The following is a 72,089-nucleotide window of genomic DNA, read 5'->3' on the forward strand; positions in this document are numbered from 1 at the left end:
GGCCTAGCACCGAGGTGATCCTCGTGCTACTAGGCTCTTAATTTTAATTATTTTTCGTCCTAAATGCTATGCATAGAAATCAGCAACTTTTCCATTATTTCAAGTAGCATTTAGACACTTTTTATCTATTCTACCCTCCCCCGTTTTAGTATTGCTTCTTTGCATGTCATTTTACGGCTTTTTCCATTATTTTTCATATCAAAAGCGGAAAAAAACCAAACTAAAACACGGAAGCAAGGCTGATCTGAAGAAAATCTTCATGCCTCAGCCTCACTATACATTCACGGACATTGCTCATAATTTTCCTAATTTTCCGAAGCCCAAAATATAATTTTCCCCTATTTTAAGGGTTTTTTTTTCACCATTTTCTTGCAAATTTTCCCATTTTCTCCCATTTTTTAATTGCTGAAAATTAAGTTCAGTTTATGGGCTGTGGCCCTTAGTTCATTTCAGCAGAAAAAGAATTTTAGTAGGTGTGGATTAATTTATTGCATCATTTTTAGCCCAAAAACCCTATTTTCCCTCATTTTTATGGTTTTTTGTGTCTCGGTTTTCTATTTTCTACTATCCCGCACATGGTTTTTCTGATTTTTAAATGATGAACAGCCCAAAAACAACTCAAAGCACGACATACTCAAAACTCAATCCATATGAACACATTTTTATCAACCAAATTTGCATCAAAAGGCCATTTTCTTTGTAAAAACAATTATTATCATGTCTTGCGGGTTTTTCCATTAAATTTGGCATGTCCCACGACTGATTTCTAGCCATGAATTCTGCTTGGAATCAGCAATCTACAATGATTTGGCATTGCCCTTCAGTCTCGTTAAGAGTCGGCATCCATCCAACCCTCCATTTCCATTCTACTCTTCCACGCACGAACGGGGGTTAAGAGGAGAGAGAAGGAGGAGAGAGAAAGACTGATTTTCTCTCTCTCTCTACAGTCCACCATTGCGGGAGTGGAGACCGGCGATACGGAGCGTAGGATAGATGTAGTCAGCCTGTGTGCTCTCTCATATGCCTTACATGGAGGCTAGCATCTCGATTATGGGGGGGTGCCACCGTTTTTTCCGCGTCGTTGCCTGCACGGCACTTCCTTCCCCCCCACGAAAAATTTAGGCGGGTGGAGGGGCCAAAGGGCACCCCCCACTAATCACGCCCTTTCAATTTTCAAATTTGGCCCCCTTTGTGGGCACCCCAGCCGGTTTCGGGCCATCTTCCGCATACGAACTCGAATCGTCAGTCTGAAAATTTCTGTGAGCTCGTCTCGACATCCCGCACTGACTGGCAGCTCCACTGACTAGCACAGGCACATGGAAAAATTATGAAAATTCTCGGAGTGTCGTACGGGCGCCCGTCAAGCACTTGTCGCTTAAAATCGTCCTAGATCGAGCCGCCGCCTTTGACAGTGAATATTTTTCCCTTGATATTCATAATTTTTTGCTATTTTTAAGCACTTCCCGTCACCTAAATTCCGCTCTCATTGGCGACCACGGGATAGGGTGACTTAGCCCGTCGAATCCACGAACATATCTGCACATAAACAACCAAAGAAGCATCAAACTGATACAAAACAATTATATACTAAAACTCAGCACAATGCTTCCCCTACCCCTGGACAGAACCAAGGCATGACATCTACAAGGAGTAGGCCTAGCATCATCTAATAGAAGATCCGAAGTGAGTCACTAACCAGCTGCTCTAACACAGCCAAACTAAAAAAACCTATCAAAGAGGTTGCCCTAAGTGGTAGTCTGCACTACTTACCAACTAAAGACAACACAAACTAGGAGCTCCTGCAAGGCGAGGACTCCTATAGCCTGATCAAAGAGTATTTTCTTTCAGTACATGTCTTCGTTTAGGGTTTTTATTGGATGAACATACTTGGGCATGTAAAGAGGAGGGAGCTGAGCGTAGTGATCCAAGGAGAACAGGGCATCGGCCTCAGGACCTGTCTCGGCACCCAAGAACCTACCAAGCCCTCGCAAGGCGACACTTAATCCTTTTCTCCCGCTCACTTTTATTTTCGCTCCAACCGTCCTTGTTTTGGTATTATATTTGGCAAGAAGCCACCCCTAGGAAGACAAGGTATCGGCCTCGGGTCTGATTCGTCCCCAAGAACCTACCAGGCCTTCGCAAGGCAATGATCAACTGCTTACACATTTTCATTTCTTTTCTTTCTTTACTTTGAGAGGGGTTAGAACCCCTTTTTACACACGTTCGTATTTATATTCATCTTTTAGGATGTACAGAGTTTCTGGGCATCATCATTATTATCTTCTGGCAGGCTTCTCTAACTGCCTCACTACGAACAAGAACTCCTAGAACGGCTGCCTAGCAGGCTAGCAGGACAGGGCCACTGGGACTTCCTTATAAAACAGGTCTTTTGATGCTTGACAATGTCTTTACAGGAGGCAATGACTACTCCGACCTCCCTCAAACATACTAAGCCTAAACCTGGGACTTCATGCCTTGGTTGCCGGTCCCCAACAAAAATGTATCCCCCTTGACAAGTACAGATACACATATAACAGGAAAGAAAGGTACTCGTAACGGAGAAATATCACCTGGATTGGCCACAAGAAGCTTCCATCGATGCTGCAACAAAGGCTCCCTCCAAGCTTGCCTTCAAACCTGTCTAGCACAGAACTTAAAACAAAAACCCAATTAAACGTACCTGCACGAGACAGGGAAATGGCCCTATTGGCCTAATGAAATGAAACACTTCACTACAAAATTGAATCGGTCCTCTTGGCCTAATGAAATCAAACAATACTATACAGAACATCCACCTGGAAACAACCATGATAGACATCAAAGCATACTATTCCCAGGGGAACAAAGGCGCGTAGCCCTAAACTAAGTGCATTAAATTATGACCTATCCCTCCTGCGTATATCGCAAGAGGTGTTCGCATCACGTGTCGTCTAATCAGTCTATGCATCCCAGATAATAAAGGCAGATGAGTCTCGTTTACCCTCTGCATCACCCAAATTAACCATCGTCTGCCAAAGAGGGCATGTTCAGAAAGCATACCCCACAAACGACCAGGTCCCGTCTCACCATCAATAGATATATTGGGACAAGGCCCACAATTAAAGAAGAGGTCCTCTTCATATGCAAGATTAGCCAAAGAATCGGCAAACTGATTCCAATTCTGTGGAATCAGCTAAAAAGACACTCTATCGAATTCGTCTAGCAGGGCTATGGCAGTATGATGGTACATACAAAGGATGGGATTCCGTACCATGTATGTCCCATTGAGTTGATTTAAAACCAACTGAGAGTCCCCTTTCACCAACAACTGGCGGATACCACCCTTCTTCGCAATATTCAAACCCATAATCAGGGCTTTGTATTCTGCCATATTATTGGTAAAATTCACCCCGAGATAAGCAGCTAACTTCATGACAATGCGTCGTCGGGGGTCTCGGATGACAACTCCTATCCAACAAGTGGTTGACCCGTAAGTGGGTCCAATATGGCAACTCGTAGAAAACTGAGAACCGTCGCATTCCATTTGGATGTGATTCTGGGTTTACCATTTTCAGCTCATACCAGCTTGCAGCGTTCATATGTGCTGGAGGTCGTCCAAGAAAACCTTCCCTGAGTTCATGATCCTCCGGCAAGAAAGCGGCGTGTCCTTGATATACCATCTTCTTCATGGTTCGTGACCTTCGGGAGTCTAACTGTGGCCCACACAATGGACATGCATGATAACCTGAGGTAACCAGACCTGTAAGGCGAGCCACGACGTAGTGAATACTTGATTGAATGAAATGAAATATAGATATTACCAGCGAGAACGGAGGTCTGCTCACCTGAGCACTCTCCCAATCCCGAAAAGTCATGCATCGTCCACATGAGAATGGCTCGAATGTTGGCTGACCGCCGACCATCGCGCCTGCTCATATCTTGCACAGTGACCCCCTCCTCCCACAAAATCTTAAGCTCATCGACTAATGGACGAAGATACACGTCCATATTTTTTACTTTGTAGCGGCCCAGGACGAGCAAGCTAAGGATGAGATGTCCTTTCTTCGTAGAAAGCCATGGAGGGATGTTGTAGTTGACAAGCACTATAGGCCACACACTGTAAGAAGTCGAGCGCAGACCCAATGGGTTCACACCATCGATGGCGAGACCGAGCCGAAGATTCCTTGGCTCTCGCGCAAAGCCTGGGAAGGTAGAGTCAATGTGGCTCTATGCGCGCGAATCCGCTGATATTCGTTGAACTCCATCCGTGGACCTATTCTGCACATGCCACGTTGTCAAGCTTGCCATGCTAGACATGCGAAACATGTGGTTTATGCGGGGGATGAGCGGAAAGTGTCCGAGAACTTTTTGAGGGATGGTTTACCCTTGCAAGTCCTATCGATACCTGTGAGCACCACACTTTGGACATGTCTCCATAGTCTCGTATTCATCTCGAAACAATATGTAGTCGTTGATACATGCATGGATGTTATTGTAGTCCATGCCAAGCTTCCGTAAAACATGTCGTGCATCATCACGAGACTCAGCCATGGTATTTGCAGGTGGTAATATATGATATTTCAATAACCTGAAAAAAATCATAAAACACCTTGAAAAAGCACAAATGTTTGCAATAATATTGTAAAAAAAAAAAATCAATGAAGCCTATGTGCAAGGTACCTGAATAACTCGGTCACACTCGTATCGCTTCACCCGTATTTTGCTTGCACACTTAAGAGTGCAAGCAATGTCTTCAACCGAGATACTCGGCACCCATCATATAATGGTATGGATGCTTCCTCTCTAAGCGGGTCAGATGTCTCAACATCCATGGGAATCAATGCATCGATCATTGCCTCCATCTTAGGCTCCAAGATTGTAGGTAGGTCGGGAAGGTTGTCTATCTCCTTTGGCATTGACGGTATAGATGGGCCTTGCGAGTGGTGGATTGGCTCCTGCAATCCATCCATCGCACGTCCACGAACTCTTCTAATTGGCCGCAAAGGGTGCACTCCCCCTTGGGTCGAGACATCACTCCCCTGGATAGAAAATTTGCCAACAATACCCAATCTTATTGTGTATGGTTTTCAATTAGCTTGCGAGTACAATGCATGATTAATATTAACTTCAAATTACCGTTTGCTGAAAATCTGCAATCGCCTGATCAATGATCTCAGATTGAAACTCGCCAAATCGTCGTACGTGCTCTATAGACAATCGGTGTTTTCGTCTAATTGCCAACTTGCATTGAGAGCAAGGACATGGGACATGCTGATTAAGATACGTCTCGCAGTCTTGAACAATAAGACCTTCTTTGTTTTCCATCTTATCTACATTACAGCAAACGAGGCTTAAATGGATAGCTTTATGGAGATGTACGTCAAGTTGCAAGTTGACCATAAATCTTGCATTGTACATAGTAGTTGAGAAATTTTCCGATGTTATATCTCGGCCTTATATCATGCTCAAGGATTTGTTTGTCCCGGTAGATAATTATTCGTTATTGTAAAAAACTGCACTAGAGAGCTTTGAGTATAAGTAATCCATTTATGAGCATCATTGAGGATCTCTTAGTCTAATAATAAATCAGTCTCAACAAAAAGCATCTTAGAAATGTGGTTTTTTGTCCTAGGATCACGTATCAAAATTAATGCCATCTATGAAATTTATCAACTATAGTAATAAAATTTATTTCAATCAATTCTACTCATAGTCATAAGACCTGAGAGAAAATATCCTATACTCAATTTAAGGGATTCTTATTCTATAACAATACTTTTGGGTTCATTTTGATGAAGTACCGTAATGACCATTAGCTAGGGTATAATTTTCTTTTAGTCCTTCCGTTGACTAGTTGGCATGATTTCTAATTTGTTATGCCTATAAAGTTAATACAAAAACAATGAATTATGCATATCACAATTAGATCCCCTACTTGGACATTATGAAGGACATGACCAATTTTAAGCCATCTTAAAGAGTCACCAATGTACGTGGCCCATGGCAAAGCACATTGCATACCATTATTGATAAGTCTATTATCTTAAATTTCCTTCCCCTCCCTCTCCCTCTCTTTCTCTCCCTCTCTCTCCCTCTCCCTCTCTTTCTCTCTCATTTCCTCTCCTAAACAAGCAAAAAAGAAAGTGATTCAAACATTAAACAAGCAAGAGGGAGAGTGAGAGAGAGAATGCACTCTCTCTCTCTCACCCTCTCCCTCTCCCTCTCTTTCTCTTTCTCTCCCTCTCTCATTTCCTTCCCCTCCCTCTCCCTCTCCCTCTCTTTCTCTTTCTCTTTCTCTTTCTCTCTCTCCCTCTCCCTCTCCCTCTCCCTCTCCCTCTCCCTCTCCCTCTCTTTCTCTCTTACTCTCTCGTTTCCTCTCCTAAACAAGCACAAAAGAAAGTGATTTAAATATTAAACAAGCAAAAGGGAGAGGGAGAGAGAGAATGCACTCTCCCTCTCTTTCTCTTTCTCTCCCTCTCTCATTTCCTTCGCCTCCCTCTCCCTCTCCCTCTCTTTCTCTCCCTCTCTTTCTCTCTCATTTCCTCTCCTAAACAAGCAAAAAATAAAGTGATTTAAACATTGAACAAGCAAAAGAGAGAGGGAGAGAGAGAATGCACTCTCCCTCCCTCTCCCTCTCTTTCTCTCCCTCTCTCATTTTCTCCCCCTCCCTCTCCCTCTCCCTCTCTTTCTCTCCCTCTCTCATTTTCTCCCCCTCCCTCTCCCTCTCCCTCTCCCTCTCTTTCTCTCTCTTTCTCTCTCTCCCTCTCCCTCTCCCTCTCTTTCTCTCTTACTCTCTCGTTTCCTCTCCTAAACAAGCAAAAAAGAAAGTGATTTAAACATTAAACAAGAAAAAGGGAGAGGGAGAGAGAGAATGCACTCTCCCTCTCTTTCTCTTTCTCTTTCTCTCCCTCTCCCTCTCTTTCTCTTTCTCTCCCTCTCCCTCTCTTTCTCTTTCATTTCCTCTCCTAAAGAAGCAAAAGAGAGTGATTTAAACCTTGAACAAGCAAAAAATAGAGAGAGGGAGACTCACCGATGAGATATGGCGAGCGTGGGCCGGCTTCTCTTTGCGATGAAGGCTCCTCCTCTCCTTCGCGAACAACGGCGACGGCGGCGGCGGCGGCGGCAAGTCTTCTTCCTCTCCTTCTCTCACGACGGTCGCTCTCTCCCTCGCTCTCGCTCTCAAAACTCTCAATGGAGCAAACAAGAACTGAAAACCGCGCTCGGTTTCGGCCGTGTTTTTTCCCTGCGGACGCAAATAGCAATGCCGCTATCCGCCGTCGCAAATGGGCGTCGCTACTGGCCCACATCCTTGTAGTGTCTGTGCAGCATTACCATTTTGTGCATCTACATCATCAATCACATTTACTGGTTTATACCAGCTCATCTCATCAAAAACAACATCTCTCTTCACTATAAACTTACAAGTAGAAGGGTTATAGCATCTATACCCTTTCTGTTGTGCAGAGAGTAACCAATAAAGATGCACTTCTCAGCTTTTGGATCCAACTTGGATCTCAACTCATCTAGCACATGAACATAGGCAATGCAACCAAAAATTTTCAAATGAGAAATATCTGGTTTCCTACCAGTATACCTCTCCTCTAGAGTCATCCCATGGATTGCTGCAGTGGGAATCTTGTTCATTATGTAGACTGCTGTAGCAACTGCTTCAGCCAAGTAAAAATCTGGCAAGTCTTTTTCGTTGAGCATGGCACGAGATACCTCTCCAATATGCCGTTTTTTCCTTTCTGCAATTTCATTTTGTTGTGGGGTATGACTGCATGAATATTGCTGCTTTATGCCATGCTCCTACAAGAACCTTGCAAACTCATTTGAGAGGTACTCTCCCCCTCCATCTGATCTTAGGCCTTTTATTTGCAGGTTTGTTTCTTTTTCAACCATAGCTTTAAGAGTTTTGAAATGCCCAAACACTTGACTTTTCTTTTTCATAAAATACACCTAAACTTTTCTGCTATAGTCATCAATAAAAGTGATAAAATAATGACAGTCTCCAATAGATGCATCTTTAGTAGTCCACACATCAGAGTGGATTAATTCCAATGGCTTCTTACTCTCTTGAACATGTCTAGGAAATGGTTTCCTTGCCTGTTTTCCAAATTGACAAGCTTCACATACCTTATGCATTTCTGCAACCTTGAATTTAGGCAATCCTGCAATAATATTTTGGGTCTGCATTGATTTAAGTCACTGTACATTAACATGACCAATGCATTTATGCCAAATATCAATATCTGCAACTACACATGTCCCATGTGCAAACATTGCTGCACTCAATTCAGGCATGTCTGCATCCAACGTAAACATTCTGCCCTTCTTCTTTCCTTTTGCTATCAAGCGACCTTTATTTTTCATATCCTCAACAAAGCATCCATGAGGATTAAATCTGACCTGCAAGCCCTGCTCAACCATTTGACCAACAGAAACCAGATTCTTGGTGATATTCGGGACATGAAATACATATGACATGTATTTCTTTTTCCCATCCTGCATAGACAAATGAATTTTTCCAATCTATACAATAGGATGTGTAGTATCATCACCAGTCTCCACAAATCCTAGTTTTTCCATTTTTCTTCCATCCTGCATCCATTCTGCATGACCTGTCATGTGGTTTGACGCACTTGAGTCAACATACCACACTTCGTTGCTTTCTTTTGCACTTGTCACAGAATTTTTCATGTGCTGCACCATAAACAAATGCTCATTTCTGTCATCACCCTGTCTACTAGAAGATGCATAATTCCCTTGTTACAATTTTCCATTCATGATGTCATTCTGCTTTTTATAGCAGTCTTTAGCCATATGACCCATTTTACCACAGTAGTAGCATTCAACATTACTGTTTGCATTTTGGTCTCTTTGCCATCCACCATGACCTCTTTGGCTCCCCCTGCCTCTAGAGTTACCACGTCCTCCTCCATAGGACTGGTTTTCTTGAGTTTGCTACATATTTTGATTTCTACCACGGCCTCCAGATCGGCCTCCTCTACCTCTGCCTCTACCTCTTTCAGCATTTGAGTAGAAGACAGTTTCTTTTGAAGTTCCTCCTGAAGAAGATGCACCACCATTTCTCTGTTCCTCAGAAATTAGAAAATCAATCAACTCCTCAAAATCAGGAAATCTTTCACGGACGGAAATGGATGTTCGGAACCGTGCATAATCCTTTCCTAGACCATTCAAGGTCACAGAAACTAAATCATCATCTTCCACTGGTGACACAATGGAAGAAAGTGCATCTGCAATCTTCTTCACCTTCATGTGGTAGTCATTGATGCTCATACTTTCTATTTTCACATTGTGCAACTCTTGCTTGAGCTGCATTTTCCTGGCTTGCGTATTTGTGCTATACATTTTTAACAAAGTATCCCATGCCTCCTTTGGCATACTTGCATCCTGAATATGCATAATCATAGAGTCTGAAATACTGATAGATAGCTAGTACATAACTTTTCTGGCTCTCTCATGCCATCCTTTAAATGTCTGCATTTGTTGTTGATTGGGAACATCAGGAAGAACTGGTTCTTCTTCATTTCCTGCAACGAATTCCCAATATCCTTTTCCCATAAGGAAATTTGTCATTCTAAACTTCCATGCTTGGAAGTTGTTCTTGTCAAGCTTTTCAGTGACAATTTGTGAAAGAGAACCAGACGCCATTACAGAACACTGCAAAAAATTCTGTTACTACAAAAAACACAGCTTCAGCCTCACAAGGGCAAATCTGCAAAACTGACGAAAGTGGTATTTGACCACACAGTCACTTTCTAGTAACGATTTTGCATCAACAGGCAACAATGATGATTCTGTAACTCCTAATGTCTCTCGGCACAGGTATGCGATGCAATTTCTACGTTAACTTTTCATCGACCTGTAGAACAGTGGTCGCACAGCAAAAAACAGGGCCTTTTCTTGAGTGCGTGTAGAAAACTTCCGCCTCCAAAACAGGCTCCGAAATGGCCTCGAATCAAAAAAACAGGGCAACCAAGGGCTAAAGCCCTTGCCCACAGCATATACTGCCCTCTTGCTACACCGCGAAGGGCGTCTCAATCTGAGATAATGCACTCTTGCACTTTCCGGCTGTGCTACCTGCAGAGATTTGCTCCCAAACTCGAAAAATGAAAGTAACACTGGTCCTCTTACCAGAACACTGTGAACTTGGTTTGCTTTCTTGAGCTCCTTACCACAAACCAGGCTCTGATACCATGTCAAGATTGTGGGAGAGAAGGAAGGAGTCTCACTTGTAGCTTTCTCACTTACACAATGGGGGAATACACACACAGGTGGAGGCTGAAAACAGTTTTTCTCTTCTTAGTTGTGTAAGCCAAAAAGAACTCTTGTATAGAGAAATAGAAGAACCCTATATATGGGTCTCAAACCAAACTCAACTAACTAAGGTGGCATACTAACTAAGCCATGAACTAGAGTAGATAAGGATAGCTGTCATCTAGCTATTATTCATGGGCGGTGTACCAACCGCATCTGCAGCTAACAAGTCGGTGACATAAATGCACAACGGTCACCCTGGCATATCACAAGTGGAGCTCGATATCTCAACGAAAACTGGTAGTTATTGGTTCTCATTGATAGAGATCCACTGTTGTTGTTGATTTTCCATTAGGAAAACTATGTGATGCCACTATTGTTGTGGTTGACTCAACATTTGAGGTACTATTGTTTGCCATCACACTATGAATTCAATGCATTGTATTGTGGCACTGTTTGCATCTAAGGGTAGGGGTAGAGAACAGTCCGTGGGACTAAATTTGGTTAGTATACTATTCTTGGCATGGGAGGAGGTAAGACTCCTGAATTTCACTTCTCTATTTACATTTTCAAGCAAGATCTCTCAAAAAACATATGAACACTTTCTCTATTTTGAAGGATAGCAATCTTCAACACCCTCTAATAGTGTGACTCTACAAAAGACGACTATATCAGTAGCACATTTTAATGTCATACTATCTAGCTTCAATTGTTTATGTGTCAACATTCACTTTATCATAGCTACTACTCCATCATGTTCCCCCTTCTTGTGACCTGATACTGAGAACAAATGACTTGTTTGAATACTTCCTACAAAGAAAAATGGCCTAGAAGCCTTGAATTGGGAAGCAACACAATCAAACCACACCCAATGCTAATTTGTTGTTACTCCTTGCTCTTGCAACCACTTGAAGTGCAGCATAAAAGAATGGTGCACAAAAACTATGTTGTGAACTTATCACCAAACATGAAGAAGTGGATAGTTTTGATGAGTTCACCAATCTTCTTTGTATATGTGACGTGTACAAAAACTATGTTGTGAACTTATCACCAAACATGAAGAAGTGGATAGTTTTGATGAGTTCACCAGTCTTCTTTATGTATGTGACATGTACAAACATGGTAACTTGGGTCGAATGCCAATGCACAAAATAAATCTCATTCTACTCTTTAAAAGCATAATTCTTGGAAAAATCTATCACCAACACAAATACATTATCTAGAAATTTTTTAATACATTCCTTAAATTACTAGGCTTGCTATCTAGAAACATAATTGTGAGCAATGAAGGATTGAGCTTCGATTTTAACAGGGCAAGGGACTCATAGCTTTTCATCTCTTTGTGCAAAATATATTTCCACTTCTTTGTTTTCAATGTTTGTCTATAGTCCCCACATATGCAAATATCTTAACAGTGATAGAAGGATCTAATTCTCTTATCTCCAAAGAGCAACATGCTAATGTCTTCACACTACACTTTTTGCATTCTCCCATCAAGCACTTTAATCTGTTGTGAAAGGACTTGTCTATTGTCATTGGACAAACTATCAAGCACATTGTGTTGTGAAAGGATTTGTCTTCTATCTTTGGACAAACTATTGACACCCACAGTTGTGTAAGATTGTTAAAATTATGACTTGGAGATGAGTATGTTGTGTGGGCACCATCTTCTTCGCATACTTGCAAACAATCACATGGACATATAGATACATGGAGACCAAATCTTTGAGAGTGCATGTGATTAAGTGTTTCCCTCAAGAAAGCCATCTAAGCATGATATCACAACTGCATATATATCTATCCTTCAATCAATGAACAAAGAGAGATTTCAGTGACTTAAAAGAACGCAATTCAATTTTTCATTCTGGATGGACGGTTTTGAATCTACAAAAAAATTCAATCTGCAAATTAAACAAGAGATAAGTATGGTGATTGCAAGGTAATAGGTGTTAAAATATTGAGAATGCATGATAAGGAGGATCACTGATGAGCAAATAGACAATCACAATGAGGTATAAGCATTGACAAAGAAGAACAACTGATATTATCCAAGCATAATGCTAGTACAACTAATGAGAATGACTGATGGAATGAGTGTGGGGATGAGTGCCTTTTATAGGCTTATAATAGGTGGTATTGGTAGGTGAGGAAAGGTGGAAAGTGATTGTGGTATTCACCAACTATGGTTTTTAATAAACCATGCATACATGACCTAGTCTAAGGCTTTATTTGCAATGTGTTTCTTTGACTTGGTTATTCCTTACAAAGAGTCTATGGTGGATGTGATTGCACATTTCTCAACACCCCTTCTCAACCACAACCAAGAAAGACATTGAGTATATAGAGGCTGTCATGAGTAGAACCTTGCTAAGTGTAGGCATGGAAAGAACCAACCCACAAGGGATTCACTAGTAGTAATAAGGATATGTCACCTGCGTGCAAGAAATATATGAAAATACCCCTTATCTACCCCCTATTTATGGGACCTTACCTTATAAAATGTACCTTCCTTCCCTTAAATAACCCCCCTCCCTTACACTCATGTGGTACCATATGGTAAACCCTAGTGGACCCTCCGAGAACCAACCATACAAAGCTAGAGGCTCTCACAAGGCCTCACTAAGTGTGTAGAGGTTGTAGCGTGCACAGGCTACATGAGGATTATAGGAGCTTATGGTGGGAACATCATGCAAGTCCACATTTTAAACTTAAAAAATTCTATCCAAAAATGAGCTACAAAAGAGGGACTAGTGAGTCCTATCCTTTTGTTCTTGGGTGTCTTCTTCTTCTTCTTCATTGTTGTCTTCATCTTCTTTGACTGTAATGTTGATTAATGTGGTAGACACATTATCAAACTCGGGTGGAAGACTCTTGAGAAGCACTCCAATGCAAATATCTTCATCCATTTTCAAGTTGATCATTGCAAGTTTTGTCAACAAGCTTTCCATATTATTCAAATGAGCTGCAAGTGAGGTATTAATTTTCATGTCAAGCCTAAAAAATTCAATCAGTAAGCCATATTTGAAGGATTTTGAATGAGCTCCAAATAGTGTGTCTAATCGATCCCATGTTGCTTGAGAGGTTTCACAATCATCAACATGATGAATGTAGCTGTCATCAAGTTCGAGCTTGATAATAGCTTGAGCCTTATCATCATTTTTATCCCATATGACTGAAAGTGCAGCTTCCCTTGGTTTCTTCTCTTGACCACTTGTGATTGACCACAAGTCTTTCTTTATCATGATCAGTTTGATCCTAGTTTGCCATGTATGGAATCCAACACCGTTGAATCAAGCTTTCGGTGAGTCCTTGCCCATGTTGAGGTTGCAAGAATAGTAGCAAATCAGCTCCAAAATTTTCAAATTTCAGTTGAGCACAAGTGCCAAGAAGCACTAGGTGATTAGTATCAAGAGATATGAGGTGATTAGGTGACTAGTATGCCCTTTGAACTTGGGATCTTCAAGGTCTTGCAAGTTCAATTCTTGGCCTCCTTGATTTGATGCTAGAGTAGCACAAAAAAGCTCAGATTTGATCATAGGCAAAGCTGATTGTGTTAGATAACATAAGTGCTAAAAGCATTAGATGAGTGTCAATGGGCACTGTGCTTGTATCTTCTTGGATTGAACTTGAATCTTCCACAATGTCCCCTTCTTGTTGGTTTTATGCCTCAAGTGTTATTGAAAATTGAGTGAGAATTCTAGTCCAAGTGGCAAAAACTCTAATTGACTAAAAAGAGTGAGAAAATGAAGCGAAATAGAAGCTTGAAGTTTGATGGCTATGGAGTCTATATTAGGGTTTCTAGGGGCATGCTTGGTTTTTTCAGCTCTTGTGAATCAAATAGTTGATCATTTTCAAAAAAAAAATTATAGAAATGAAGCTTGGTAGATAGATTATCAAAGTCCCGTGATGATCGTTAGCATCGCGGCGTGTGCAAGTGGATTCAGCAGTATGAACGGAAATGGTGCTGATCTAGGTAGTAACTAAGAAACGTCGCAATGATGGAGCATAGAGTCAATAATGTTGAGCTTTGAAGTGATAGGGATGAGCGTTTAGAGTCAAGGCATATTCTCCTAGAAGGAAGCATGAGCTAAAATGGCCTAGGAAGAGAGATTCAAGTCCTCTATTGAAGGTGGGTAGCTATGGAGGTAGGTGAGAGATTCATGGGAAAGTGGAGGGAGCCAAAATTTCAAACTGAAGTGACCCAATCAGTGGCCTAATGGCTCATTACCTTGAAACGCGCTCTTATACCATGTTAAAATATTGAGGATACATGCTAAGGAGGATCACTGATGAGCAAATAGACAATCATAATGAGGCATAAGCATTGACAAAGAAGAACAATTGATATTGTCCAAGCATAACACAAGTACAACTGATGAGAATGAATAATAGAATGAGTGTGGGGATGAGTGCCTTTTATAGGCTTACAATAGGTGGTATTGGTAGGTGAGGAAAGGTGGAAAGTGACTATGGTATTCACCAACTGTGGTTTTAATAAACCATTCATACATGACCTAGTTTAAGGCTTTATTTGCAATGTGTTTCTTTGCCTTGTTTGTTCCTTACAAAGAGGCTATGGTGGATGTGCTTGCACATTTCTCAACAATAGGCCCTTGGATATGAAAGCTACCACTCATATATGTATGCTAGCTACAATCATACTAGTACTAGCCAATTAATGCCAAATATACATGTATGCTACTAACATGGTACCATATAGTTCCAAATATCACATTGTATAAATCTATTAATAGTCAACACTTACATGAAAGCATGTTAACTAGCATACATATAATTGCAATTACTTTTGAGTAGCATGTAATTCATTATGTGACTACTAACTGGCATGCAATTGATTATGGTGACTAATAAATAGCATGAAATACTTTAAACTAGTACGTACTATGCTAGAAAATACATATATGCTAGTGAACACTTCTTTTAATGCATTTTAACTAGCATACAAATGATTATGGTAACTACTAACTAGCATACAATTGATTATGGTGACTACTAGATAGCATATGGGAGACTGGTGATGCCTACTAACTCGCATGTAGATTCTTAACTAGTAGATAATGTGCTTGCAAACACATGAATGTTACTCATCACATAAATGCATGTTAATTAGCATAAAGATGATGTGGTGATTGGTAACATCCACACAATAGATTATTGTGACTACTAACTAGCATAAAGGGTTGTTATCTAGTAGACTAGTTATGATTGTTAAATAGCATACAAGACTGTTAACTAGCAAATGGCAATGCTAATCAACACTAACATAAGACTAACTTATATGCTAGCTAGATAGTAGTTGCATGCTAGTTAAGAATTAGATGTATGCTTTTTAGTTCAAACCTATAAAGCTAATCAACATTAACCTATATGCTACCTATTTAATGCTTGAACATGCTAGTAAACACTACCATGAATCGTCATTAGGAATACTAATAGATGTTGAGAAAGTAACATGCAAGGTATCAAATCAACATGAAAATAATACTAAGTATGTACTAAAATATAGCTTGAATCCAGGAGAATCGAGCATAATTAATACACATGAGGTTCATTGAGTAGATGGACTAGATGTCTGAGGTAGTTTTTTTTTCATAATCCTTTTTTACGTGCATCCCTCTTATTAGGAGAAACACATAACTTTGTCTCCCAAAATGTGTAAACCATTCATTTAACTTCTTTACTTATTGTACTACTCTATGCTTGCTTCCAACATCCTACTACTGAGAATAAGACATTTCCATCACCTCTATTGGCTTGGACATGAGACCTTGCCCAATACAAGGATTGCTTGGAAACTTGTAGAATCCTTGCCACGTTATGAATTTGCATTGCAACAATTGAGCTCATCAGCATGGTCAATGCACTATTCTTCAAAGGAATGACTCTTCCTTGTTTGTTGGTTGCTTCATAGTGACTAATGTATTGTGCACATTGGCCACTAGTGGTATTTGCATTCTTGCTCATCTCTAGGAAAATGATGTCGTAACCCTACCATTCTAGGATGTTGTAGAAATTGATCAAATATTTCCCTCCTCAATTCTCTTCCCATGCATTTGATCTTATTAATGAAGAACTTTATTGTTTCAAGTAGAATTTATTGCTTTTTGAATTCATCAATCTTCTCTAAATGAGTCAAAGTTGTGTTTTTCACAATATCGCCTCTTTTTTTCAATCTCCTATTGCCTAATGGTGGCATGTGATTGTAGATCTCTCTCAAAATGGGCTTGATCTAGTGGAGTTCTCTGTCTATGGAACCCATTGACTTGTGGTGATTGAAGGCAAAGCTTGTGAAATGATGGATTTTCCTCTCTTTAGAAACCATTGATGGCAAGTGATAAAAGTTGAAGTGCATGATCCATTGGGTCTTTTTGTCCTTGGAATCGTACAATGAACACAACATGAATGAAAATATAACATTAATTTGGCATATGTTGGCTTGTCTGCTGGCATTGCAATTCAGCTAAAAATAACAATACCTATTTCCATCAATACCATAATGCACATGTGCCTCACATGTGCTCTCCACAATAACAAGAGAGAGAGAGAGAGAGAGAGAGTGAGTGAGTGAGTGAGTGTGTGTGTGTGTGTTTGCAAATTTTTTTCCTCTCTCTCTCTCTCTCTATCCAAACCTCTCTTCATTCTCTCTATCAATTTTCATTTTTCTCTCTCTCCCCCTCTCTCTCTCTCTCCAAATTTTCTCCCTCTCCCTCTCCCCCTCTCCATCTCCCTCTCTCTCTCCCATTTTTCTCTCATATGCATTTGTCGCTCATCTTCACCATAACATTCATTCGGCATTACTATGCTCCCATTGTCTACATTGTCTCTCTACTTCCCCACCTCTTTGCTTTGCTTTGCTACCTCTCTACTCTAGTTGTTCTCCTCTATCACTCCACCAAACCCATTGTATGCCTTACTACAAATCATGTGAGCCTCCTATTTGCTAATGTAAGTCATTTTGAGAGAGAGAGAGAGAGAGAGCTATGTGAGCCTCCTATCCACTAATCCTGAGAGAGAGAGAGAGAGGATGCATTTTTCCTTGAGTTGCTCTACTAGAATTACCAGTTTATCTAAAACAAATGCTAGATTCATAGAGATCACATTTTGCCATCTAGTCACATAGACCTCATCTGACATACAAGTTAGGATTCAACTAATGTATAGGCTCACACATGGCTTCTCCTCATTATTGGATCCTTAAGACTTAGAGCACATGAATCATTGGTGGTGCCTTACAATAATGGAAAATTAAGCATATCTAATACCCCCTCTAAATGTCCATTCACCATAGGTGAACTACATCCTTAGTCTAGTACTGAGTCTTTGAAGGTGAACTCAAAGCAGATCCTTCATAAGAGCTCTGGAGAAGATACATGTCGCATTATCCTCTATTGGATAGTAGACAAGCTCTATTGTCCCATCCTTCATCAAATCAAGTACACATTGATACTGCATTTCAATGTGTTTGGTGTACGCATGAAACACTAGATTTTTGAGAATAGTGATGCAATTTTGATTGTCACATGTTAGGACTTTGGATCTTCATTTTGCACTCTCACATGCCATAAATTCCTCCTTAATCATGCCACTTCACATGCAACAAAACAAGCTGCCTTATACTCCGCTTTGATAGAAAACAATGTCATTGTTGGTTGCTTTTTACTAATCCAAGAGACGATTCCTAAATCCAAAGAGAAGTAATATCCAAAAACTAATTTTTTGGAATCACTATCACTTGCCCAATTTGAGTCATAATTCCCCACGAGAGAACTTCCAAAACTATATGTAATACCATAGTCAACAATTTCCTTTAAGTATCTAAGCACCTGCATCCTAGCTTTTCCATGATTTTCTCATGGTTTTTTTGAGAAGTTGCTCAAAATACCAAAAGTAAAACTGAGTCTAGCCTAGTGTTGACTGCCACCCAACCTCCTATATCTCCTCTCTACCTCCCAATGTTTGTCAAATACTCATGTATCCTCAATGGATAACTTCACATTGACGCCCATAGGTGTAGCTATTTGCTTACACTTGGTCATGTCAAATGCTTTCAAGATTTCCCATGCATACTTGTTCTAAGAGAGAAGATTTTGCCAAGATCTAACTAGACTTCAATCCCCAAACAATAGCACAATAAGCCCACATCTATTACTATAGACTTTTCACCATTCTTGTAAACAAACAAGCTAGCATCATAGGCAAATCTATTGAAGTTTAAGCCTTTAAAAAATTTATCCATCCATTGCTACCATGCTCTATGAGAGAGAGAGAGAGAGAGAGAGAGGCATGAGCCTCTCAAGACTAGGCCAATACCCTTGCCCCTCCTACCACATGGTCACCTCTCTTTCACTGCTGCCCATTCACCAAGCCACCCTCACAAATTAGTTTGTTGCTTGACACCATGAGTCGAGCATGCCACTACCTATTGTCCTGCTACAATCCACCCTTGAGGCAGCAACATACACTGATTTTATCGCTATCCATCAACTCAAAGAGCTAGACGTACACACACAGTTCACACTTCGCTGTCTTGCTATGGATTCCAGTCGAAGAGATAGCATCGATTTCATGCCTTGCGGAGAGCGCTTCCTACGGGCGTAAAGGCATCCTCCACAAATTAGGGGAGACAAAACACGGTTGTGGACCAGCACTGACAGGAGGCGGCATTGCCTTCTAAAAAAAAGGGAAAGCGCTCAAAAGCGAGTCTTCTTTTCGAGATATCAGCCAGACTGCCTGTTATTTAAATGGGATAAAACTCACTACGAAGGCATACAAATCAAGCAAATGTATCTTTTGGGTATGGGGATGTACACGACGTTAGTCGAAAATCCATTGAAAGAATTGACCCTGCTTGGAGCTGGAACTGCTCGAGTTCATTCGACTTCTTGAGTGATTTTACATTATATCTGAATTTGATGGCTGTCAGAAGGCCATGTTAGTATTGATCTGGCAGTTGGCCAGTCAGGGCTAGTAAATTGAGCATGCAAATCAATCAAACATCAGATCAATTGGCTTCTATTTCTTGGCAAAACAGGCGCATCACCACTGGCCAGAAAAGCCTTAACCAGCTCAAATCCTCTTTTAGGCTGAGTGTATGGGACTTCATGACCTGCATTCCTTACTGTTACAAGGGAAAGCCCTTCATAAGACTGGCATCGCCCTCCGACCTGCCACCAGTGTGACCAGCGGGTGAGATCCTAAGGCACATGTTCTAAAGTAAAAGAGTATAATTGTTCCTGTTACCTGCAAAGCAACCATAAACCTTTGACAGATACTTACTTGGCCGTCAACATACCAAGAGAACCACTTCTCTTTTTTCTTAAGCCTTAGGTGCTGCACTCCATATCTGGTTCCTGTAACTGGAACAACAGCATCCACGTCTCCACTGGAAAAGGTTTACATAGTATCAACCTTTGTGGTCAAAATGTCTGAGCCAGTGTTTTATGCTAAAATACGCTGCATATACCCATTTTCAACATAAGGCAGTAAACAAACATATAGAAACGATTATTACCTAAAAAGCCAAATCTTGAGGCCTGCAGAAATAAGCTCCTTGTAGACTGGAAGAACTGAGAATGCTGAGTCCTTCCAATGATTAAACAGAGGATCACTGCACAGGAAAGAGCACACATCACATCAATTGAGGAAATATCACAACCCGAAAAAACAGATTGCATCATCCAATCAAGCTAGCACCCACTATTTATACAAAGGGTTTCTTTATAATTATATCGATTACTTATACAAGGTTTTTTTTTTTTAATAGAGGCTTGAATGATAGGAGTAGGAGTAGTTTCTTTATCGCGACTGCCCTGGGGCACCCACTAATAAGTCATTCTGTAAGTATAATCCTGATGGTTTCCATTAAAAGTAGGCAGTTGTCAATCTGTTAGAAGCTCACAAAAATGATCGATTGCATCACTTGCTGAGCCGAACAAGAACAGGATAAAAAGGTTATCAAGGCTAGCGTAGCGAGACACAGGAGGAACCATTGAAGCTTGAAATTTTAACAGGACTATAGATATTAGCCTATTTAATTGGTTGGGCAGTGTCACTAGAACCCCAGTAGAATTGGGAGGTGAAACCTTCGACTACCACTGGAGTCTAGCCGTTGCCGGCATGGTTAAATAACAAGACTCGCTATAATGTTATTGGAAAACACAGGCAAGGCCTGTATTGCCCTTTTCCAAAAGGCCTGCATTACAGGAAAGGCCTGACATATTACCCTCTTCCAGGTTACAACACTACTGTCAGAAGCACCCATTCGCTTATGATGTGGTGTGGCCTCCAGGACCTTTCCTCCAAACGAGGCCCCTGTATAACCTGACCACCCCTCCAAAGAGTTGATTTGATTCCCATCTGACATCCCAAGGTTTCCAGCAAGAGCCAAAAATGGATTTCTCCTTAAAACCCGTTGGCATTAACAAACCTTTGAATCAGATGCCAATAACTAAGCAAGGTGCAAGGAACATTATGCCTCCAAGCCGTCCCACGTATCATTCAGAGAAGATAAAGCTTTGAGATCTCGATGCTTATTTTTACCCTAGGACACATTTGATCTAGACTATACTTCATATTTCTGAAGTTGATCCAAGTAGAGTTGAAAGAAAGCTTTATAGCCAACTCCAGAAGTGAAAACACATACCTAAATATCAACGAAGCTTTAGAAAGTCTACATATATGAAGTCATTGTAGAGTCAGATGAGCCAACATGATCAGCAGAATAGAAAGAACACCAGAATCCTTTTCAAAAACCATTGATAAGTTGCAAAAAGTATCTAAGGCAACACAGCAGCACTGATGCATATGTCAAATGTAGTCACCAATTGTGCTCAGAATGACTACGTGCTAAAATTTTAGGTGTACAATGCAGCTGGATGATGAAAGTGGAGGCAGCCAATGGGTGTAATTCACTACAAACTACTAGTTTTCCATGATTGTGAGCAGCATTGCCATGCAAAATGGACTTCTTTTTTACTAAATGATTAGAATTTGGCATAAACTCAGAACACTAAAAGACATTTGGTATTACCTGCATGCTGTCCAGTTATATGAAATGCCTGTTGTGTTAGCATGAAGGGCTTTCTGAACAGCTGGATTGTTGAAATAAATTTCAGCATAGTTCTCAGAACATGGATCGTATCCAGCCATGTGGCGGATAAACTGCAATTGGTAGAAGCAGACTTGAAATACTTAGCAGTCATGCATCATGGTAAATAGCTGTAAAAGATGAACAAAATAAATATGTGTCTTACAGGGTTACTCTTTGATCTGATCCCATGCTTTCTACTTTGAGCTTGAGTTTTGCAAACAGGAGTGTAAATATCATAAGGATCAATGTCACCCATCTCCACATTGAACGCATCATCTTGGAGATGAATACATAATTTTGAGATATTTTCTTGATGGAAATCGCAAGCCTTGTTTATAGCACGATACAAGGTATCTGATATTAATGCATGATCCCACCAATATTCAACGAGTCCCACACCATCATAATAACCATCCATCACCCCATTTCCCACCTGAGAATACAATTAGAAGTGTAAGGATTGTATGAAGCATACTCTAGGAATCAAGCCAGCACAGAGTTGAAATTTTTGACTGTATCACATTACTCAGAAGCAACAGGTGTGACTTGGTAGATTTTTTCGTAAAAGAAGTTCAAGGGAAGTGACAAATACAAAGGTGCAACTGGAACAAGATGCACAAACTGATAGCAAACTACGTAATATCCATAGTGCTTCAGATTACTCTTATTATCATTCAACAATTGATGCTGCACATAAACGCACACTTTATAAAAATCCAGTAGCTCATAAGCTACCTTTCTGTAAGCTAACATCTTCTTCAGAGGTTCTGTGAGAGGACATATCCAAAGCTTGAAATTCTCAAAATTCTAGCACCTTGTAGTGTACAATCAAGGAGTATATCATCTGACAATGAGGGATTGTAAGGGGCTGGGCTCTTCCAACCATAGTTTTGTATCTACTAACTTTCTCACAGTTGTAATAGTGTCAAGGGCTCCATCAATGGAGAGAGTATCCTAGACACAATGATTTGATGCACAAAAAAAGAAAAATCAATGCCATACAAATACTGCAATTCGAACATTTATGTAACAGAATCTTTGTATATTGGAGCACAACAAGATTATCAGTAGCAAGGGGAGTGATTGTGGCTAGCTAGGTTTTGCTTGCCACCAATTGTGGTATATCACCTCCTGTCATGCACTCGCCAAAGTGAAGTGGTTCTTCAGGAATTTCATTTGGTCAAGTGGAGATGGTAGTCCTACAAGGGCTAAGGCAGCCTGGGATGTCATTTTCAGCCCAAATCTAGGGGTGGCTTGGGGATCATTGACCCAGACAGTCAGATGAGAGTCCTGATGGTGAAGCTTATTGTGAGGGGCCTTCTTCCAAGCAAGGAGCCATGGAAGAAGTTACTGCTATGGAGATCAGAGACCGTTGTTCCTACTGATGGAGGACCATGGCAGCCCAGCATACATAAGATTTTTCAGCACATCTGCGACAAAGAGCTTGGGAAAGGTTTTGAGGTCAGATTTGCTGCATCTACTATATGGGCTTGGAGATCAATATCTACAAGACTTCACCAAATTGACCCAACCACTATTGCAGAGAAGTTGAGGCAGCCACTTCTCTTTAACCAGCTACTTAGAACAAAGAGAGTTGACACCATTGGGAAGAGGACCCACCTATCCTGGGGAGGTTTTCTTCCCAAATAGCATCTATGACCAGGGAATGGTTTGAGCTACTGGCTCATGCACAAAGGCACAAACTTCGCAGCATTAAAGGTATTGGAGACAGAATGGAGAATATCAAGGAGGTAGTACTCCTTGAGTGGAGGACTAACACAAACATCATATTAGCATTTAATTTTAAACTTTCTATTTGCCATTATCCCAGCTATGTCCTTAATGAAATTTCGTATATTCCAGCACTTTACATCCCCTAAAGTGGTTAGCTTAGAGATATAGAGCAGGCAGCAAAATGCAAATGTTTGTTATGCCACATCAAGCCAATTAACGCTAGAGTGATTTTTTAATTTCTTATTTTCTTTTACAGCAAGCAAATGTCAGCTAACAAATTACTTCTTTTCTATGGAAAAAACTATGTGATTTTTTTTTCGAGCTAGCTATTAGCTTTTATGGCCGATCCAAAGGCACATATTTTCATAGCATTTAGCAGCTTAGCCTTTGAGGCCTTTGCCATGGTTTAAGTTTTTTTTAATCCAGCACCATGTTATAATATAATATGATAAGTGCCAACAACGTGTCAGCACCTTTACTGAGGGGATAAGGGATGCCTACTCAATTTTAAAAAACACTAGAATCTAGTTACCGCAACAAATAAGCAAATAATTCTATACTTTCTTCATCTATTAGCCTCCCTTCACAGCCTCTCAGACATGGATTGAGCTCTTCACTAGAGGAGATATCCTTCTAGAAATTGGAACCAGTAGACAAAGTGTGAATACTTTCTTAGTACAAGATTGCAGACTCAAGAGGGAAGATTTGTATCAAATCGGAGTCCAAAGGATGCTCTTGACAAAGGAAGAGGGTTGTGGCTCATTGCAAGATGACTTGGTACCTAGACCCAGAGCCTAAGACATACATGATGGATGGCTGGAGGCATGGAGCATACAAGAGCCACAAAGGTACTAGAGCAAATATGGAAAGATCCATTCCCAAAGACCCCCCTTCTAGTAGATAACACTGTTAAAGGTTGCTCTCCACTAGCTAACACTTGCATCCAAACTGTCTCCTACTGCTGGAAACTGATTTCTAGCATGCTTCCATCCCTCATAGGCTGCATTTTGCTGTTTTCAACCTACTCCAGCATGCGTTTATTGCTCTGCAGCTGTCATTTTTTGGTACAGTCATCATTACCACCTGCATTCACTGTTCAGCACTGCCGTATAGCCTACAACATCATCAGAACTGCTGCATTTTGCTGCAATAGCTGTGAACTGCGTCATCTTGACTGTTTTCAGCCTACTGCCTACTCTTCTGAGCTGTTTACCTTCATCCCCCAACTCTTCAGATCTGCATTTTCTGTTGCCATACACTTTCAGAGGCTGTCTGTTGCATTTTGCAATCCATACAAAGGACGACACACTCTCTAGCTTGCACTCTCTGCTTTGGTCCTAGAGACATGGGAGTTTTAGGTTCATGGTATTTATTCATAATTCTTCATTCATCTTCTATGTTCATTGTCCCTGAGTTACCCTAACCCTATTTAGTCCTTTTATCAATCTATGCTTTGTCATACGATTGTGTTTGTTATCTATAGATGAGTATTTCTTTACAGGAGTTTAGTAGTTGGGACATGGCTTGGCTATGGCAAAGACCTTGTCCCTTGTGTTAGATGTGAGGAGCCAAAGGAGACATTTAGGATTGTCCCAAGGCTCATGAGGTTTGGAGGAAATCCCTTACGATGGTGTTTCATGGAAAAGTAGACTCTAGCACAAATAGGGCCCAACTGTGGATATGAGGATACATAGGATTGTCATACTTACCTCATCTTGGGGACTTGTGAGAAGGATTGCCACACCCGATTTCTCAGACAGTGTGGACCTAGGGGCACTATCACAGATTGGAGTTCATAGCTAGCATTATTGCTTGTACATATGGGTGTCCAAACCCTAGGACAGTTCAAAGACTATGAGGAGGAGAGATGCTATTCTCAAGATTTGGAATTCTAGCACTTTCTTTCAATGTGCCCCATATAGTCTAACAATATAAATCTCCCAACTAGTTATTCATTGAGGCCCTGCATTACACTTTCCCTTGCTTGTATATTTTTTGGTATGGAACTCTTTACAAGGCTGCTTTGTACTTTGTATTTTGGCTTGGGAAACTTTGTACCAAGGGATTTATTAATAGAATTTTTTCTCTTTAAAGGGGGAAAAAGATAATTCAATGTGCAAGAGTGGATATTTATGATTATATCAATATATAGAGGATTATAGCATGACATACAATGATTTCCTATAAGATCATTGATGATAATATAGCTATTAGTCTTTCTTATTATTCAACATGAAGTAAAGAGTTGAAAGCTAAAGGTAAAGTATTAGAGGTTATTAATCAACTTGATAGTCTTGTGCCAATTGAATCGGTGTTTGAGAGCTTCACAGCCTCATAGCACACATGTTACCCTCTGTATTTTATCAGTCTGTTGGCTCCTGGCTATGAGCTTCGTCAAAGTCTAACGGAGACAGTGGAGCTCTGACTGTTTTGGCCTAGTATAGGTGTGTACATTTCTTTTTCAATGTGTCTAGAGTGTGTTCACATTGGCACTGGTTACTTGCATTTCTTTTTCACCGGCTGGGCCGCATATTTTTGTTGCCAGTTTGTGAGTGCCTTGGGATTTGCACAGTGTAGTCGGACAGCATTTAATGCTGCCAACTGCATGATTTTGTGGGCCAACTGCTGCAGCTGGTGTGACCTGATCAGGTTAGCCAGTTTTAGGCTGATCCTGGCAGCTAGATTTGGCTAGGGTCAGCTATTTATAGCCAACCCCCACTTGGCAGGATCATTCATCTTTCTTCTGCAGGTTGAGCACACTCCATCTCCAACATTCTCCACTGCATGTACGGCCATCATCATCAGCCCAATCCGGTGCCCTACTAACACCTTGAGCTACATGCAAGGACTAATCACTTCACCATTGTATTTAACCTTCCATTCAGATTCAATGCAGATTATCACTTCATTCTCTTCTCTCTTCTCTTCTCGTTGTGTTTGTGTTTCTCTTCTGTTGCACACTCTCACATGGTATCATTGCCTAAGTGAGGATTTAGAGGCTTCCACAAGAGGAGACCACATCTAGGTTGTTGTTTGGAGCAGATTTGTTGCGAAGAATGCGATCTTACTGCTATTTTAGAGCCTTCTACCAAGTGTGCAAGACATCTACAATCTTCCTTTCCAAGGTGTAACTAGCTTTCCCTCCGTTCGGGAATCTTGACACCAAAACAAAAATTTTCTAGTGTGATTACAGGTCTATGATGGAGACGAATGACCAACACTTCAATGCATTTGATGACTCTGATGATAAATCATGTTTTCCTTTGAAGATAGGCGTTCTCACCGGTCAGAACATCATGAAGAGCAACACAAATAACAGAGATTAAGGACTCATTCCAAAAGGAAATACCATTTTGACAGGTCTTGATGATTGGAGCGGTTTTCTCCTCCTCCTGCTTCTTTGCATGTCTCAAATAGGGCCCATCCTTTTGGCCCTCATATTGCCATGATGGCATCCTTTGTACAAGTGCCTGCTCCTCCTTCCTTATCCAAGGAAGATCGCCTTGATGAATTGAATTACTCCATGCAAAGTGGAGTGCATATTCAATACCTTTGATCTTTGGGATTTCCTTACTCCTATTCCTCACCCCATGAAGGATCCCACCATTGGTTGCACTATGGACCAAGCAGCTCTATGGGATCGATTCAATTCATGAGCTAGGTCCGTTCTTTTTACGAGTCTACAAGATGCTCTCATTGTTCATGTACATATGTTGCGAACTATACTGGAGATGTGGATGAAACTCTCTTCCCCCTACCATTAGAAGATCTTTGCCCACCATATTACTCTTGAGAAGAAACTTCCTACTCAAGCTCATTGGAGAGCCACCTTGGCATGTTGTACTACTTATAGGGGACTCAATTCTACGTGATCATGTATGGAGAGGGGGCCACTCTCACTAGATGGAGTGACTCAAATTGGGCAAGTGACATGGAGTTTAGGCACTCCACTACAGGGTTTGCTTTCTCCCTTTGGATCGAGAGCTATTTCATGGAGTAGTAAGAAGTAGCCTACCATGGCCTTACCTTCTATGGAGGTAGAGTACCAAGCACTTGTTCTACCACTCAAGAGATAGTATGCCTTTGCCGATTGTCGGTGAAGATTGGATTTCCACTCACACATCAAGGTTCAATATTATTTTGTATGGGAGCAGATCATGGATTCCGAGTTAGCAGTGGTCAGTGGTCTGCTATGCAACGGATCTCTTTGCAAAGCCATTGTTTCAAGATTCTATACTTCATCACATGAGGTCTTTGGGTCTTCAGACATTCCTAGAATCTAAGAGAGCGTGTTAGCATGTATTTTATTAGTATTTCATCTCCTAGTTGTGAGCTTCGTCAAAATCTAACGGAGACGTAGGAGCTCTAATTGTTTTAGCCTAGTCTAGGTGCATGGATTTATTTTGTGTTTTGATCTTGATTGCAACTGCCAAGATCGAGAGGATCACCACAAAGACCATCGTGTTTGAGAAGATCCCCACACAAAGAAGGGAAACGCCTCAAAATCATTGCAATTCGATCTTGATTGCAACCACCAGGATCAAGAGGAAGACCATCGTGTTCGGGAAGATCAATGCACAGAAGGGCCACGCCTTGCTATCATGGCACTTTTGAGATAAAACATGCATTATAAACTGATTCTCTCCTATACTTCAGCATTTTTTCAGTCTTCCGCGGCACACTCAATTACATATTCTCTCCTACACTTCAGCATTTTTTCAGTCTTCCGCGGCACACTCAATTACATACCTTTCATTCTCTTCCCGTACATCTAACACTCATATTTATCAAAGCATCTCATTATGAAACATTTGTAGGTTCCTTTTTTTATATTTTCATGCTAGGTTTTGTACTCGAGTTCAAAACATTGCATGTATATTAGCGGTCCTACTTGGACTGAAGGTTTGGTTTTTCAGTTCTTGCCTTGGTAAGTATTTCCTCCATCAACATGGAGATGGAGATACTATCTTCTCACTTGAAATCTCCTTTATTCTCCTTTGGCTATTCCAATTAAGGGATGTCGGGTTTACCTTCATCATCACCTTCATCCTTTATAATGGTTCTCGACATCACATAAAGATTGACATCACATTCCTCTTTCTCCTTTGGCATCAACATCCATGTTTGAGAGGGCATTCCTATCCTTTCTTGGTATTCTACAGGTTTCAACATTTGTCCTCAACATCGGCCTCCCTTTCCTATTGTACCTCCCCTTTGCATTGCATGATCATTATCATCTTTATAAAAGGTTGGGTAAGTGAATAATTCCCCCACAAGGGACATTGTCCAAGTGGCACTTGCTACATGCTCATTCTCATCATGTAGGATTACTCATTACATCTCATTATATGGAGCATCACTAAGCAGATCCTAAGTTGTCTCCACCAACGGTTCTTTTACCACTGCATCTACATACTTTATCTCCATACGTCTTCACCCTTGGACTTCATCACCAACACCCATGGATGGTTAGGCTTGCTTGTGTGTTTTGTAATGTGGTGGATCTAACCATTACGTTTCATTATCCCCCCTGAGGCATAATTACTCAATAGGATAAAAACTATGATTTAACACCTCCAATCCAAAAATTTAAAAAAAAAAGTGATTCCATTCGCCCTTGTAGGTCTTGGTAGGCCACTGGGCAGCCCAACGAGCATCCTTTGTCCAATACCTTAGCCTCTCTCGGATGATTACTTGGACTTCCTTGGTAAGATAACCATCACCTCTGTAACCTTGGTAGGCCACTACGCAACCGATATGAGCCCATTGTCCAATACCTTGGCTGCTTTGGGGTGTCACACCTTGGGGTAAAATGGACTTGAGCTTCTCTTATAGTCTCTCGCTAGTTCTAGTACATCATGAAGTGGTGGAAACCAAAAGTAAAAGAAGGGCAAGAAACCAAAGAAAGAGTAGGAAAAGAAGAAGGATAATCGGCCTAAGTGTCATCCCAAGTGTTGATAATGTGGGAAGATAACCCATCCACAAGATGGATGTTGGAAGAAATATCCCCATCCTAGGATTCATCAATTGAACTTCTTTGTGTCCTTGACTTGGGCTTCAATCAACTGTCTATATATGGCCTTACTCAAATGGGGACCTCCATGGTTAGGAGGAGGAGGTTATAGTGGAGGACATAGCATTTGGAGATTTTCTTTTGTCTAGCACACATGAGGGTGGGCTCATCCCTAGCATATGTTTGCTCATCTTCTTTCCCAATCCTCAGCAAGACCCCTAACTTCTAGGTTATCTCTTAGCATCTCTTCCTCTTCTATGACCATCCCCTCTCCCCCCCCTCCCCCCCTCCCTGTGGGACTCCTTGTTTTCCCCCTCCTTGACTTGGGCTTCAATCTTCTATCTATATATGGCCTTACTCAAATGGGGACCTGGATGGTTAGGAGGCAGTTATAGTGGAGGACATAGCATTTGGAGATTTTCTATTGTCTAGCACACATGATGGTGGGCTCACAGCTAGCATATGTTTGTTCACCTTCTTTCCCAATCCTCAGCAATACCCCTAACTTCTAGGTTACCTCTTAGCATCTCTTCCTCTTCTAGGACCCTTTCCCCCTGCCCCAGGCTCCTTTGTCTCCCCCTCCCTCTTCAGCTTCTTCTACCCCTCAAATCTTCTTCGACAGCCACTCTAGCTATAGAGAGGGAGTTTTCTTCATATGAGTAAGAGCCACTTTCAGATTCAGGGGTAGTACAAGTACAAGCGGCTTCTCAGCTTCCGACACAGGATGAGCAACCATATGTTATTACCCTGTGGTTCCAGCAGTCGATGTAGGAGTTTGGGGTTATTCTTTCCTAGAGACATGGAAGGAATCCAGCTGATCAGCCATAGGATATAGCAAAGGCTAGGTGTTCACTATAGAGCATAAGCCTATCGCCATTAAGGAGGCTCTTGTACACAAGAGACCTGATGTCATGGTGTATAAGATGATCTCGATTCCGTCGAGCAAAATGAGACATGAAAGTTACTTTTCCTAGCAAAAGATTATCTATGTGAACTGGGTCTACAATACCAAATACTTGTTTGATGGCACCTTACAAGCATAAGGCAAGGCTTGTTACCAAGGGCTTTGCGCAAAAGGCAAGCTTGACTACTCGGAATCTTTTGCTCCAATCATTCAGATGTCTACTATTTCCATTGTGTTAGCTCTTGCAGCCCATCATCGTTGGCCCGTGTACTAGGTGGTCATAAAGTCCACCTTTCTCAACAGCGTCTTACATGAGGAGATTTATGAGGATCATTCAGTAGTATGCTTGGCAAGGAGGATTATGTGCATCACTTGCATATGGCTCTTAGAGCAAGCCCCTAGAGCTTAGTATTAGTAGATAGACCACTTCTTCCTCGATCATGGCTTCAAAGTATCAAATCGTGAAACCCAACCTCTGATTTGGTGAGTGGGTTAGGATTGTGAGCTTATCATCCTTTACGTGGATGATCTCATCTTGACAAGTAGCCATTCATAGGGGGCTGGAGTATATATGGGAGATATTGTGCCATGAGTTTGACATGACAAACCTTTGCCTCGTCCACTCCTTCTTGGTCTCGAGATTCACTAGTTACCTCAAGGCATTTTTATTTCTCAGCACAAGTATATTTTTAAACTCTTGATGGAGTATGGTATGGCTTATTGTGAGCCAATTTCTTCCCCCATAGACCCCGAGTCCAACCTTTCTATATAAAGTGATTCTTTCACAGCTGCTAACAATTATCAGTGCCTTGTGTAGTCGCTCATTTGGCACATCCACACTCAGGCTGACATCTCTTTTATGGTACCTTTGTTGCCTTCTCTCATGAAGACTCCCCTTAATGTTCATTGGCGAGCCACTCTCCATGTTTTACAGTATCTTCAAGGGGCTCAATCCTATGGGATATATCAAGAGGGAGCCACTCTTACAAGTTGGAGTGATTCTGATTGGGCTAGTGACATTGACTCTCAATGTTCTACTATCAGATATGATATTCTTCCTAGCTTGGATCTGGCATAGTTTCTTGGAGCACCAGGAAGTAGCGTACTGTTGCTTGTCATTGATGGAGACTGAGTATCAGGCATTGTGCTCTACCCTTAGGAGACAATATAGATCCACCACATGCTTATGGAGATTGAATTCCCTTGATGGAACCTAATATACTTTGGGTCAACAATCAGAGTGCTATTACTTTCACCACAAACCCTCTGCTTCATGCATGCACAAAGCAATTGAGGTTCAATACCACTATGTATGAGAGTGTATCTTGGATTCAGAGTTGGAGGTGGTCTATTATCCTATAGCATGATGATGCAACGAATATTGTCTCAAAGCCCTACCACAATCTTCTATGCTTTATTATATGCATCTCCTTGGTCTTCAACCACTCCCATAATCTGAGAGGGGTATTAGCATTTCATGATTTTTATGTTATTCATCTCCTAGTTGAGAGCTCCATCAGAGTCTGACTGAGATGGAGGAGATTTGACAGCTGTTCATGCATTCACAATTCACCTTCCATCCTGATCATTAGTCTTCAGCTGTGTTTCCACTATGCAATGGCCGTATTTTGCAGTTTATGCCAGACATACCAGGCAGGCGGCAGCATTATGGGCTGGTTGGACAGCATTTTTGCCTCATTAGCTGATGGTCACCCTGACTTGCAGCATTTTTCCTCCACTTACAGCAGGTCAGCCAGTTTGGCATTCTCCAGCCATATATAGTTGTGCCTTTCAACCTGCTCAATCAGCCAGATTTGTACTCCTCCACTCCTCTCATTCTCAGCCTACTATTCTTGGCATTCTACTACCTCATTCTGGTGTACTCACTGATGCAGACCAGCAGCATTCAGGGTTGATTTGTCACAGCTAAGTATTCAGCATTTACTTTCTGATCAGTGCAGCTTTATTGCTTCTTTCTCTGCCATCACTCTAAAATGGAAAGAATAATCACTTCTGTTAAAAAATACAAAATTAGGATTCTTCTTCTTCTCCTAAGTCTGAATATCGTAATTATTTAAAAATTAGATTACAAACATAGAAACACAATAGAGATGGAGATAAGTTAAGGGTAAAAGATGGAAACCCCCTCGAAGGAATGTATTTCTTCTCAACCCAAGTCCCTTAGGGCTGAGCTCAGTTAAAACCAACCTCAAAGTGAGGAGAAGTGTTTCTAACTCTCACAAGGTCATGCAAAAGATACACAGATGTGTCAGTGAGTTTTGAGGGAAAACTGTGACCCACTGCCTTACCAAATGAACCTAAGGAGTTTCTTTTCTTAGCATACATATATACTACAATCAAGAATCATTATCGAACCTCTCATGAAGCACAAACCTTTAGTCTGGATGAGAATGAGGGAATGGCATTACAATTGCCAAAGGGCCATTTACAGATATGGCAAGTATGAAAAACCTTTGTTATAAATAATGACTTACTTCATATCTGTTCAACAACCTAAGCCACAAAGAGAACACATTCTCAAAAACTGTTAATGCATGCTCCTTAATAGAAAACCCATACCATGATGCCCTTGAAGTTTATTTCCGGATTCTTCCTACCCTTAACATTGTTTTCATATACCAATTTGGAGAGCTGAGGTACATAGTGACCTGCAAAAATTAGCTGCCCGTCTCAAAGAAATGTTGTAATTTTCAGAGAATTTGATGGTAGCTACACATGCTGGACTTGCAGCCAAACACATACTGCTCACCTGCATAGCTTTCCCCCATGATATAAAACACCCGCCCCTTGTACTGTGGGAACCTCTCAAACCATTTCACCAAAAAGGCATGAGCATCTTTAGCTGCACACAGCCAACAAATGTCCAAATCAGCACCCTGCTTTGGCACCGCTGCCATGTGTTTGGGTGGGAAACAGACAACTTAGGATTGTGTTTACTTAAGGTGGAAGAGGAGAGAAACCGGTTCTTTCATCGCCAGTTGTTAGCAGGTCTGAAGATGTGTTCGAGTATGAAAATCCAACACCAGCAGGAGACTCCAGGAACAGAATGTTTGCGACTGCAACAAAAATGCCACAACCGTCAGTTCACATTTACTTCTAGTTGATTGTGACACGACTAGCTGATATCAGTACTTCCAACTTTTTCACATAAGACTAATGGATATCCGTGCTTATCTCTGTGTCCTCAATCACTGATTCTTGCACTTTCAGCTTATGATGAGATTCCATCATCATCATGAATCCACATAATCCGATTGAATTTATATGTGATTCGACTTGATCATAACCTGATTGAATTTATATGTGATTTGGCTTGATTGTGACATGACTGGTGAATTATAGCAGTTTCCACTCGTGGCATGCCACTGTCGTCACTATCATCACATCACTACTGATAATTAAGATTAGCCAGCCTGTGCAACGATGCCATTTGAATCTTGCTTTTAAGCTGCAATTTTATGCTTAAACGTTAATCTTGTGATAAGAGCAATCAGCAGTCACGTAGAGGACATTGGGTTTTCATCATACCTCTGTTCCAAGAATAATCGTTCATGAACAGCCCACTGGCGTTTTTGTAGATGCGGAATGGACCAATCTCTTCCATGGCTCCATAGGCAATGGATGAGCATCCAGGGCCTGTAAACACAAACTTTGCAGCTGAGAAACCAAACGAATAGGTCACGATACACAAAGCCGTGCCTGTATATTCTCGACGTTAGCGATGCGCGTGGGTTGGCGCAGAACACTAAGTCATATAGTTAGCAAGAATAGTTAATTCAGAGCTAAAGAACCGCATTTATTCAACACGTTAGGTCAACAAGTGAACTTAACCTGCACTAAATCAGCTCTTAATCAGCATTTAACTTCAGTTAATAAGGGGGTGAATTTCCAAGGAAGAACAACCTTGTCACTCTACCATTATAATAGCATGTGCCTTCACATGCAATGCTAACACACACACACACACACACAATTGTACTTATGTGTGTGTGTGTGTGAGAGAGAGAGAGAGAGAAACAAACTTAAAGAATTATATAAATCTATATGCACGCACATTATGTTAATGTACCCACATATACACACATGGTTATGTGGGATGCTTATTTCATTCTAAACATATGTGCACATCTACACATTTGGTCATTCCATGCACAAGTATTCACTCGATTACTCCAAAGTCTTGAAAGCAAAGCAACCCCATTTATGGTCATTAAGAGGGTTAATAAAAGGTGTCACATACATCTCACAGTATAGCAAGCATAGCATTCTACATTCACAAAAATAAGGGTATGTTATCGTGTGCACATGTGTGTGTATGTGTATGTTTTGACCAAGAGAAAATGGCAAGCGCCAATGGCATTGTGCCATGGTGATTAAAGTGTGTGCACAGGCTCAAACCCCATTATAGCTACTATGAGATCTCTCAACATATTTATGTGGGCGCATGGGCTCAAATCCCATTAAAATACTCAGTGCACACTCAATAAAACTTTTCCAAAAACAAGTCAAAATAGGGGATTGTGCATTTTAGGGGGCTAAGAAAATTGTGAGTCCATATATATTTAGATTGTGTACAACTAGGATCCTAATTTTCACAACCACAAGAATTTTTATAACAGCAATTCTTTGGACCTTATATAGTGTGTCAAACAACATTCAATAGTGTTGAATGTAATTTGACATTGATAATAATCAAATAAATTATGGTTATGGCTCAGTTATAACTTGCGTAATCTCTTGAATGGAGATGCCAACCAACTCAAATAAAGTTCCCCCTCCTCATTAGTCAACATCAGTGAACAACTTATAAATACTAATTGTATCGCAACTCATATTGATAGCAAAGGGAAAGATGAGTAAAGTAAGGAAGAAAGATATTTTGGTCTACATGTGGAAATGTCTTAATAGTAGACTTTAGTTCCACATGTTTGCAACACCCAAGTACCACATAACTACCATAGTAGAAAAGCTCGTCTAGAAGGGGAAAAACCTTAGGGTTAATAATGTAACAAAAACAAAGTCAAATATGATGGGGATCTTATGAGATGACAATTGATGATTTGCTAAAAAGTGGGTATTACTAGCTTAGAAAGGCCCCAAAATTCATACTTTGTTGGCCGCACATTATATATTTTTGAATACAAAAAGTATAAATATTAGGCTCATTCAATTTCTCTTGATATAACATATCTATTCACACCATCATAATTTAGAAAGTTTGAAATATGATTTTTTCTAGCAAGGTTTACATAATTGGCCCCTCTACCCTGCATAAATATCCCCTTAGCCAAAAGGATATGGTCTACCTACACAAAGACCTACTCATCTACCTACATCTAAATAAATCCATTGCTCTTAATAGGGCACCTAATGTGCCTTTGGAATCTAGAGTTGTTGTGTGGTTGGTGGAGTGTTCTTATTGACGTGGCCAACAACTTGGACTTGATGGATAAAGTTTAGCCAACCATGTATTCAAAATGAAGGTACATTATTGTCATAAATGCTTGCTAGGAAGAGGAGATAAACTAAGGAAAGTAATTGCATAGACCAAATATATAAGAGTACGACTAATTTAGAAAGCCTTCAACTATCAAATTTTCTTGTTGTAGATAATGTGCTAATTGTGTACCATACACACAATATGTTCAAAACTCCATCCAAGCCAAATCATGTTGCATGCTAAAGATCCATATACACAAAATAGCTACACAAGCTAGGTCTTAGAGCTATTAGCAATTCTTATGGCATGTTTTTGGTGCTTATTACTAACACATGGGCTAGGTTTTAAGACTTGTGGATATGTGCACATTAGTCCATATGGTTGTCTTCTATTCTCCTTTCAAGTATACTCGACTTACACAATTACAATGCTTGAATGATTGATGTAACCCCCTCCTAGTAGCACAATATGGACTACATAACATGTTGCCATGTGCATGCAAATAATTGGAAAATGAGATAAATGTCTGTTTAAGTCAATAGTTGTCTACTTTTTTGTGCTTTTGAAAAAAAAAATCAAATGTAAATAGTCACCAATTTTTTCGACTCTTAAGTAAATGTGATGTATGTTTGATGCATCGAACATTGCTACATGTCGGTATAAACTAGACCTTTCCAAAGCCTAACAAGTAAAGTTATCCCCCTTCATAGAGACTTTGAGGGTGAAAGAGCCTGCCACATGCAAGTACCTCACTTTACTTGCCACACTTCCAAAAAGCATGGCAACTGCGCAGTGTTACCCTCGGTGACTTAATGAGCTACGTAAATACATAGAGAGAACTTAGAAGTATACATAGAAAGTGCATATGTGAATGTATAAAAGTTACAAGTATACATAGAAAGTACATATGTGAATGTATAAAAGTTACAAGTATACAAACAAGTTACGACACATGCATAAATTCCTATTAATTGGTGGTTCTGTGGGGCCATTGCACGAGGAAGAAGACAGCGGCCAAGATGAAATGTGCAAGAGCGTCAGGAAGTCATCAACACATTCAATGATAGCAATAATAACGATATAATACTTTTTATTAATAGCAATAATAGAGATATAATACAAAATAAAAGTAGATACATAATTATAGGAGGGGGAAAATAATATGGGATATCCTAAGCAACGTAGGTGGGTGGGTAACTGTAGTAACCACGAAACGCTGGATGAAACTTACGGTGGTGAAATTATTATAATTAAAGAATCGGTTGAGCAACGACTCGTCGGGCAATTGTGGTAGCAGCGGCAGTGATGACAACAGTGATGGATATCAGCAGGCAGTGGCGGTAGCGACGATAGTCTAATATGTGATGAGAAGGTGAGGATGACGATGGGAAGGATTAAGGAGTAATCATGAAGAGCAGGAGCGACGATAATGATGAAGATTAGTATGATAATGATAATGAATGAATTAATGATTACATGAGAGGAGATGAAGAGAGGACCTCCGTTCAACCAGAGGATGAGGGGCTTGGAGGGGGCGTGGGAGCGGGCCTCGGTGAGCCAGTAGAAGAGGGCGCGCCCGGCGGTCTGGTTGACGGTGATGTAGCCCGAGTACTGCTTGAAGGCCACGGGGGGCTGCCCCGGCAGGCTCTCGATCAAGTCCTGCGCTTGCTCTTCGTTAATCTCGGCCGCATCCTCAGCATCCCCCCCACCATCAGCAGCAGCTGCAGCAGCGTATGTCGCCGCCATCGCCAGCACCACCATCCCTGCTGACAGTCCTATGAGCCAGCCGCCCCACCTCCGCCTCCTCTCTCCTTCAGCCATGCTCTCGTGTCCGCAGCAGCTGCAGCTACAGTAGCTGCTGCTGACTGACTGACTCTCTCTCTCTCTCTCTCTCTCTCTCTCTCTCTCGCTCTCAAGCTGCCGAATATGATGATTCTTTCTTTTTCTCTTCTTCGTCTCTTCGTAATAAGCAGGGACCTGCAGAGAACGAAATGCCTCTTCCAATATAGCTCTTCTAAAATTACCTCTCCTTCTGAGCTGGTTTTCAGCTTATATCAGTCTATATACATTCCGAGCCGGCCTCAGCTCTTACTCTCTCCCCCCATCGAGCGTGCGTCTCCCTTTGCCACCATGATTAAACCGGACGGCGGCAGTTTTAAAATTTTTGTCTTTGGCTCATCCCTTGATCATTCCGCTTGACCATGGTTCTCGATCCCCCTTCCTCCCTTCAAATGCTCATAATATGGAATCCTACAAACTAAGGACCATGCCACACCTATGTGGACAAACTTAAACAAGCGAAAGGGAGTGTGAAAGCACCGAGACAAACTCAAATAAGCAAAAGGGAGTGTGAATGCACCAAGGCCACATTGTCTATGCAAGGACCCCATTTGTGCCAACAAGGAGAGAGTGTGTGCTTGAGTTGAGAGAGAGCCATTTAGAGGAGAGAGAAAAGGTCTTCAAGAGAGAGAACATGATTTCCACCTATCAATGATTGCCAAGTCTTTGGACTTCTCCAAGTTCATGGAATGCCACCATTTTTAGAGATAATCCATAAACTCCCTTTAAGGCATGACTTGGCTCTAACATGCTTTGATACGTTTACAATCTCTCACATACTTAGAGTGCACCTCCGTACTTAGGTGGCAACATAACTTCTAGCCTATGAAATACTTACTTAAAGCTTACTTACATATAACCTAGGCAGTATTAAAACATATAAAATAAGTACCATTGGCTAACTTACTATGATGAACTGAGGATGAACTAGTATGTAAGGAAGTTAAACAAGCATACTAGACAAGGATTTATTGTTCACTATGTTCATGTGATGGATCGTTTTTTTTACCGATGGATCAAGCATACTTTCATTAATAAAAGCACTAGATGGTTGGATCAAGAGAATAAGCCATAAGAGACTCAATATGTGACCAAAGACTAAGCCAAACACAAACAATTAATGAGCTATACCTATGACCTCAAGCATTGCATAGAGAAGCTTGGGCCGCTACAAGTTGTTTGCAATGAATTTTTGCAAAAACAAATCTCTAGAACTACATGCTCTAAAACCCCATGTGAAGTTGCTTTAATCTTGATTGCTCCATTGAGGCCGGATTGAAGGTGCGCTTATTAAGTGGACCCTTTGGCAAAGCCTTTACTCAATGAACTTCAAGTGCATAAGCCCTAGCAATAGTTGTCCTAAATTAGGGGTCTATTTTTCATGAGGGAATACAACAATAAGGAGATACTATTCTAAGATAGCTTGAATTGTCTTTTGGTTGCTTTCCTCTTTATAATTGGGTTAATTAGGTAATAGATTGTGCTTCTTCTAGAGCAAGAATATGTTGCATGCCTCTTGCCAGTTCCTAGAATCTCATAGGTTATATGTGGTTTGGGGTCTACTAGCCCACCTACCTTACTACATGATAACCATAAGAATAAAATGTTATCTTTGATGTTGTTCAAGCTTCTTTTGTGTTTATAGTGCCAAATCTCATTTCAGAGAACATTTTTCCAATCTACCATTAAAAAATCTACCTCATGAAATTCAATTATAGTATCTATGAATGAGAGCCCACAATGAGATTGGTTTCTTATTCCAACCAACATTTATGGACCCTTAGCAAAAGTCATTCCTAACCATAAGGCATGTAGATAATCATGATGTCGCACCAATAATGTCAATTGCAAGATAGAGATGAAATGTTGATTTTGAGTTTGTTTAGAGAGCTCGTTGATATTATAGCATAAGATCGAGCCAGTTTGAAAACTTGACATATGGATAAGGTCCACTTGCAAAATTGACAATAAGCTTGCTAAGGTTTCTGGAAGCAATGATTTACTCTCCTAGTTGATAAAAGCAGGCATAAATGTGCCTAACAGATCATGTTAGCTAGACATAAATGTGGCGAATGTAGTGGGTAACTCACTCAAGCTGGTAGCTCATACATATCCAAGTGAGTGGAAGATGTTGGAAATGGATAAGAGAGCCTAAGATTTCAAGTCTAGTAAGTTGTTATATTGAACCCATGATCAATGATGAAATGAGACTTGGGGAGGATTAGTAGTAAGTACTAGAAGGACTTTTGACCCGGGTCACTTTCTACAAAGGAAGGGCGATAATGCAAGCATTGATTATAGGACAAAGGTGGTCCACACCCTCCAATGCATGAGGAGGGGGGGGGGGGGGGAACTCGGGGAAAAGGGGCGGGGGCCCGGGGGGAGGAGGTACAAGGCCACCTTTTCTCGAATGCCTTTGGGGTTGGATGATTAAGGATTTGGCTTTTCCCCGTGGACGTCCTTTCTTGTTGCATGGCCAAGGCAGCAGGACAGAAGGTCAAACACGAAAGGCGGCAAAGGAGCTCATAGAAAACGAGAGAGGAGTATACTCCCCTGCAATTAAAAAGATACGTATATGTGGTGTATGGGGATTTGATAGACGAATCGACAAGCCCAATGCACATGTAAAATCGGGTGTGGAGCAGATCCCCAAGACGACGATGGATCACCCCTCCCTATCACATCACATCACATTTTAATAATTGGAGTCGTGCTGCTTGCGTGGCTTTATATTTTATGCTTCTCCAAAAGGGTATGAACTACGAAGTACCTACCAATGTGGGTTCCCCTTGGTTTTGGCCAAGGCGAGCTGAATATAAGGCACCAATCATATGGGGCCCTCAATGAAATGGCCCTAAGCAATGAGCATGAGTGACTAAGTTTTCTTTTCTGGTAATGCGTGAAATATATTAATATTGACCGAGGAAGTTGTCCTTTCGGTCTTTCATCAAATGGCCCTAAACCATGAGTGAGTAGTAAGTATATTCTCTTTGATTAGGATGTAATTGGAAGTTTTTTTAAAGTAAGAGTCGATAGTATATCATATTAATTGTTATTGTGGCCAGTGGAGACTATCAATCAAAATAGTGGGATCACGGTTAAGACTAGGGGGGGAGGGTCAAGGTTACCTAAGGCTAACTACACATCTAGTTTGATACCAAGTATCTTCCTTAATCATGTTTTTTATACTCTTCAATTTGGGCCAATTTTTGCTTAGGTCTAAACTTAAATCTCCTTCTTAAGCATCGTCACTTTTTAGGGCACTCCTACCTTGATCTATTAAAGCCACTTTTTAGGTCTAGACTTAAATCTCCTTCTTAAGCATCGTCACTTTTTAGGTCACTCCTACCTTGATCTATTAAAGCCACTTTTTCATTTTTGAGTTCTTGATCATTATGTTTATCATTATTTTGGGAAGTAGAGATGAGTGATTAAAATAAGGGGCTTATTAAAGGTAACTACCCTTATGGACCCACTAGAACAAATCAGAATCCTTTTGGAAAGGCTAAACAAAGATAATGGCAAAGGAAAAAGAAGTAGTTAAGCCCTAGAAGCCTTAGGATGGTGGTCACTTTTTCAACACACATATGGTACATTAATGTGAGGCCAATTCTTGAACCTTAAATTTGCCACATATATGTCTATTGAATTTGCATGGTAGCAAAGTGTGATAGGATATGCATATCATGAACTTTATGTATAGGATATGAACTATTTTTTGTTTTATCTCACTAATGTATGGGATTGGGAGATGATGCTTAAATCATTATAAGTAGTTGGTACATTCTCTACTTGACTGATGATGATGTTGCCCCTAATATTATGTGTATGGACACTAGAGGAAGTATCAAGTTGGTAATCAATGAAAAAATTCTTTCCATGTGACTACTTATAGAGTTTTAGGAGGAGATTCTAAGGTTTATACTTTAGAAGGTAAAATATAAAGGTGTATAACCAAACCAATTAGCCAAGCTAGCTACAAAGGATGGGATGCAGGGTGGGCAAAGTGGAAGAAACCCTAAGATACATAGGAGCGCCAATAGGCCTAGCTGTGTCAAGGAAGAAAAGGATGGACTAGCTCCTATCGAAGATGGAGGTGAAGGTTAGGAAATACACTGGCAAGAGTCCTCTTACCTTTGTAGGGAGGCTCATACTGGAGGACAAGATACTAATTCTTGCAGCTATGTTTGTCATAGCTATATAACTCCCTTCTCCAAAAACCAATGCAATAGGTTGGACAAAATGTTGAGGACTTTTCTATGGGCTCATGAACATCACGAGAGATGGCATTCCTTGAGCAATGGAAGCCTAGGGTTGGAGAAAGTCTCTAAGAGGGCTGAGAGATTAACCTTTAAAACCTTGCTTTGAGTACATGAAGAGGAGTTGTGGGCCATAATCACACAAGCTAGAGTTAGTATAGTCAAAGTAGGAGGTGGAAGATGGGATTGCTTGACTTGGGAGGAGAACTTGCTAGCCTCAGTCTCCAAATTGAGATTGAAGGGCTATGAAATTGTATGAAACTTGGTATAGACATGGAGGAATATGATCAAAGGTTTGAATTGGAGGGAGAGAAACCCAAGGAAAGAGGACAATGCATTGTTGTAGTGTGTTTGGATATTCCCATGGACATATCCAAACAAAAATCCACCAATTAACATAGATACTAGATTGGCATGCAAACTAGCAAAAAAAAGTCTCATAAGATGGATAGATATATGGAGTAAGTATGAAACAGAGCTATTATCAACCATGGATGCAATCAAGGGCAAGTTCAACTTTGAAGAAGAGGAAGCAGAGTGGTTGCAGGATATAATGCAGAGAAAGGGCCAATCCTATCCATTGTCTACCAAAATAGAGCCCATGAAGGTTTGGAAATCAATATGCAATCACAAGAGAAATCCAATCTATAAGATGGGACACAGGAGCACTCTCAAGGCCAAAAAAGGGATATCCCGACTCGGACTCACTTAAGTGGAAGAATACATTTCCTTGCACCTCAATCGGAGTGTAGTGAAGACATTTGAGCATAACCTAGAAAGCTACACCAAGCCGCCAACTCAACTTGATGCTATGGAGAATCACAACTCTAAAGTTGACCACCAAAAACCCCCCAAAGACCGCATTGGGAGAATGATTAGAGTATACACATGTTGTGCCCTATGTGTGACTCAAAAGGAAACCATAAAACACTTATTCTCAACATGCAAATATACCATGATAATTTGGAAGAAGTTGAAGATCTGGTTTAGGATGTTGGGGCTAAATGAAGAAATAAAGATGAAGATAGCCCTGTTTGGTGATCAAGCTAGGTTAGATGAAGAAACACTCAAGCTATGGAATATAGTGAGAGCACTCATGGCTAAACATATTCGGAACAAAAGGAACAAGGTAATTTGGAAAGCAAAAGCTCAGTAAACGAGACTTTCCAAGCCATTACGAGAGATAGCCTAGCAATCTTCAAAGCCCCTAGGAAAAATGCCCATATCTTCAAAGTGGCGAGTAGAAAGGTAGAGTAATTAAGGTTGTGGCTATATGCCAGCTGTATATATCTCCAAACCTTGATTAGCATATATATCTATGCATTACAAAAAATAAATGTGTAGAACCAAACCATCAAGTGTGTATGGAAACTTTGCAAAGAAGCTTGGCTAATAGGCAAACATTCTCAAATATAGCAACTTTGCAAGAGAGCTTGCCTAACTCGGGGAAGTTACCATATGTATATTCTCTACATCACGTGTGTTCAAGGCCTATTTATAAATATCCTTATTTGTGAATATTTTATGAATAAAATATAACCCTTTTCCATTCAATCTGTAAACAATCCCTTTGTATTACATCGTTCTACATGTAAAAAATGGTATTTTAAAAATACCTTATTTTGAACCCACATGATGCACACATATATTCATGAGTAACTTACCTAAGTTGCCTAACAAGCAAACATTTTCAAGTATGGAAACTTTGTAAGGAAGCTTGGCCAACATGTAAACATTTTTGCTTTCGAATACCTAAATGTTTTCTAAAGATTTTCCTTTAGAGTTTAGAGTTTTTTCTGTTCCTTTTACCATTATGATCTCAATAGAAATGTAGCTTTCGAGCCTACCCATAGAGGCAATGAGGCTTAGTGGTGCCCTATAAATAGGAACCTAATAATTCATTGCAAAGAGAACAAGCAAAGCGAAGAAGATGTAAGGGAGAGAAGAATGAGAATGTTTTTCTATGGTAAAAGTGATGGTTATTTTGATAATCTTTTTTGTGTGTTGAGAGTGCATGAGGGGAATGAGAGAGAGGCCTTTGTTCATAGAGCCACACCTTTACTCTTCTAGTTTATGTACATTACTTTTTTTAGGGGGTTGGCCATTTATTTCAAACATTCCTAGTTTTTAGGGGACTTCGGGCACATGCTATTGATCATGGTGTTTGGATTGAGGGGTGAGACTAGATCGAGACTATTAGATGGTGGAAGAAGTTGGTTTTGCAAAGGAGATTATGGACAGAATTGAAGAAGGTAAAGGTAAGGTGCTTGAATTTTCCATAATATCTCCAAAAATTTTGTATAACAAGGAATGAGTACGAGTCTTGATTTTCCTAAAAGGATGAAGTACAAGATGTTGCTTGTTGTTGCAAACATTAGGAGAGTTTTGAATGCAACAATGGGCCTTCTAAGGAATACCATGTCACAGTATTCCCTAAAAACAAAGCATTGTAAAAATTTTGCAAATGAGCTCCAAATTTGTTGGACTTTGAGGATTTAGATTCTACTCATCAAGATCTTTTCAGTGACATATGTGTTGATAGGATTTGGAAGTGGGACAATGAAGTCACATCAAAGATTCCCTTTTGACTAGGGGATATTACTACTCCAGTATTCTAGGCAATTCCCTAGGCAAAAGGAAATCTTTATTATAAATTTGTTGTTTAACTTTCAAACCATATCAACCCATATATCAATTATGGTAATATTTCTTATGCAAAAGGCAATCTTTGGTATAACTTCATTGTCCCACTCCCAAACCCTATCAACCCATATATAATTGGAAAGATCTTGATGAGTCAAATCTAAATCCTCAAATTCTAACAAATTTGGAGATCACTTGCAAAAATTTTATCGTACCCCCATTTTTTAGGGAATATTATGATAGGGCATTTCTTAGAAGACCTATTTTTGAGTTCAAATCTCCCCTAATGCGTGAAGAATATTTTGATTAACAATTATTGATTTAGAGGCTTTTTACTTCCAAATCATGTTAATGAGGGAGATGTGGAGGATTTCTAGAGAAACTATCAAATTTGGATGCATAAGCAAAGAGAACTATGTACAAATAATGGCTCAAACAAAGAGAGAAACGAACACGTTTACATAGAACAAGTTCTAGAACAAAAGTAATTACCGATATGGATTAACATGAGTCAAATTAATGCATTGAAGATAACACAAGTGTTGTGGTTTAATCTTTAACTAACGATGGTTTTTCGTGTCTAGTTACATTTGAGGTTTAATTTGAGAGTTTGAACGAATATGAATGAGCATAGTTTTCAATGGATATGAAGATGGATAAAGATATAGTATTGTTAACTGCACCTAGAAAAGGATCCACAATTTTTTATGAGAGTTGAGGGCTCTTCTTGTGTAAATAGAATCAATCAAATGGCACCTTGAGGTTACAACTTGTATTAGCCAATTTTTGGAAGAATACTAAGGTCTATTGCATAGAATAAGAGGCATATCCACTCAAAAGAACCTAAAAAGATCAAGATTCCCAAGGAAGTTGGGGAAACCCTAACTCTAGAATCTATGTATAAAAAAGGATAGAAATCAATGGAAGCTATTCATGTGTATTCAAAGTTTTCTCTCTTGATTTCTTAAAACTATTGTGCCTTAAGAGTGAGAGTGAAGGAGAGGGAAAGTAAGAGTATGTGTGGAGTAAGAGTTCTCCATCCCCTCTCTTTGGTTAGTACCTTGAGAGTGAGAGTGTTTGAATAGAGAGCATAAGAGAGTGAAGAACATGAAAAAAGAAACCTTCTTATTCTCTTAATCTCCTTGAGCTCATCATGGGTGTCTCCTCTCCATTGTGGCAATGAGGAAAAGAGATCAAAGGAAAAGGAATGTATGCTTCAATCGAGGAATAAGCACGCTGGTATGATAACTACAATGTGGTAAGTATAGGTAAGCATGTTGTCCCATTGTCAGTCATGGATCCAGATGCAAGTAGACTAGGTGAGAGCTAGTCACATGCTTTGAAACTCTTGAAAAATTAAGAGTATATCAATGGTCCTAATATCAAGCTGGTAGAGCATGATATTTTAATTTCATTGTTGGGATTCAAACACTTTGTCTACAAAGTCACTCATGTATATCACATCATGAATTAGGATATGGTACTCTCGTGCTAAGTCCAAAACATGGGTAAGCACTTAGGTCATAATCTTAGGTTTTATGCTTATAGTATCACTAATTATGCTATTTATTGGGATGATAAGCTCAATATATGCAGACATTGATGGACCATCTGGCTAGATGGATCCACATGTCTATAGTTAGCACATCGATGGTCATTATGATCCTCACATTTCCATTGACTTATCACTTATTATATTTGGTTTGTTGCACCTACCTACTACGATTAGCATAGTTATAGCACTTGTCAATTAGTATAGTTAGTTATACATTGTTTGACTTAGTAGGCAACTTTTCTTTATATTATATCTTATCTGTACTTCATGTATATTGTATTGTGTGAAAAAGAAAAAGAAGAAGAATAAACCAACAAGAAAATATTTAGATCTCCATCTCTCTGTATCAGAGTGATGCTACTAAGAGAGGCTGATTTTGAATGTTGAAGTGAAGGAGAAGAAGCAAGGATTCAAGCAAGCAAGCAACAAGTAAGAAGCTCTCCTATTCTTCTACACTTTCTCTTAGATAGTGCATGTGGAGGCATCAGAAGTAGGGCAGCAGAGTAAAAATCTCAAATTGTTGAGAGATTTGTTGTGCAAATAGAGCACTGTATATTTTGCAGATTGGGCTTTTAGGGGTCTCTTGCTACTTTTTTGGCCATCTGAGAGGTTGTTTAAGGCCCTGTTTTGGGCTAGAAAGATTGTGGACAACACTTTTGGGGTAGATTGTAATTTTAGTTGTGTCAACCGAAAATGGGTATACATGTTACAAGTTTTGAATCCAGAAGTTGTTTTGAGGTGTTTGCAAGAAAGAATGCACAAGTTTTATCTGCTAATAACAGGTTGCAAATTACATGTACTATTAAATAGTCACTAAAAAATATACTTGGTGTATTGTTGTGTGAAAGGTTATAGAAGACTTGCAGCTTGTTTTTTTGTATTAATTTTTTGATAATGGCAGAGAATAGGGAAAATTCCATAATGGAGAAGCTAAACAAAAACTACTCATCATGGAAATTTTGTGCGGAAAACTTTCTTATTGGAAAAGGCCTCTATGAGTTTGTTTTAGGTAAACAAAAGGAGTCAAAGCTAGGTAATCACATGATTGCACAAGAATTAAAGAGATGGGAACAATGGAATGCAAACTACAAAAGATAATGTATTAGCTATCTATAATCATTTTGATAACACTATGTTGGGGCATACCAAAAATGCAAAAACTTCACATGTAGCTTGGACAATCTTCAAGAATATATTTTCAGTAAATACAAATTAGACATTAAAGATTCAACTCAAGCAATAGTTGAATACTTTGAAGAAAGGTAAGATGTGTGCAACAAATGAGTATGTTTGAAAGTGAGAAGCATTGCAGCTGCCTTAGTAGCTATTACTGATGTAATACTTGATGATGACGATTTGGTTTCATCTACTTTGGGTGGCCTTATAATGAGAAGGTTTGAAAATTTTTTTGTCACTTCTATGTATATACGAAAGTCATTTCCAATTTTTGATGAGTTTGTCTCTCTCATGATCACTAAAGAGATCAACATGTAGGGGTGAATTATCTAAAAGAAGTGGTGAAAAGGTCCAAGAATTTCACTTAACTTGAGGAAGGGGACATGGTAGATCCTCTTCAAGAGGCTGTGGCATGGAACATGCTATAGGTTAAATCAACAGTTTGGTGAAATTGAGATTTCAAGAGGTTGTAGCAACTTTAGAGGTAGGGGAAACTCTAGAGGAAGAGGTGGATGGCAGAACAAAGGTTCTAGCAATTCTAGTATTATTTATCATTATTGTGATAAAACATATCTTATTACAGCCCAGTGTTATTCTAAGAAGGATGATATCCATAATTGTAAATTGTAGCAAGGAGACTATGCATCATCTTCATGAAAAAATGAACAAATATGAGCATCTCTTTGTTATGCAACATATGATGAATGTTGTTACAAGAAAGGGGACACATGATGATGCATGGTATGTTGATTGAGATGCATCTAATCTTATGATCAACCATGTTGAATGGTTCAAAGAGATGTAGGATTTACCAAATCCAAGTTATGTGTAGAGGGTGACAATTCATGCCATCCAATTTCAAACATTGGAAAAGTTTCCTTGTTCTTTCATGATGGTTAGACAAAGATCTTGCCATATATATTAAATGTGCCATCCATCACAAAGATTTTAGTATATATTGGCTAGATGGTAGAGCAAGGGCTACAGGTGCGATCTACTACAAAAGGTTGTTTTGTGGAAGACTTTAATGTTAAGTGCAAGTTGATCACAAAAGAAAGTAGAGTTGGTTGCATGTTCACTTCAAATGTTGAAATTTCTTCTATAAATGCTCTTATGTATGCTAAAGGAAAATGAGTCTATATTAAAAAAGGCTTGACATGCCAATAGTATTGAAAAAAGTAAGGATTTTATCAAGGTAATGAGAATGCTAATGTAATTTCTATTTGTGTTTGCATTTGTATTAGATTAAGAAGTCACTTATAACCATAATTTTCAATATTACAAGTCTTACACTCTTTTTTACTTTCAAGAAGCATGGATAAAGCTCCAATTAAAAGGAAGAGTCATATTCATATTAGTATGGAAGAATAATATTCTACATAGAGAGGAAAGAACCATTAGGTTCTTTCCAATTAGGTTGAAGATAGAAGGTTGAGAGATGAAGACAAGAAGTATATTGATTTGTAGGTAAATGGAAGCTTATCTCTAAGAGGTTCATTAATAAGTAAACTACCCAGATTTTAGAGTCTTAGCATGTAAGTAAGGTTCACAATTCAAGAAAATTACTTTATCATAACCATTTTTCATAGAAGGAAAAGTATGGACAACAAATGAATAGATTGGTCAAAGTAGACATAAAGTTAAAAATAGTGGAGGAGGAAATGAAGAAGCTCAAGGAGGAGAATTAATCACAAAAGGATCAAGTGGATAAATTGAAAGCTTTGTGACTTCGATTGGTTTCATGTTCAAATAAAGGTATTTTAAAATCCTTAACGACTTAGCACCAAAAGGCAAGGGATTTAGGCAAAGATTTGTTTTTAAAAATACTAAGTATTGACTTCAAGAGTTTTTGTTTCATGAGGTGAAGAATACACCAAAACAAAGAGGATATTATCAATTTTCTATAGGATCCAGCTTTAGTCTCTCCATAGAAAGATGTGTGGAAGGAGCTAAGTAAGGATTTTTAAAAGGTAGAACTATGGGAAGTTCCGGAAGCTTGTGACAACACTTCAATAACTAGATGAGGGTATAGAGCAATTAACAAGGTAGTGGTGAAAAACCTTAATCAATATCACCAAAGTGGTTTAGTTTTTCCTAGACCATATATGCTTGCAAAAGAGAAGCAAAAGCAAAACCTAGCAATCAAAAAGCTCCGAGAGGGTGACTACAAGCATATTAAAGATTCAATGCATTTTACAAAGGGAAATAAAAAACAATGTGTTGACTTTTTAGTACAATGAATTCAAAAATATATGGGTGGATTTACCGTGATCTAAAGAGTGTGTAGGTTGCAATAATACATTCTTATAGTATGAATCTAGAGAATACAGAGGAGAGACTCATATTAGGCAAGGCACAAATATTAGATCACCAAAAAATGGAATGTATAAGTATTAGACTAGTGAAAGGGCTCTATAACATGCAAGGGATTTGTTATTATGAGATAAGGCTAAAAGCATTCAATTTGAGAATGATCTATGGTGGATAGATGTAGCTCAAGTACCCAAAATTGAAGTTGTGGAAATGATGGAATGCAAAAAACAAAAAGATAATGTATTGGTTGTTTGTAATAATTGATAATAGTATGTTGGGGTATGTCAAAAAAGAAAAAATTCTCATGCAGCAGCTGGGACAACCTTCGAGAATATGTTTTCAATGATACAAAGACACAGAAGATCTAGCTCAAGCAAGAGTTAAATACTTTGAATAAAGGAAAGATGTCCATAAATGAGTATGTTTTGAAGGTGAGGAGTATTGTAGATACCTTTAGCAGCTATTGACGTAATGCTTAATGATGATGATTTGATATCATCTACTTTGGATGGCCTTAATAATGAAAAGGCTTGGAAATCTTTTGTTGTGTATGTATGGAAGCCATTTTCAGATTTTTGATCAGTTGGTCTCTCTCATGATTACTAAAGAGATTGACATGTAAGCTTAAGCATTTGAAAGAAGTAGTAACAAGTCCAAGCATTTTACTCAAGTTCACGAAGGAGGCATAACAGATCCTCTTCAAGAGGCTGTAGTATGGATTGTACTGGTGATAACTAGCAAAATAGATTAAATTAATAGTTTAGTGACATGGAAATCGGGAGGCTATGGTAATTTTAAATGTAGGGGGAGCTCTAGAGAAAGAGGTGGATGGTAGAATAGAGGTTCTAGTAATTTTGGTATGTCAAATATCTTTTTAACCACACAAAAATCCTAAGCATTATAGAGTCATAGGAGAAAGAAGAGCTACATAAGGTAGAAGGCGTTGAGTAATTTTGATGTAGAATGACATTTAAGTATTGAGTTAAAAGCCCTAAAATGTATATTTATTATTTTTGATAGAGTGATGAAGCCACATCCATGCTTGTATCATATGGAGGGAATGACCTTCTCAGGTTGGTTTAGCACAAGCATAGGAGTTGCCCCATAAAGGGACAAAACAAATAGTTGAGCTATGACTTTGAACATTGTAGGAGGGATTTACAAAGTAGTCTCTCCAAGAATTGTAAGGTAAAAATTGGGAGGCCGTCCTTCCAATTTCATTAGAAAGAGTGTATATTTTACATTGCATGAAGAGATCCATATTCTTGATAATCTTCTAAGTTTGCATTTAGATTATGCTTACTCTATCAAGCCTACATCACTTTTAAATGTCTACAGCAAGAAATGTGAAGAACTCCTTTCAAGAATAGGCTTTTTTAGAGGCCATGTGTAACTTCAAAGGGATATACAAAAGTCATGAAGAATAAGTGATGTATTAGCCCCTATATTAATGGGAGGGGAAAAGGCTAGAAGATTTCTTTCCAAATTTGATAATGTCCAAAAAAATCCAATATAGAAATATTGGAAAGAATTATGCAAATGTACTACCGATGTAGCAAGTGACCCCTTGATAGCAAAAGATCACATTAAAGTTTGGATGGAGCTTGATAACTTCATATAAATTTTGTGAGAGAATAACACCACAAGGGGTTACATTGGTACTTGTATAGACACATGTTTTTTTACACATGTATCTAACATCATGCAAAAAATCACATGGGGAGATCTACGATAGAGTACACGTTTTTAAAAAAAGGAAGAAAATGAAAAAATATACCTCTTGGAAGAATCTCCCGACCTTTTAGAATATGGAAATTCTCTATTTTCTTCAACCTTTGCAAACATAAGAAGAAGAAGAAGAATGAGATGAAGAGGGGAAAAAAAAAGAGATAAGGAGAAGAAGAGGAATAATAACAAAATGCACTTACCTTTTGGTGGGGAGAAGAAGAGTGGGTAAGGGTAAAAAAATATGCTCCCTCTATGATGGCTCTCCTCCATAACATCTCCCACATGGGAGCTCATGCACTTGCCTAGTGTCATATTGATCTCTCAATCAAAGTTTTCAGCTTGTTCATTGTCATGAATAGCTCAAAATAATTTTAAAATTTGAAATGAAGTGATCATGTATTTAAATATTTGTGTCTATAGTGGCATGTTTTTGGGCACATCAGTTATGAGTAAACTAGAGTGTCAATTGGATCATCTATATATTCATAAAATAAAAAAATTTCCTTGCTCGACCCTTTATAGACCCTAAACCTTAAAATTTGGACTCTCTACATCATATAAAATACCGCTTAAATTATTATCATTCATCCAATCATATTAATTTGTTTATATTAGAGACAATCAAATTTTATTAAAAAGATTTGGTAAGTAAATCTCTTTTAAATGGGACATTTTGGCTTCTTCAAAAGCATACATTTTGTCTCCTAGCAAAGGTGCCTTAGATCTTTTTATTTGTGGTACTTACTCTCAGATGCAAAATCTGAAAGTTTCCAAGAAAGATTGATAAGAGTCATGTGACATATTATAAACACATCACTTATTAGCTAGTCCCAAGCATATAATTATAGCATACAACATTCAATCCCTCCATTATGGAGCACTAAGCAAGATCGAGGGGAGAGTTACATGACCAATGCCATACATTCACATGTTTCCAAGCAGATAAAAACCCTATCTTTTTATATAACGGATTAAAATATCCCCTCCTTTTAAGTTTAAAATAAACAAGAACCAATCTAAAACTAGAGAAAAAATGTAAGAAAAAATGCAAAGAAACATGCTAATAATGGTACTGAACAAAATGAAGAATCCTTTGTAGTGCTACAAACCCTAATCGTAAACCAACAACTCTCAACCCTATACTACAAACGCTAAATTCCAATCTTGAAATCCTAGACCCTAAAAATAAATATCTAAATCATACATTTGAAACCATGAATCCCAAATTTCAAAGCCTAAACCCTAAACTCCATATACTACAAACTCTAAATCCTGTATCATGGACTCCAAACCCTAGACCCTAAAACTAGAATGTGAACCTTTAAATCATAAACTATAAAACCTAAACCATAATAATCAATCTTAAATCCTAAACCCTAAATTGTAGATTACAAACCAAAAACCCTAGACTACAAACCCTAAAGTCCAAACCCTAGACGCTGCATCCTAAAAACTAACGTCTAAATCATAAAATCTAAATCTAAACCCCAAACCTCAATCCTAGACTCTAAACCCTAAACCATAAAGTATAAACCCTAAATTTTAGACTGCAAACACTAAATTCTAGATTTTAAACCTCAGACCATAAACCTTGGATGTTAATTTGTAACTCACAATTTTGAAACAATAAATCCCAAATCAGACATCCTAAACCTTAGATCCTACACCCTAAACCCTAAACACGTTTATTGACTCAAACAAATAGCTCTTGGAGAGCACATCAAAATCAGGATTTATATAATTATTTCAGTGAAATGTATCCCCATGTACTTATATGTGATTTTTAACGAAAGAGTAGATGCTCTTGCTAATATGTGTTATACCTCCACATCCTTGCTTTGATTTTGTAATGGTGTAGGAATAATGCAAGCCATTGTTTAGACTTCAAGAAGGCTACAAATAGTTTAGTGGAAGAAATAGTTAAATCTTCGGCAAAGAAAGACATCACATTTTACTTGGTAAGTATACTCCTTGAAAACTTTATCTCATAAGTTCATTTTTTTCATACACCTAATGAGTTCCTTTTTTACTTGGGCAAAGAAAGATATCACATTTTACTTGGTAAGTATACTCCTTGAAAACTTTATCTCACAAGTTTACTTTTTCACATACCTAATTAGTTTCTTTTTTGTAAAGTACATATTGCTAAATCATGGAACATACTTTGCCGACAACTATGAACCATTGTCCATATGGAACACATAAGGTATGGAAAAGTCTCACTATTAAGCAAGATCATTCTACTTCAAAACCATAAGATGTGGTGGTGGGATAATAAAAGAAAAATATTTATGCAAAATATTAAATCCTTTTTATAGAAAAAAGTTTTTATATGTAAAATCAATTAACATTACATTACAAATTGAGGAAATCACACAAGATCGAGATGAAACTTAGAAATCACATAGGACTGTTGCAAAGGGGATTCCTTAAGGGATTGACAATGCATAAGTGCTATAGTGTAAGAAGTATCCACTCCTTGAGCCTTTGCATCCAAGAGTATAGCCAAAAAACATTATCATCACCTACTTTTCAATAAGTATGACTTTGACTTTATTTGCAAGTATGTGGAAATAACTTGAATATTTGGATAAAGGCTTTAAAGTACTTATTGGTATAATTAGCTCATCACTATACCTTGTATGGTAGATCTTCATTTTGGATCAAGCTTGGGAAAATAGTGTGCAAGGGAAGAATCCTACCCAAACTTGATCTTTGTGCCACTAGAACAAGCTAGGAAACTGGAGCCCCGAGAGGAACACCAAGGAAAAGGGAATTCTCTTGCAAGAAAATCTATCTTGTAACATCAACAAGCTTGTTTATCATGTTTCATATGATCACAATGAAGAAAAGAACACCAGGCACAACAAATCTTCATGCAGCATCATGTAAATCTCCCACGGTTTTTAATAGAATCAACCATATTCTTCAATATCTTCTTAAAATCCATCAATAGAACAAAGAAAGCAAAAGAATACACCATCTTTGAATGGAAATACATCACATAGTATTCATCTTCAATATCTTCATAGTCTTCTCTCTCAATCTCTCATATACAATCACTCTGGTTGAGTAGAATTGGCTATCTCTGACTCTCTCTATCTCACTCCATCAATAATACATCATATCCTCACTACAATCTCCCAAAAATCACTCTCAATAATCACTCTTAGGTCGTGGATACCCCTCCCAAGAGGTATGTCTGATATGAAGGGTCACCAGAGCCACTACAGTGTCTCTTCACGGCTCACTACTGTCACTTCACTCTAGTCTTCTCTTGAGTCTTTAACAGCTACTTCTTCCACTTCCTTCAGCTCTTTTGCACTTGTATTCACCTCTTTCCAAGGCTAGAAAACTTTCCCAAAGTCACACATACATTCCACAGAACACTTACAGAAGCATACAGAACAGTACCAGAACAGTACCAGAACAGCTACAGTACAGAACAGAACAGAGACAGAACAGTCTACAGAAGCTCTACAGAAGCTCTACAGAAGACCTACAGAAGGTTACAGAAGGTTATCAAAACCTCATAACTCATTCTCAAATCATTCCAAACTCTCACAAACCATTCAATAAACTTTCACAAGATCTCATTCTTCATCAATCAATACTTCATCCCTCCTTACAGAAGACAATCAGAACAAAACAGACTAAAACAGAACAAAACAGAAGGTATATAGAACCATTCAGAACCTATTAGAACATCACAGAACCATCAACAAACATCATGATCTTCCAAAACACAATCAATATCATCCAAAACATTCTCAAACCACTTCCAAATCAACCAATCATCTCATAAAATCAACCATTCAGCTCTCAAAAACAACAAAAATCAGCCAAAAAACAAGTCATTTCAACACTCAACATATCCCCACACTTAATAAGGAAGTGTCCTCGCGACCCAGGAAAAAGGGAATACAAGTTCATAGAAAAGCTCAACTTTGATCTTCAATATCTTTTCAAAAAGAATCCATCCACCAGGACCCCAACTTATAACCTGTTTCTGATATAAAAATACAAAGAAAGGAAAACCCTTTATACATTAACACCTCTTATCAAACTAAAAATCACCACAAATTTATAAAGGATATAAGAGTTTTCTTCTTCTTCATCTGCATCAGCTTCAATTCTCCATCCACGACCCCATCACCACAAATCTCCAAAACATAGCTCGTACACAAAATCCAATAGGAAACCACCACGTTCGTTTGACATACATGAACTCACAACACAAACACTAATACACAACACAACCATCTGAATGACTCCGTCAAAAAGAGAGTTTTGCATTAAAAACTTCCATTATACATGGAAAAGGTATCAATGAAGATGATCCCTCTTAAAAGATTGATGTTGTCGGAATCGATCCATAGATAAGGATTCATCTACAAAGTTTTTAGGAGGATTTTGAAAAAATTGGAGACAGCACATCCTTTCCAACAGGACCAGGTATCTGCTAGGCAAACAGAGGGCATGAAAATACAGTATCTCCAGCTGTTGGGAATCAATGCTAACATTGACATTCATGCACAACTTTGGAATAGGCTTTGAATCAGTATGAGAGTGCCTATGCATATACGCCAGGTACCAAGCAAAGTGAGCAGTTAATCTCACTGAGGGATCTGCAGACTGTGAATATTGTTGGGCAAAATGAACATAGTTTTGATAAGCTTGACTGGAAGCTGTCCATTCTCCTGGAATTACTGGCCAATTAATCTGCGGTCCTATAAGGCAATCATCCGAACTCCATCCCCTTCTTCTAGAAATCTGATTATCAAAACCGTCACAGTCGCTAACCAACTGAGGTGGTTGAGATATGGAAGTGTTAGGAGAGGGTAGTGGAATAAGGGAAAGTGGATGTAGGGAAGGATAGGAAAAATCATAAAAGGAATAAAAGGTTAAAGAAGGAGTGGCAGAAATTTGTAAGGAATCACTAAGGAACGGTGTTAACTGATAAATAGGAAATGTGGAGGGTACATTTATGAGGGGTGAAGGACAGGGTGGAGAAGGGGAAAATACCCTATCCTCAATAAAGGAACTGTAAGTGAAAATAGGAATTTGAGGGAAATTGGAAGGTTGGAAAAGAAGGGGTAAAATTACTGTGGAATTAGTTTGACAAAGGGAAATATATATAGCATAGCGGTGAGCCAATTGTTGGTAATAGAGGAGGGTAGAAACAGAAGGTCCTAAGAGAGATCGTCTATGATAGGCATCAAAGAAGGTAGCATCGAATGGATTATGTTTGGAAAGATAGGTTAAGAGATCCATCCTCAGTTGGTTAGTACTCTAGGCAAAGGTAGGAGCTGTGTTTTGTCTTTGATTGAGGACCACCGAATCAATCATGGGATGCCACAAATTATCCTGACAATCAGCTACTTTGGAGGAATAACTTTGAAACATATCAGCTATGCGCAGCTCCAAATGATTGACATATAAAACAGCCTGTAAGACCACATCCCCCACATACCATGCCATATCTACTTCATCTGGAATTAACAAATCTCCTCGGAGATACATATATGACAGCAACATGGTGTCTGGCGTGACAGAATCTTCAAAGACCATTCTGACTACCTCTGTCAACAACTCAGCAGACCAAGCCCCACTCCAGCCATCCTCTGGAAAAGGTAAATCCATCGTGGAAAGCTTCATGTAGAAGACCAACTTCTGTAAGTGGTAGTGGACAAAGAAAGAATGGTCTGGTAGGACATATTCCTGAAACTGTTCAAAGGTAGACCATAACAAGTCCATTCTAGACTGCAATCTTTCCACTTTATCTTGGAATAGAGGGCACAAAGTAGCCTGTCTCTGTAGGGCAGCCAAGTCCTGCTGTGAAAGAGAAGGAATCAATGGAACAGGAGGGCTTGGAGGAACAGAGCGGGACTGTGCAAGCTGATCTTGCAACTGCTGGATTTGGGAGGCTTGGTTGGCCACTGTGTCATTAGCCATCTGTAAAGCTGAAAGCTTGTCATCTAAAAGAACTTGGAATTCTTTCGCTTCGTTGGACATCCTCTTCTTCTCTGCTGAAAGGCTAGTAACCTGTGACTGAGCCTCGAATAACTGGGTCTTCAATGAAGCAATCTCATCGCTTTGAGTGGCAACCAGTTGGGTTTGCTGTTCCATTTTCTTAAAATGATCTGCTAGGGTATCCTTAGCAGAAGCTAACTCAGATGTTGCCTTATGCAACTGGTCCTTAGACTGCATGAGCTCTTCATAGAAAGATGCGTACAGCTGTTGAACACAGGCTGTCACGGACAACTCAATGGAACTTTGAATATCCTTGCAGAGGAAAGGAATGGCATCTCCTGAGATGAGACTGTTCAGGGAAGGAACTGAGATCTCCAAAGATCCTTCTCTATGTGCTCAGAACAGGTTATTGCAAGTGAGATACCCAGGGAGTTCACTGCCAGAAGTAGCAGGGATAGGCACTGAGGGAAGTACAGCAGGGGCTTTATCCGCTACCCTCTTCAAGCGTTTGCGCTGTATGACCACGGGAGGCGGAGAATCATCATCCTCAATGTCAATAGGTGCTGACTCTTCTGAAGGTGGAGGAGGAGGTACTGGATCTGATGGAGGAGGTGGAGGTACAGTCTTCTATAAACCTGAATAGGTCAAGAAGGCAGACAAATATGATCCATAGGTAACATTGGTAACATTACCCCTCGTGACTTTAACAAAATGCTGATCCATTTTAGTAAGGAGGTAAGTGCTCCAATCAATAGCAACTCCTTTCAGCACCATCCTGGAAGCTGTGAAAAGCTCTTTGGACAAATAGCGGGATGGCGTTTTGGCAGGCATGAACCTGTCCTGAAGGAACTGGCACATCGTCTTCCATACGGGATCAGTAATCATAGAAAACGAAACTCCTGAAGAGTTTATCACCTTCTTAACATCAAGGACTTCCCTTGTCTGCTTCTGCAACAACTTCAGAATCTCTTCATTAGAGAAGAGCTAACGAGTGGTCACAAAAGGTTCTCCTTTGAAGGGTAAAGATAGAGCCTTCCCTAAGCCTCGAGATGTCAAAGTCATAGACATTCCTTGGACTACTCCTGTCTTCTTGCTGTAAGAGGCCAGGAACTCATCACATAACGACGGATCCTCTGGAAGTAATGGAAAAGGAGTGGCCACAAAAGCAGCAAGTCCTGCCTTCGTGAGGGGCTCAAAAGTAAGTAGGGACGAGTAATCCCTACTAACACAGACAATCAAGGAGAATGCCTGCAAAGCAACAGACAAAAACCAAGGATAAGAGAATTACCAATAAAACGTGACTCGACCAACTAACCCCAGGCAAACCACATCCTAGAAAAATTTTGACATGACCTTGAGACAAATGCGACCGAAAGCTTCATGCGATGCATCAGACAAACACCCAGAACCCCGTAGCAAGCAACAAAAGAAAAAAACTGTATACCGTACCCGTAACCGTAACTAAGACATGAAACCAAAACCATACCATATCCGACACATATCAAAACTACATCTGTGATAGAACCAAGACTGGACCATGGAAAATAACACTAATGACTGCGTATACCCATCCCACGAAACGCTTCATTAAAAAGGGGAATTAAGTGCAGTGAGGGGGAATTAATTTAATGAAGGGTTGATTTTAATCAATTAATAAAAATGGGTGAATTTTTATTAGGTGATAAACCTTAGTAAGAAAACGGCGGTTCCTTATTATAAATTAAATTACCAATTATTAGGTTAAGCGGTGCAGTTATTCGATTCCCGGACTTCGATTCCCGACTGGGTCGCTAAATGCAATTCATTGATTACAAATTAAGGTGATGTGGAGCACTTTTTTGCCAGCGCGTGCTCATGTGACGGATGGTTTATTTTAATTAAAAAATTTGTGTGTGTAGCGCGAATGCGCGTGCCATGGTGGTAGTTAGGTGTGATTTAGGTTAAATATTGGTTTGTTGGTTTGTGTGTTTTTTTTTCTTGTTGTTTTGTTTTTGTTTTTTTTTTTTAAATATTAACCGTGGGTTTTGGGGTAGCTTGTATGTATGTTTTATTTTGTTTTGTGTTTTTTTTTTTTAAACGAATAAAAGGGAAATACCTGATAGTGGGTGTATGAAAATGCAAAGAATGCGCTTCTCCGCTATCCAAAAATATCTGGGTTTGTTTCAATATTTTTCAAGTTGTGTTTTGAAGGAAAAATGATTTTTGTTAAATTGTTGATGAATTTAAGTGTTTCATGAAGTAATTTTTCAGCTTATAAAATATGCGAAAAATAAGTAAAAATGTTAATGAAATTTTTAAGAATCTTTCAAAAATTATATAGTATTTTTAATGATTTTTTTATTTTTTGGGTATTTTTAAAAGAATATTGAATTTTAAAATGGTCTGATTTTTTTTTTTTGAAATTTGCACGTTAGAAAAACAATAGGGCAATTTGCTGCAAAAATAGTAGGAATTTTTCTAGATTATTCTGTATTTTTTTTCAGAATTTTAATTGGTTTTTTTTAAATATTTTTTTTAAATTTTTCATTGCTTTGTTTTAAGGTTTGCGGGTTTTGAATTGAAAATCTGGGAAAATACCCAGAAATAGGTTGCGTGGCAGCTGTGTGTCAACAACCGGCTAACGATCTCCCGCACATGAACACATACAAGCAATCTCAATCACGCACTTGCGCATACACACCTGCGTGTGTGTCGGCGTCTCAAGGGTGTCTGTGGGTGGCACAGGGGTTTATGGAGGGGGTTTCAGTGGGTCAGCTGGTCAGCGGGGCTGCATCGTAGGACATGGGGCTTATAGGAGGGTTAGGGTGGTTTTGTGTGTTTGTGGTGGGAGAAAGGGGGGCGTGTGTGGGACTGGGGGCTTGGGTAGGGGTTGAGGGTGTGTGTGCTTGGGTGTGCTTGGATGGGGTAGGGGAGGGTTGGGTGGAACAATGGGGGGAAGGGGGGGCTTAGATGGGGTAGGAGTGTGTGTGTTGGGTTGCAGGGGGGGAAGGGGGGCTTAGGAAGGGGTTGGTTGGGGTTTCGTGTGTGGCAGGGGTACACGTGGCGGGTCACCAGGCAGGGTCAACGGGCACAGGTGGGCTCCACGTGGCGAAGGTGGGAGACCGTGGCGGGCTCCGACGTCAGCGGCGGCGTGCAGGCGGTCGTCACGGCGGCCAGGGCAGGGTGGGCAGAGGGCGTTGTTGGCGGCGGGCATTGTGGGCTGGAGGCGGGCGACACTGCGGGCTCTAGAGGCGTCGTCGATGAGGAGGTGGCACCCGGCGGGAAGGTGCTGCAGGTCAGGCGAGGGGCGGCACCCGGCGAGGAAGGGGCGACCGTGGCGAGCGGCAGCAATGGCGCCACAGAACCATGGCGGGGGCGACTGTGGCAGGTGGCGTGCAGGACCGAGAATGAAGAGGGAGGGGGCAGAGGCACACAAGAAGGGGGCGGTCGGGCAGTACGGTGGGGAAAAAGGGGGGGAAAGGAGAGGAAGGAGAGATGGAGGAGGGTAGGAGAGGGAGAAGAGAAGATGAAGGAGGGAGGGAGGAAGAAGATGAGGAGGAAGGGAAGGAACAAGATGAGGAGGAGGGAATGGAGGACGAGGGGAGAGAAGGAGTACGCAGGGAAGGGAGAGGGAGAGAGGGAGGGAGGCGGTTAAGGGGAAAAGGGGTCGGGGTAGGGGGGGGATAGGGAAGGGTGGGGGTGGGGTAATGGGCGGGAGGGGCCCATGGGGAAAGGGTAGGGGTAGGGTTGGGGTGGGTAGGGGCCCAAGGGGAAAGGGTAGGGGTAGGGTTGGGGTGGGTAGGGGCCCAAGGAGGATAGGGGGTGCCCGAAGGAAGGGGAAGGGTGGGAAGGGATGGGTGCGTACCCCCGTCCCACGCACGTGCACGGGGCGGGGTAAAAAAATTTGCCGTGACGGGATTGAAATGATGCGGGGAAGACGGTACGGGTTACGCGGACACGACCGGGGCGCGTGGAGACTCGTAAAATCGAAAAAGGGCGCATTCACGCGCAAAACGGGCGCGAGAAAAACGTAAAAATAAAGAAAAATTAATAACTCCCAATCCGGACGTCAAAACAAAATAGCGTAAAAATAAAAAGTGGGCAGGACGACAGGGGGAAAACAAGGAAAATATGGGACGGGGGTTCCGGGAGGGGTAAAGGGCGGTCACGTGCAAAAAACACAAAAAACAAACTAATAACGCAATTTAAAAATTAATATCAAAAAATCCGTGCATCGGAATGAGGTGCATAAAAAAGGAAAACTGTGCAGAAAGATGTGCCCGACAATCCTATCGCATCAAAACATAATCCCGACTGAGAGAAGACGCGTTCACATGGGAAAAACCCAAAAAATAAACCCGAAAATGGGATCGAAAATTAATATCGAACAAACCATTCACCGGAATGACATGCAGTAAGAAGGAAAAATGTCCGCAGGAAGTGGTGGCACAGGGTTATCACGTTAAAACGCAGTTCCGGTGGAAGTAGGAGGGGTTCACATATGAAAAACTCCAAAAATACTCCCGAAAACGCATTTAAAATTTAATAAGTAAAAATTCGGAAGTCGAAAAAGGGTAGAGGAAAAAGGAAAAAGGTGAGGGAAGGCTTAGGGGACACGGCTGTCAAATCAAATTGGAATTCCGATGCAAATAGGGCAGGTTCACATGGAAAAATGTCAAAAATATGCATGAAAAAGTCGTAAAAAACCGGAAAATTAATAACGGACAAACCGTGTATCGGAATGATGCGGAATAAAAAGGAAAACTGGCAGGGAAAAAGCACTAGTCAGGGCTATGACGTCAGATCACGGTTCCGAAGCAAGAAAAGGGCGTTCACATGGAAAAGCGTCTAAATTGCGTAAAATGCGTCAAAAATTAATAACTCAAAAACCGTGCACCGGAACAGGGGTAGGTAAAAAGGAAAAATGAGCAGTTCGAAGGGAGAAACAGGGCTATAAGGTTGGATTTGGATTTTGGTGAACGTAGGATGCATTCACAGGACAGGACCGCAAAATCAGGGAATGAAGGAAAACTGCAAGGGAACAGCCCCAAAGGTGGGGGGAACATAACTGGGTGGGTGGGAAGGGACCCCCGTAGGGTAAAAGCAAGTCAAGGCATTCATGCATGAGTAAAATAAGGCATATACAGAGGGGTATGCAACATAGACGCGCAGGGACGCGTCCCCACACTTAAGACCTTAACGGATAGGGTTAACCGAGTAACAGGGACCTAGGACCACGCCACAGATCATCCACTAACTTCCCCACACTTAAAACATGACCATCACTAAGAAACAGAAATTGTAGGGTTAGAAAAACTTGGCCCGTTTCGTCAAGAATCAAGGTTGAGTGTCGATGGCACGTCCAGTGTTGTTGTCGCCGCTGGAGGGACCAAGGCATCTTTACAGCGCACGTTCGTCATGGCAGGGACCATGCGGCAGCACCCAGGGAGGTAGCTGATGGAAGGAATCGCAGGAAATTCGTCGATGATGAGGGATATTACACTCAACTCACAGTCACTCAATTGGAATGAAAGAACAGTCACTCGCCCCATGACTAATATCACTCGAGGAAGAATGATTAAAACCCATATCTCATACCCGGTTGAGGAATCGACAAGGGAAAAATGGTGCGAAGGAGTATGCCAGGGTGCACGGTTGATGGTGCATTAGTGCGTCCAACCCGTCTGGCATAAGTGCAAGGAGAAAGGCAAGGGAGCCTTACAGTGCAGTGCACAGAACAGGGTGATATGTCTTGTGATGACGGCAAAGACCCATCTCGTGGATACACAGGGAAACGGGAACATACCTGACTCCAAGTGTCGTAACGTCCCTCAATCTCACCTCTCGGTAATTGATTGAAGAAACTCCAGTCACACTCATCCCACCCTCTGTCTCACGCTCTGTTGATAATTACAGGAGGGCAGCCTTTTTCTGAAACCCATTGATGTAATCCTCACAGTCGCTTGTGCAAAGGTTGTATGCCTTGTGCGCATTTGATGGTGCAACTGTGCATCCCGCCCTGTGCCGGCATACGGTGCGAGAAGGAAGGCCAGGGAGCCTTATGGTGTAGTGCACAGAAACAAATTGTGCTTTATGCATGGAGAGGCCCATCCCTTGAGTGCAACACTTCATTCACACTTCTCACCTCTCATTTGATTTGAAGGGAAAAGACTGGTCTCTCGCCCCACCCTCTGTCTCACGCTCTGTTGATAATTACAGAGGGCAACCATACTCACTTCCCCATCCGGTTAGGATGAAAGCTCACATCACTCAAGGGGTTGTCGATGAAGATCGCGTCATCAGTTGTTGAAGAGGCGTACCCAGGGAGGTAGCCATCAAATCGATTATTGTATTGGATAGGAACATGTCGTCTGCTAGAGGACAGGTAGTCACTTTGCAAAGAGACCCAAGACACAGCGTACCAAGGGAGGTAGCGTCGGAATTGAATCCTAGGGATATCAATTAATGAATCCACTTTCTGGACTGCTGGGTGTTACCACCTTTTCCACAGTCAGCTTCTCGCCCAAGGGTGTTTATCACCTTTTCTCGGAACGAGGCCTGCTATGATAGGGAATTGCTTCCTTTTCTCTCCTAACAGATTTGTTTGTTTTTTTTTTCTTCTTTGTTTTTTCTTTTTTCTCTTAATTTTCCCTATTCCCGAGGGTGTTTCCACCTTTTCTCGAAGGATAGGTCGGCATGACAGGGATCTAAGTCCTTTTCTCCCATGACCGATATGTTTTGTTTCTTTTCAATATTGAGCAAGGGAATGGTAGAGAGACCATTTCTCAGAACCCACCTCGCCACTGTCGCTGGTGGAAAATAGAGGATAAGAGATCAAGGCTGGAAGGGGGTTTTGAGGGGACAAAGGGTTGCGTCCACCTCATCAGAAGTGGCTGAAGAACGGCTATCAGAAGTAGCATCATAACAAGTACAGTGCCGCGCCAATGAGGGAAAGGATCAAGTGTCCGTAATTGTCAAGATCCCCAAGGAGGGAAGTACTTCTTCAGGCGATATCCATTGATCAGAAAGGGATCATCAGAGGCATCAACGGTCTGCACTTGGACAGAACCATTAGGGTTGACGGCAAGTACCTTATAGGGGCCCATCCACCGCTGTTGGAGCTTGCCAGGAGACTTGCCAAAGCGTGAATCATAAGCTAGGACCAAATCACCTTCTTTGAACTCCTTGTGCTTGATGAAACTGTCATGGTAAGCCTTACGTTGAGCTTGCGTGGCTTCCATGCACTGTAGAGCCATCCGACGAATTTCGTCCAAACATTCCAGGTGCAGGAGACGGCGTTGCAGTGAATCATCATCCCCCAAACGCTCTTTGATAGCCACTCTCAAAGAGGGTAGTTCCAGTTCAACAGGAAAAACAGCTTCTGTACCATACACCAACTGGAAAGGTGTCTGTCCTGTTGCTGCTTTATGGGAGGTTCTATACGCCCAGAGGGCCTCTGTAAGTCGATCATCCCAATCACGACGATGTGCGGCGATTGTTCTTGTCAGGATCGAGCAGAGGATGCGATTGGTGACTTCGACTTGGCCGTTGGCTCTAGGGTAATAAGGAGTGGACTTGCGATGGCGGATCTTATACAACTCTGTCAATTCTTCCATGACTTTGTTGAGGAAATGAGTGCCTCTGTCACTTACCAGCTCTAAGGGACTGCCAAAACGGGTGATGATATTCTCGTACATGAACAAGGCCACGCTGTTACCATCGTCCCGCTTTAGGGCTTTAGCTTCACACCACTTTGTGATATAATCCGTATATACGAGGATGTATCGGTTCTGTTTCCTTCTGGTAGGAGGATTAATTGGACCTACGAAGTCAATGCCCCACTTCTCAAACGGCTTCAAGGGAAGGATAGGTTGCAGTGGCATGGCACTTGTCTTCGTGGGTTTCCCGATTCTTTGACAAGCATCACATCTTTTACAATAATCATAGGCATCCTTATGAATGGTAGGCCACCAATAACCTGCTAGCAGAGCCTTCGTGGCCGTAGCTTCTCCTGCAAAGTGACCTCCACATGGCTCGTCGTGGCAAGCCTTCAGAACAATCCCAATCTCATCTCCTGCAACACATCTTCTGAGCATTTCATCTTTGCCTTTCTTGTACAGTGCACCGCCTAGCAGGGTGTATGGGGCTGATTCTAGTATGAGCTTCTTCCTTTCCCGACTAGAAATACCATGAGGGTACTGTTGGGTTGCCAGCAGGTTGGCAATGTCTGCATACCAGGGAGTGACAGTTTCTACCAAAAATAGGGAAGCATCAGGGAGGTCTGGATCATCCTGCTCCTCGTCTGCAGTTTGTGGGATATGCGACAGATGATCAGCCAGAACATGGGAACGACCAGTCTTAGTAATCACCTCAAAGTCGAACTCCTGGAATAAAAGGAGCCATCTCATCAATCGTCCTTTCACATCTGCTTTGTTCATTAAGAAGGACAGGGCCTCATGATCCACATAAAATTTAAAGTGGGTGGATAGGAGGTAGTGGCGGAACTTCTCCAGGGCAAACACCATTGCCAAGCACTCCAGCTCTGTCACTGTATAGTTTCGTTCCCTATCAGTGACTTTTCGGCTTGCATAATAGATCGGTTGATCCAACTTTGAGGAGCCCTTTTGACAGAGGACAGCACCTAAACCTTCAATTGATGCATCAGTGTGTACATGGAACTCTTTCGTCCAATCAGGAGGTTGCAGAATGGGTGCCTCTATCAGACACTGCTTCAGAGTGTGGAAGGCTTTGTCACATTCTTCTGTCCAAGTAAACTCTGCATCTTTCCTCAGGAGCTTATGCAAGGAGGTTGCCTTTGTTGCAAAATGAGCTATGAACCTTCTGTAGTAACCCACATGACCTAGAAATCCCCTCAACTGTTTGAGGTTGGTGGGTGCTGTCAGAGCTGCAATCTTTTCGATCTTTGCAGGGTCTGTTGATATCCCTTGTGCTGAGACAATGTGGCCCAACAGAACTCCAGAAGAGACCCCAAAGATGCATTTGTCGGGGTTGAGGGAAATCCCATACTCCTGGCATCGATCAAAGCATTGCTCCAAATGTCCCCAGTGTTCACTGATCAAACTATAGACACAGAAGTCATCCAAATATACCTCAATAAAGTCGTGCAGATGATTTTGAAATGCGGCCATCATGACTCGTTGGAAAGTAGCAGGGGCATTGCAGAGCCCAAATGGCATCACTCGGTAAGCGTAGGTCCCCCATTCTGTGGTGAAGGTTGTTTTGGATTGGTCTTCTTCTGCGATTTGGACTTGGTTGTATCCACTGAATCCATCCAGAAGGGAATAAAGCTCATGTCCTGCCACTGTGTCCAATAGTTGGTCTGTGAAAGGGATAGGAAAGTGATCCTTCTTTGTCTTGGAATTAAGTTTTCGGAAATCCACACATATTCGCAATTTGCCATTCTTCTTGGGTACAACCACGATGGGTGAAACCCATTCACTGTTTGCCACTGGATAGATGAACTCGGCTTCTAGAAGCTTCAACAGCTCCGCTTTCACCAATGTGGAATAATTCGGGTTCATTCGCCTCTGTTGTTGCCGTACTGGCTTGGCATCAGGCTCCAAGTCAATATGATGTTGACATATTGTGGGATCAATCCCCTTTAGGTCTTTGTAAGACCATGCAAACACATCCAAATTCTCTTTCAACAAGTTGTACAAAGTTGACAACTCCTCTTCTGGGAGACTGCTACCCACCTTCAAGTGGCGTTCAGTGCCTTCTGCATCCACAAAGGTTAACTGCCTTTCACCTTCTACTTCACGGATAAAGGTCCCGCGGACTGCTTCTGGGTAGAGATCTGACTCCTTCAAAGGAGTGGTGTCCTCTTCTGATATCCCACTAGAACCAACTTCTTCTTTTGGTGGAGACTTAGGTTGCTCATTAAGATGTTGGAATGGGATTAAAGTCGTTCCGGGTTTGGTTTCAAAAGTAATTACCTCTTGGCTTGAGGACTCATCTTCTGAAGATGACACATCCAAGAACGTCACATAACAGGGACCCTCTGATGCCTGTTGGGTTGGTGGGACTGGTGCTTGTTGGCACGGTGCATCATCATCATCTTTCTTCGGCAAGGATGGGTTAGGATGGCAGGAGCCACTCTTGAAAGATGGCTTGTTCTTCTTAATCCATTTCTTATAAAGGTTTTGCATATGAGAAGATCCATTTGCCAGACCAAATGGTACCATCATCATTCTGTCCCATAGCATGAGCTCATCGGCTTCTGATGCTTCTGGAACTTCTTTCTCAAATGTATCCTCTTCAGGTGGGATAGACTCTTCTGGCTCACTTTCATAATCTTCTTCGTCCATATCATATCCATCCTCTTCTGTCTCTATTTCTGCGTCTGCTTCTGTCTCTGCTTCTGCTTCCGCTTCTGCTTCTGTAGGAGCTCTGTAACAGAAGAACAGATTCTCTGGTTCCTCTCCTGCCTCTGTCTCTGCTTCTGCTTCTGCTTCTGCTGTGGCCATGTAACAGGGAGAGCAGTACATCCATGCTTCTATCTCACTATCAGAAGTGATTTCAGAAGGCATTCCTGATTCAGGCAGGAAGTATTCACCCATTGATAATGGCTTTGCCTCTTTTGGAAGTCGGCTTACAATATCCACTGTTAAGGAATGTGCCACTGTTTTCTTGGGAAGGATCTGTTTGACAGCATCTTCGTCTGCTGATGTTCCATCTGTAGCCTCATTAGGGGAGTCAGAAGATAATTCCAAGGAGGTGGATCCATGTCCTTTTTGAGAACCATACAGTTTCAGCACCACTTTATTGGGTCCTCTACCCAAGGTCAAAGTTCCTTTGAACCAATCCGTCCTTGCTCGGGCTTCAAAAAGCCATGGTCTGCCCAGTAATAGAGGATAGGATGTACCATAAGAGTTTGGCTTCACCACCAGATAGGTTAGCCAATAATCTTTTCCAGCCACTGTAGTCTTCACATATGGGAGAATGCCCAAAGACTTGATTCTACTCTGATCCGCCAATCTGATGAGCCATTGGGTGGGTTGCACACCTTGTAAGCCTAGATCCTTCATTGTGACATCCGTCATAATGTTCACTGATGAACCTCCATCAATCAGTGCATTTGCAATGAAGCAGCCTTCTATCCACACACCAGTCTCTGGAGTACCTGGATCTAGAAAAGCATTAGCCACGTCCACTTCTTTTACAGGCTCTGGAGCCTTGTTGGACTTTGTCACTGTTGAGGGAGTAATCCTTAAACCACGTCTTTTTGTCAGTATACTTTTGAACCTTTTCCAGCAACTGGGGGACAACATCAATAATTGTCGAAATGTAAGGTTTGGTTTAAAGGTATCTAGATCTCGAACCAGATCGTATTCCTTAATAGGATCCACTGGCTTCTCTAACCGATTAGGGAATGGGGCAACACCCATTTTCATTTTCCCTCTTCCTTCCATCAGAGGAATTACAGGAGCTTCTTCTGCCACTTGTGGCACTTTCTCCTCTTCTGTATCCTGGACCTCTGGTCCTGCCTCTGTAACTGTCTCTGTAACTCTCTGTGGCACTGTAGGGCTCTGTACGGCACTGTTAGGCTCTGTTCTGTTCTGTTCTTCTGGTGGAAGACTGAACTTCACTGTTCTGGCAGGAGGGTTATTTTCTTTCTGGGTAGGTGGTTCCTTCTGCTTTGCACGCGTGATGGCAGCAACTTCCAATTCTACCAAATTGGAGGTAGGCTCTTGGGCCTTAGACGGACTATCAGTAGCACTGTTTTTCATTGGGGCTGGGCTTGGACAGTCTTTTCAGTGTGGCCTTCTCCTTTGCAACGACTGCATAAGGGCTTGTAATCCACTGACCTTCGAGGATTTGGACAATTTGGTGAGATGTGTCCCTTTTCTCCGCATCTGTAACACTCCACTTCTGATCTCTGACCACCGCCAGATTGTCTTCCTCTGTAACTCTAAGAAGGAAATCTTCTAGGTCCGAAATTAGAACCAAACTCTCTAGGCTTGGGTCCAATATCTTGTGTTGTCATTTTGGATTCCAGCAGGTTAAATCTTGCGTCTTCTTCCTTCCTTCTCCTATCATGCATCTCCTTCAGGGAGCAAATGTCCTCTGTATGATTCTTTCGCAAACAATAGGAACAGAAGGCCCCAGAAATGGTTGGTTTTCGTGTACATTCAGTGGCTAAAGGGCCTGCTTGATGACACTTACCACACCAAGTATTTGACCGCATCACATCTCTTCCTGCTCCTGCAACGTTGGATATGCTTGCGGTATTCACTTTCAACGTCTGTAGTTGTTCTGTAATCACATCCATCAACTCCTTTTTGATGTTTGCAACTGAGTTGGATAAATAATCCTTCAAGCTTTCTCCTCCGGACGTACTGGCAGAAGGGTTTTGAGGAGTTTCTGTAATCACTGCATAAACTGGTTGGGCTAGTACAGAGGGGTCTCTGTTCTGGTTCTGATTCAGTGCTCCTGTTTGAACTGTTGGCTGTTGACTCCAGTTGGTAGGATTCCATTGTTGCTGCTGACTTGTCATTGAGGAAATTGGTTGAGACCATGGTTGTTGTGGTGGAACCACCATTTGAGGCATGGATTGTGGCCACTGTGGATTTGGTGCACTGTACTGTGATACTGAGGGCATCTGTTGGTAGGGATAGGGAACAGTCCCTGGAACTGCATTTGGTGGGTACATCATTCCTGGCATCAGAGGAAGTAGGACTCCTCTTCCTGAATTCATCGCCAATCGAGCTTCCACTTCATCGTACAGTCTTGCACCTTCTGTTGCAGCTTGCAGTGTGGCTGGTCTTTGCAGCTCCACAAACTTACGGACTTCTGGTTGTAATCCTCTGAGAAACACTTCCTTCTGAATGCCATCATCCAGATTATGGTTAGTCCATCTCTTCAGGATGGATTCCATTCGTGAGACATAGGCTTCCACTCTTTCTCCAGAGGACTGACTTAGGTTCATAAATTCCTCTCTCATCCGCTCTTCAAAACCTTCACGCCTGAATTTAGTGAGGAAGGCCAACTTTAGGTCGTCCCATGTGCCAAAAGTTCCTGCTGCTTGTCTCTCATACCACTGAAACGCCGCGCCCTTGAAAGTGGCGGGGAATATTGCCAACCAATGCTCAGGGGTTCTGGCATTGTTAGCCACACATGCTACCATAAACTCTGCTACATGAAGATCGGGGTCTTCGTTGTACTCTCCCTTAAAAACTGGCAATGGGACTACATTCGCTGGTCTGTCATCAATATTTCCAGGACGGATCTGGCTTGGAAGTGGACCTCCAGCAGGAGGAGGAAGGGCTTGATGTGCCATTGGGACTTCTGTAAAGAGTTCCGCAAGGGCGTCAAAGGCGGCTTCTGCTGCGAGCTCACTCTCGGCTCTGATTCTTGCTTTCTCTCTTCTCACGTACCTCTGGACTTGTTCCAACGCTTGCCTTTTTATTGCGTCATTCATCAGGGGGTTGACTCCACTATGTTGTTAGTGCTCCACAAAGGGTTAACAGAAGGATTCAGTCTCTGGAGGACTCTCTTGCCAACATTTCTTCTACTTCCTTCCTCTCAACGTCCCTAAATTCTGCTTTCATGCCACTGCACAGAGGAAGGTATTCGGTTCTGAAGGTGTCAAAATACATACGTCTGAGCATTGTGGTGGTGCCATCATCATAGTAATGCCAACTTCTGATGGTTTCAACAGTGTAGGTTGTGAAAAACACTCTGTCTACCAACTTCCAATGGGTTGCTAATTGAACAAACAGAAGATTATCAGTACACCAAGCATCCCATGTATCTTGTTGTTGAGCATCCACGAACAAATTCCAACTCTTTTCCTTCTTGTCCCTGTGAACCTCTACAGACCAAGACTCCTGAAGCTTCTTCACAATCTCCCACTTGATGTTATCTGGAAACTTCTCAATGAATGCCAAATCTTCCATGGATGGTCATTCTCTCTGTTTCTACTCTTTAGTTTGTTCCCAAATAGTTTGCCACCAAGATGCAAGTTTCTGCTGCTTCAACAAGAAGAGGAAACTGTCCATCACATAAAGCATGCATCATGATGGTGATGTGTTTCCGCCATTGTGGGATGAACTTCTTGTGGAAAGTGGCTTTGATTATGAGAAATTCCAACTCTTCAGTGGAAGAAGGAATTTTACAAACATCCATTGAATTCTTCTCTTCTTGGTAATGCCAATTCCTTCATTTTCAGCCTCTTTTGGTGCTTGTTGATGGCAAGTTTCCCCGGCTGCGCACCAAAAACATGGAGCCCCGAGAGGAACACCAAGGAAAAGGGAATTCTCTTGCAAGAAAATCTATCTTGTAACATCAACAAGCTTGTTTATCATGTTTCATATGATCACAATGAAGAAAAGAACACCAGGCACAACAAATCTTCATGCAGCATCATGTAAATCTCCCACGGTTTTTAATAGAATCAACCATATTCTTCAATATCTTCATAAAATCCATCAATAGAACAAAGAAAGCAAAAGAATACACCATCTTTGAATGGAAATACATCACATAGTATTCATCTTCAATATCTTCATAGTCTTCTCTCTCAATCTCTCATATACAATCACTCTGGTTGAGTAGAATTGGCTATCTCTGACTCTCTCTATCTCACTCCATCAATAATACATCATATCCTCACTACAATCTCCCAAAAATCACTCTTAATAATCACTCTTAGGTCGTGGATACCCCTCCCAAGAGGTATGTCTGATATGAAGGGTCACCAGAGCCACTACAGTGTCTCTTCACGGCTCACTACTGTCACTTCACTCTAGTCTTCTCTTGAGTCTTTAACAGCTACTTCTTCCACTTCCTTCAGCTCTTTTGCACTTGTATTCACCTCTTTCCAAGGCTAGAAAACTTTCCCAAAGTCACACATACATTCCACAGAACACTTACAGAAGCATACAGAACAGTACCAGAATAGTACCAGAACAGCTACAGTACAGAACAGAACAGAGACAGAACAGTCTACAGAAGCTCTACAGAAGACCTACAGAAGGTTACAGAAGGTTATCAAAACCTCATAACTCATTCTCAAATCATTCCAAACTCTCACAAACCATTCAATAAACTTTCACAAGATCTCATTCTTCATCAATCAATACTTCATCCCTCCTTACAGAAGACAATCAGAACAAAACAG

The 72,089-nt window shown here is 40.7% G+C and overlaps 1 protein-coding gene across 4 annotated transcripts; it reads right to left on the reverse strand.

Moving 5' to 3' along the window:
* Positions 1-18,978: 18,978 nt before the first annotated feature.
* Positions 18,979-37,785, reverse strand: LOC148035317 (serine carboxypeptidase 24-like). 4 transcript variants are annotated; one of them, XM_087680325.1, is made up of 10 exons: positions 36,982-37,783; positions 33,571-33,678; positions 33,003-33,098; positions 32,792-32,884; positions 32,602-32,690; positions 21,534-21,803; positions 21,311-21,441; positions 19,793-19,888; positions 19,558-19,663; positions 18,979-19,445 (listed from the first exon to the last, which is right to left on the reverse strand). In XM_087680325.1, the coding sequence occupies exons 1-10, from the start codon at positions 37,301-37,303 to the stop codon at positions 19,278-19,280; spliced, it is 1,479 nt and encodes a 492-aa protein (XP_087536451.1). In that variant the 5' UTR covers positions 37,304-37,783; the 3' UTR covers positions 18,979-19,277. The 4 variants fall into 4 exon arrangements, with proteins under 4 accessions (XP_087536451.1, XP_087536454.1, XP_087536453.1 ...); XM_087680328.1 differs by lacking the exon at positions 36,982-37,783 and adding an exon at positions 33,946-35,909; XM_087680327.1 differs by lacking the exon at positions 36,982-37,783 and adding an exon at positions 33,874-33,918.
* Between the last annotated feature and the right edge of the window lie 34,304 nt (positions 37,786-72,089).

Source organism: Lygodium microphyllum, chromosome 6 (genome assembly GCF_053477565.2).
Source record: "Lygodium microphyllum isolate KBCC chromosome 6, Lygodium_microphyllum_v1.1.10, whole genome shotgun sequence".
NCBI lineage: Eukaryota > Viridiplantae > Streptophyta > Polypodiopsida > Schizaeales > Lygodiaceae > Lygodium > Lygodium microphyllum.

Bases quoted from the DNA above. Each gene is read 5' to 3' on its own strand.
- LOC148035317 (XM_087680325.1), bottom strand. From the start codon at position 37,303: ATGGCTGAAGGAGAGAGGAGGCGGAGGTGGGGCGGCTGGCTCATAGGA. The intron at 33,099-33,570 runs GTATGATGAAAA...TTTTTGTTGCAG, and splicing joins CGATTATTCTTGGAACAGAG to TCGCAAACATTCTGTTCCTG. The intron at 19,446-19,557 runs GTAAGTATCTGT...CACTGGTGGCAG, and splicing joins CTTGGTATGTTGACGGCCAA to GTCGGAGGGCGATGCCAGTC.